The sequence below is a fragment of the Pongo pygmaeus genome, chromosome 10, assembly GCF_028885625.2.
Source record: "Pongo pygmaeus isolate AG05252 chromosome 10, NHGRI_mPonPyg2-v2.0_pri, whole genome shotgun sequence".
In the NCBI taxonomy this organism is placed as follows: domain Eukaryota; kingdom Metazoa; phylum Chordata; class Mammalia; order Primates; family Hominidae; genus Pongo; species Pongo pygmaeus.
Window position 1 is genome coordinate 129,656,284 of NC_072383.2, and position 72,089 is coordinate 129,728,372.

At 46.1% G+C, this 72,089-nt stretch overlaps 1 protein-coding gene and 1 pseudogene across 12 annotated transcripts; one reads left to right on the forward strand and one right to left on the reverse strand.

Annotated features, from left to right (window-relative positions):
• Window positions 1–3,134: 3,134 nt before the first annotated feature.
• Window positions 3,135–53,263, reverse strand: STX2 (syntaxin 2). Of its 12 annotated transcripts, none has more exons than XM_063646815.1 (11): window positions 53,062–53,242; window positions 41,346–41,420; window positions 35,477–35,576; window positions 26,806–26,880; window positions 22,477–22,550; window positions 20,769–20,877; window positions 15,140–15,213; window positions 14,878–15,015; window positions 12,241–12,351; window positions 9,556–9,680; window positions 3,135–5,468 (listed from the first exon to the last, which is right to left on the reverse strand). In XM_063646815.1, exons 1-10 carry the CDS (start codon window positions 53,089–53,091, stop codon window positions 9,600–9,602), a joined length of 867 nt encoding a protein of 288 aa, XP_063502885.1. In that variant the 5' UTR covers window positions 53,092–53,242; the 3' UTR covers window positions 3,135–5,468; window positions 9,556–9,599. The 12 variants fall into 12 exon arrangements, 11 of the variants coding, with proteins under 11 accessions (XP_063502885.1, XP_054300312.1, XP_063502888.1 ...); XM_054444337.2 differs by having other exon boundaries at window positions 3,135–3,850; window positions 53,062–53,225; XM_063646816.1 differs by having other exon boundaries at window positions 5,391–5,529; window positions 53,062–53,225.
• On the forward strand, window positions 29,182–29,279 carry LOC129011105 (small nucleolar RNA U13; annotated as a pseudogene).
• Window positions 53,264–72,089: the final 18,826 nt, after the last annotated feature.

Below are 72,089 nucleotides of genomic sequence, written 5' to 3' on the forward strand. Positions count from 1 at the left end.
CTGAGGTGGGCGTATCACGAGGTCAGGAGATCGAGACCATCCTGGCTAACATGGTGAAACCCCGTCTCTACCAAGAATACAAAAAATTAGCCTGGCGTGGTGGCGGGCGCCTGCAGTCCCAGCTACGCGGGAGGCTGAGGCAGGAGAAGGGTGTGAACCCGGGAGGCGGAGCTTGCAGTGAGCCGAGATCACGCTAGTGCACTCCAGCCTGGGCGACAGAGAGAGACTCCGTCTCAAAAAAAAAAAAAAAAAAAAAAGGCAACACTTCAATGTCCGTGAGGTGGCAAAGGGACAAAGTGTCCCCTTACAATAAAGGACGCTCAGCAGCAAAAGGGGACCGATTACCCATGCATGCTTCAAAGGGACAGCCTCGGTGATGCTGCGAGTGAAAGAAGCCAGATGCAGAAGACTCTCATACCTGACCCTACTTTCACGAAACGTCCCGAAAGACAAACCGATGGAGAGAAAGCATCGCCGGGGGGTGGCCTAGCGCCAGGATGGGAGCTGGGATTAACAGCAAATGGGCGTAACGGTAGTTTTGGGGTGATGGAAATGTTCCCAAAAAAGAGGGCTGTGATGGTTACACAACTCTATTAATTACTAAAATCATATAATTACACAGTTATGACGGATGAATGTATAGTAGATTATACCTCAGTAAAGCACTTTTTCAAACACGACGAAGGAATGGCAGACAATACTTCCCTCCAGGCCTGCTGCTGGCCTGCCAGAGAAAGAGGCCCTCCCTCCCCGCACTGGGCCCGCCCCCCACGCCCAGGGCAGTGCTCTACACTTGAGTGTTCCAGCGTCTGGGTCCTAATTCCTAGTGCGAGCACGGAAGGACACAGGGAATGTTGGGAGCTGCATGGACCATGTCTTGGTCCCATGGGACCTGGCCCTACTTGACCCAAGGCCACACCCGCTTGTAGACATTAACTTTTGGGGGGCGTTGAGTCCTAAGAGACCCAGCTGCCCACGCCACACAGGGGGAAAGGAAGCAGCTGGAGAGTCCGCTGCCCACACCACCCCGTGCTCCACGGCCTCACCCCCAGGCCGTCACAGAGCCCCAGTCTCCCGCCACTTCAGTGCAACCCTTGCTGTCTGCCCACTCCTCAGGACATGACGCTTAGGACCTTACCTTACTCTCCAGCTCAGAGCCTGGCTCCCATGGCCGGGCCAGATCTGCCCTGGCCGCTCCCCTCCGCCTGAGCCACGCCCCGGCTTCCTGCTCACCAGGCCTGCGTTAGTATCTGCAGCTGTGCTTCTCCGGGCCGCCGCAACACCAGCCTTCCCGCATTGCTCCAAGACAGTGGGCCTGGTGCATGCTCAGGAAATTCAACAATTCCAAAACATTGTCACTCTCCCTGCCTGACGACCAGCCTTGTACTCCACTCACAGGGCAACCTGCTTTAGCAAACTCAACGACACATTAAAAAGTACAATTTGCAAAGGAGAGCTATCACCTGGCTGGGTGTTCTGCGCCTAGAGACTGGGCCCCGGGAGAGCGCTCCACAGTGAACTTGCGAAGGATGGAATTTACATAAAGAAGGCACCGTCTTTAGTCCTGGAAAGGCACCCTGGGATTCTCCAACTCCGTCTGTCTTTTTCACAGGCAGAGAACAGAGGTCCCAGGAGGCAGGGCCTCCCCTGCACTCTCTGGAACCTCTCCCTGCCAAGAAGCCAGAGGCCGTGTTTTCTCAGGCTTAGGAATCTGCACTCTCTCGCTCAAAGGCTGCGAGTCAGAACAGGAGGGCCATGTGCTGCCTTGAATTTCTCTTACTGCTCAAATGGAAAACAATGAAACAGGGCTGTCCACATCACAGCCTGGCACCTGCCAGTCATTTAGAGCCTGGCACGCATTTCCATAGCTCCTCTGACGCCAGGAAAATCTCCGGAGGGCTCCTGCCTCTGGATGTCTAAATGTTCTTGCCTTAAACCCGGTGTTACCCTCCACCGCTCCCACACCGCACACATACGAATTTTAACAAAATCTTAAAACCAGAACTTAAAAGGTTACATGGTACCAGGTCCATTTGGTTCCATGTGAAACCAACTAGGAAAATCCGCATTAGGCTCTTCCTCAGCTGTGCCGAGGGCCTGGTTTCTATTCATTTGAAAAGCTGTGTGCGCCCCTGTATGGTCTGTTCTTTACTTTAGGGCTCGCTTTTCTTAATAGTGAGTGTTGTTATGGTAACTAAAATAAGGAGCCGGCCAGTGCTCCTAGGGAGGAAAACCTCGACGACTCCGCAGGTGCAGGCACTGGCCACAGACCCACGCCTGGGACACTCGCGTTTGTATTTAGCAGAGCACAGGAGTCAGGGATCGCGGGCAGGGGCGGGAGGAGGCGTCTGCGCACTGGCCACGGTGTGGGGGACCCAGCCCTACCCCTTCCCGGGGCTGAGTGGGACTCTCCACGAGGCCAGCAGTTTTTCCAGGTTTTTCTGCTCCTCTGGTGGATATGCAACCTTTCCAGTTTGAATTCCACCTTGGTTTAATCTACTTTTTAAACTCATGAAAGGATGTGAATGTAGATTTGCTGAAGACATTCATAAAAAGTCATTTAGGCAATAAATACTATAGGAGTACAGTGTCTTTAAAAAGTATAAATAAATTATTGAATGTACACGTCAAGACTGATTTGAAAGGAAATTCATTCTGGGAGAAATAGAGAAATAGATTAAAATTAACATCTAGGGCTCTGTCTCCATGAATTAGTTTTCTCCAGTTCTATCTTCTTTTTTTTTTCAATTGTGGTTTTCAAGTGTCATTTTCCAATATGATCAGAATTCAGTTGAGGAAGTAAAGAAATTCTACTTAATAAGAAAAACTCTGAATAAGGATTAAGTATAGAGGATAAATAACTCAGAACATAGTGGGGAGCGGGGAGATCCCCCCATTAACAAATGGAATGTGTCAAATTGACAAAAGAATTCAAACAGAGTGACTTTGAGATAGAGCCCAAATTCACTGAATTGATATCTGTTAGAAACAGCAGGAATTCCAGCAAGTCCCTTGCATGGTACTGACAACTGAGCCATGAACAACAGAAGCTTGTAATATAACACTAATAATCAAAAAATTACCAAATAGTTCAAAAATTACATCATTACACATAATAACAGCCACAAGAGCAATTTGCCTAGTAGAACAATTTATTAATGAATATGCAATAAAGTATCTCCTCAAAATCTTTCCAGAAATGACAAGGCAGGAAGTGAATACTTCTATGCTTCTCTGGAAATTTTTAATGTAAACATGAAATATTTGAAGAACCGATTAAAAAGTCACAAGTGAATCTGTAAATACATTTTTAGTCTGACTTCAAATCGGTACATGAGGCTTAGACACACACGTCATTGGACAAGTGACTTAAATATCTAAATACAAATCAAATAGTATTTTCATAACTTCAACTATAAAAACACAAATTTCAGTAGATACTGCAAATCTAAGAAGAATAACTTGAAAAATACCATAATAAGTGTTGTAAAAGGGGAGGACTCATATGACGGACCTTGAAGGAAAGGTGGGACATCACGGGAGGCAGGTCCCCCCCCCATGGACATGATTCCACAGAGGCGTGGAGTCCTGCTGCCACCAGCATGATCCTGAAATATTGAAAACCCTCAAGACAAGTGATACCTTCAACATAGCCACTAATCAGTGGGCACATCCCATGACAGGGTGTTTGACGACCAAAAGAAAAAAACAGTCAGAGGCAGAATTCGCCTAGTAACTGCCACACAGCGACCACCAGCGAGTGATTCAATGGACACGTCATGGATGAGGGAGATTCGGCATTGTGTTAAGTAAGGGACGCAGCTTCTGAGCCATTCAATATTCTCCACACCTGTTTGGAATCAGGCATCTCTACATTAGTTTCAAACCAAATGGTGTTAAAAGTCACATGCTTACACCACCACATACAGGAGTAACAAGAGTTAACGATATTTGAGGCATCCTTCATGCACTCTTTTAACATTCTGACTAGTGACTCTCTAAACAGATGTCTGCTCACCAGTTCATACATTTTACAAGTCTAAAAATAAGTCATATTCTTCTACTGAAAAAATGAGAAATAAAAAGGTTTAATTATCATGAATCCCTATACATTTTGGAAATTAACTTTTAAAGCTCAGCAAAACATTAGGTACTTAACAACATGTATGTGATCTGTACAATAGTTTAAATTTATAAGAATTACTCGATGTCTCAGGAATAATTTCCTCGAGTCCTGAGAGTACTGAACCTCAGTTTCATCACCGTCTTAAATTCAGACTTTATTCATGTGAACTGGGAAACTCGAATCTCCTATTTAGTGAAGAGACCACGGTCTTTACAGCGCAGTAACCATTCATTATCCCGGGGGAGGGAACAGGCGGAAATGGAGCTGAGGCCGAGGCTTTTCTGGAGGGCACCAGCACATTTCAACTCACAGAAGGCACTTGAGGGCTTTGAGGGGCTTTGCAACCAATGTTTTCTGTGACAATGGGAAACTTTGTAAACAACTGTACAAAGGTGGCTCCAACACCATGAAGCTTCCTATTTCACTCAAAAGGCCACATTCAGTATATAAAAATGGGGTAAATTAAGATGCTAATATATTAAACAATTTATAAACATTTAAAATTATAGATATCTTACAAAAACGTGATAAAAATTATTTCTTCAAACAGGCAATAAACACAACAGTATAAAAGGTCTCTTAATTAGCACATACTAGCTGGGAGAGGGAGGGAAAGGAAGCCTTAGACCTGAGATCTAAAAGCTTCAGAACGGCCTGCCCGGTGGCTCACGCCTGTAATCCCAGCACTTTGGGAGGCTGAGGTGGGTGGATCATGAGGTCAGGAGTTTGAGACCAGCCTGGTCAGCATGGTAAAACCCCGTCTCTACTAAAAAAAAAAAAACACAAAAAATTAGCTGGGTGTGTTAGCACATGCCTGTAATCCCAGCTACTCGGGAGGCTGAGGCAGGAGAATTGCTTGAACCTGGAGGCTGAGGTTGCAGTGAGCCGAGATCACATCACTGCACTCCAGCCTGGATGACAAAGTGAGACTCCCGTCTCAAATAAAAAAATAAAAAATAAAAAAAAAAAGCTTCATAACATAAAGCATTCCTTCCTAATTAAACTTCATGCACATTTGTAACACTGAAATATTTTTAATATTAAAATGTTCAATATTTTCTTATTTCAAGGCCAGTGAGAGAAGTCTCACACTGCTCACATTCTGTAGTGTGTCATTCAGGGTCACGCATCACACCCACTGTGCTTAAGGCGCTTTCACTGAACAAGACGTTCGGTTGTGCTTCTTCCATGAACTCATACATTAAAAGGTCAGCACTCGATGCCGGGTTACAGCGTCTGAGATTCATTCACGAAATGACAGGATGCTGATTTGGTTGCAGATGTGGTCTGAGTCTCAAGGATAAATGGCTCTTGGGATATGGTTGCTATGACAATGTTGTTGCTAGGATAATTCCAAGGATCACAAGCAAAACAATTACACAAATAATAATGAACATCATTTTCTGCAAGATAAAGAAAAATATTAATTTGCAATGTATCAAAGAAATCAACAATGTCATTTGCTAACTAAATCCTTCTGGGATTTGGGATAGTTTAAAAAATACATCCATTATCAAGAAAGGACTCCTCCATGTCATAGAAAAGAATGTGATCTCGGCTCACTGCAACCTCTGCCTCCCGGGTTCAAGTGATTCTCCTGCCTCAGCCTCCTGAGTAGCTGGGACTACAGGAACCCGCCACCACGCCCAGCTAATTTTTGTATTTTTAGTACAGACTGGGTTTCAGCATGTTGGCCAGGATAGTCTCAATCTCTTGACTTCGTGATCCACCCGCCTCAGCCTCCCAAAGTGCCGGGATTACAGGCGTGAGCCACCACGCCCGGCCGACACTTTATTTTAATCATAATAAAACTCCAGGATTGCTTTTAATTGGATGAATTACACATATTTTTAAAACTTTAAACGAATTTCTTGTTGGCTGAAAAATCCTATTTTTTCTTTCTTTTCTGAAAGGAGGTGTCACTCTGTCGCCCAGGCTGGAGAGCAGTGGTGCAGACATGGCTCACTGCAAACACATCCTCCTGGACTCAAGCAGTCCTCCCACCTCAGTGTCCCAAGGAGCTTGGATGACAGGCATGCACCACCCTGCCCGGCTAATTAAAAAATATGTTTTTAAGAGATGGGGTCTTGCTATGTTGCCCAGACTAGTCTCGAACTCTTGGGCTCAAGCGATCTTCCTGCCTTGGCCTCCTGAAATGCTGGGATTACAGGCACGAGCCACTGCACCTGGCCTTATCCATTTTTTACATTTAAATATGACAAACGTGTAAGAAATCAACAAGACATTCATTCATTCTTCCACCGCACTGATGGTCTGGAAGCCGGGCGCGACACAGCATTTCACTGTTTAAAAATTAACAAGAATCCTCACACAAGGAAAGCGAGGCCGTCTTTGGCTTAATAATGGCGTCTCCTCCAGGAAGCTTGTCTGAGGGAAGGGAAGGAAGACACGGCAGGAGGCACCGCGCTGTAGGGCTTTGAGTTCTCTTTCTCAACAGCAGAGATCCATCATTTTAATTACAGTTCCAAATGTACGAGTGCTTTTACCTAAGAAATCCTGTTTGCTGAGCCTGGACAGCTCCAAGACTGCCGGCTCAGTCAGTTACGCAAGGTTATCAAGAGGCACATGGCAGGCCCCGGTGAGCCTCCCAGTGACTCCTCAGGACCGGGGAGAGCTGCCTGCAGGAGGCCCCTCCCTCAAACTCTGGTTCCGTGTTAACATCACGCACATTTCCTGCAAAGCCCCAGCCACTCTCTCATCCTCTACATGCGCTCCTAAGCCCCTCTCTCAGCACCTTCCTAGAGAAACCTCTTCTTCCTTTTCTCTGTGATGCCTTCCTTCCCTCCAGAGGGAGGCGCGCGCCCTCCTGCTCAGCAAGTGAGTGTGCTGGCAGCTGGGCCACCTGTAGTCAGCTCCACGCATCGTGCTCTCATCTCCTGCTGCTCTTGCACTGCCTGCCACGTGTCTGGGTGCTCGACGTGTGTGCGCTTTCCTGCCACATCTGGCTTTCAGGATGACTGTCAACTACATGGAGTCTAGGGTTACAGGACTCAGGAGTCATCTAATCTGGTGACAGCGAGAGTGGAGAGGGCACACCCTGGGGAGTCCAGCTCCAGGTCTGGGCCAGGGCCCTCTCACCGAATACCTGTAAGACTCCACCTGTCTCCTTAAAGCAGCGCATCCCACCCATGCTCCGGGGTGACGGGCCTGTACCTGGCACACCCTGCAGGGAGGGGCAGCACCCAGCCCCAGGAAGGCCAATTGCTAAAGGATGAAAGCCTATGTTAATATTTTAAAGGTGAAATTAAGGACATTCATCACTGCCTTCCTATGCAAAGATAACTGCTGGTTTCACTTTGGTCTGCTTTTTATCAATGAGGATCCTTCTATGTTCATTCTTATTTACAGACACTAGGGTGAGATGGCCAGCCAGGCCCAGGGCCCAGGACTTCAAGCCCACTCCCCAGGGCTCACACTGAGAGGAGCCTTCTTTTAGTCAACCTTAATGCCAAGTAGTGCCCATGAAAAGTAGCGCATTTCACTGTGTCCACGCTACAAATTGTAATTTTATCTGTAGTGTAACCACATTAAACTAACCGTATTATAGCTACTAGGAAAAAACTCAGAAAGTACATGTTAGAATCATGAAAATATTGAAAAATACTACTATAACAATGAAGAAAAATCACGTACAATATTTTCAGCAAAGCTAAGAAAAAAATAGAACATCTTGCCTAATAAACATCCTACACAAACATCCTGCCTAATAAAAACAGACTGTAAGAGAGTTCTGACTGCCAAATAATGGAATGTTAACACATGCAGCATCCCAGAGCTCCTTATGGAGTAATTTCAGGTGTAATTGTGTGGCTTTTGCATAAATGTCAGAAGACTAACTTGAAAACTTGTCATCTGGTAACTGTGCATGGTGAGCGTAACAGATGCTCACATTAAGATATCAATCTCTTGTTTTGAGATGGTCTCGCTCTGTCACCCAGGCCGGAGTGCCGTGGTGCGATCTAGGCTCACTCTAGCCTCAACCTCCCCAGGCTGAGGTGATCCTCCTGCCTCGGCCTCCAGAGTAGCTGGGACTACAGGTGCGTGTGCCACCATGCCCAATTAGTTTTTGGATTTTTTTTTTTCTGTAGAGACAGGGTGTTGCCATGTTGAAGGAATAAATCTTAAAGATTACAAAGCAATAGTGAGACTTAACCATGCTCATGATTCCTTTCTGCTGTATGTTAACTTTTTAAAAAGCCTTGGGTGACTATCAAGTCTGCAGTCACTTCCATAACCCAAGAATAAATTCATCGGGGATGACTTGCCACACTCTAGACACCTGGGAACAGTTCACAACTGTCTAATACAAGAATTATGCCAAACAAACATTTACAGAGAAATCACTGCTGTGTCCACCTGTGACACACCGACAGCATTCCCACTTCAAGGCCAGTGCAAGGATGGCTCCCAATGCGTGAGAAAACCAGGGGACAAAGCCCGCTGAAGTTTAGGAAAGGTGACACTCACACCGTGAGCAAAAGCAATGATTCTTTAAATAAACTGATACCTTTTATATTCAGAATTCTTCAAGAATTAACAGGCATGCTAACTAAATATAATACGTAATTTTCCTTTTAATATTAAAGGAAATATTTTTAAATAAAATAGATGCTGCTTATATAAAGGTCGAAGGATTTTCCTTTCAGTCAATGTTTTTCTCAGTGTTAATCCATGCCCTCGATTCCATAGTAAAATGATGTGTTAGTGTATTTTATAAAGTACCTTTCAGTGTTGCAATTACTCTAAAAGCTAAAAAACTCAGGAGACAAAACATTACAACTGAGAATTAATCTTCACTGATATTTCTATGACATTTAATGAAGAATCCACTACATGTAAAGAGCTAATGGTCTCCTTAGATCAAAAACAAAAGATTCAGGCTGAGTACAGTGGCTCATGTCTATCTATAATCCCAGCACTTTGGGAGGCTGAGGGCCAGGAATTCGAGACCAGCCTGGGCAATACAGAGAGTTCTCATCTCTACTAAAAATAATTTTTTTTAAATTAGCCGAGTGTGGTGGTGCATGTCTGTAGTCCCAGCTACTCGGGAGGCTGAGGTAGGAGGATAGTTTGAGCCCAGGAGGTCAAGACTGCAGTGAGTCATGATCACGCCACTGCATTCCAGCCTGGGTGACACAGCAAGACCCTGTCTCAAAAAAACTTTTAAAAACAGGATAAGAAGGTAGCCTTGGTTTAAAAATGAGTTACCACCCAGCCTATGCTTGTTCTCAGTAAACATAGTGGCTGGGCACTAGAATCAGCACACAGGCAGATGTATCACTAGATGGCATTATCTGTACTGCGTGGCTGGCAAGCTTTTATTAGTTTTATGTCTATTACAATTAAGCAAACACTATTATTGGTTAATTGCAAAAGTTAATAAGTAAATTAGTTGATGAGTTACTTACTCCACCCTGGCAGAGAGGCATGCACACTGACGTTATCCACACCATCATTTGCCAACTGACAAGCCAATAATTAGAGCGATTACGGCAACCAGAACCACTGACACAGCGATAATTATCCACTTTTTCTGTCAAAGAAAAGCAAGCTGATTATATCATGCACGGTTAATTTCATATTGCCACATTAAAAGACATCCTTCATTTAAAATAAAACGACCTGGCTGGGTGTGGTGACTCATGCCTGTAATCCCAGCACTTTGGGAGTCCGAGGCGGATGGATCACCTGAGGTCAGGAGTTTGAGACCAGCCTGGCCAACATGGCGAAACCCTGTCTCTATTAAAAATACAAAAACCATCCGGGCGTGGGTCTGTAATCCCAGCTACTCAGGAGGCTGCGGCAGGAGAATCACTTGAACCCAGGAGGCGGAGGTTGCAGAGAGCCAGGATCGTGTCACTGCACTCCAGCCTGGGCAACAGAGCAAGACTCCATCTCAAAAAAATAAAATAAAATAAAATAAAGCAAAACAACCCATCAGAACTCACTTTAGAAGCTAAGTTACAGGACACTGCTTAATACTGTTGGGCGACTTCTTGAGAGAGTGACTTAATAAGGTCAGACTACTTGGCTTTAAGCTGCTATGTAACTGTTATTTCAGGTTTCATCCATGGGGACAGCACGACCATGTCATTTTGCCACATTTCTGATGACTGAGACATGCAGTTAGTTTTCCGCACGTACAGAGGTATGGGCCTGCTAGCTCAGTGACGGAGAGCCCCGCTGCCTTGTCACGAAGCCCCTACACGCTGAGTACTCGAGCCTTTCGCTCCTTCTTTTATGTTCTTGGCAGTTACTTCTTCACTGCTCCTGACATAGCACACAGAAAAAAAAACCCTTCTACAAACATTGCCTGGCCTCCCTCTGAGGGCCACATGGCTCCCCGAGAATAAATGCAGGACACTAGGAGTGGGGACGACCCACACCTGAGCCAGGGGCAGCAGCAAAGCATTTGAGCGGCAAGGAGACAGGGAGACAAGCCAGGAGGGTTCCATTAGTAGGCATCTAATCAAAAGGACAGTGTCATTTCTGAAACAGGCATCACGTCTCTGAAGAGTTTATATGCCAGGTACCGCATAGACCCCAATCACCTCACAGAGCCAGGCTTGCTCATCCACAGAGGAAAATGAAAACGTATCACACCCACCACCTTCCTCCTTTGTAAAACCAATGAACTTTCACTATCGTTTTCACCAGACTGACGTGTTCAGGTCATGGAGAAAAGGAACAGGACTGCCTGTTTTTAATGAAAGCTGACTTAGGCCTGGAACTAAGTTAAGCACTTTATACAGGTATCTCTTCACCTCAATTTACATTAGGGGCCAATTTTTTTAAAGCAATAAATGAAATAACGTGACAAACCATGTCTGGCATTTCAGAGATGACGAGCATACTTAGACATACCCAGGAAAAGCGGAGGGTGTGCCCTGGCGGCTGAGCCTGCAGCCCCGGGGTGTGAGTGAGGGTGTGCCCTGGCGGCTGAGCCTGCAGCCCGGGGGTGTGAGTGAGGGTGTGCCCTGGCGGCTGAGCCTGCAGCCCGGGGGTGTGAGTGAGGGTGTGCCCTGGCGGCTGAGCCTGCAGCCCGGGGGTGTGAGTGAGGGTGTGCCCTGGCGGCTGAGCCTGCAGCCTGGGGGTGCGTCTCAGGGCCATCACCTGGAGGTGCATCCACACACACCGTCTCACTCCATTTTTTCCTAACATGGTGAAAATCAGCATCTCTGTGTATTAGCACAAGGAGGTGACAATGTGGAAAACCCATAATCTCTCCAGTGTCAGAGGCACTATCATAAAATGCCTAAGTTAGGAGAGTAAGTTTTAAATTTTTGCCCCGTAACAAAAAAATCACACAGGGTTCCCTGAACCCTTTTTAATGCAAAGTCTGTGCATCTTGGGTGAAAGGGGCTCCCTTCTTTTGAGGATCCCTTTAAGTGGGTGCTACCTAAGACTGCAGGTCCACGGTCTCAAATAATTCTCCTCTTTCCTCCAAACCAAGAATTCACAAATAACCTAAATTAAAAATAAATGTTCATTGCATCAAATGTGTAGCCAACAATTTGGTGCCGGACACCGTGACTCACTCCCAAAGTATCTGTAATCCCAGCACTTTGGAAGGCCGAGATGGACAGATCACTTGAGGTCAGGAGTTCAAGACCAGCCTGGCCAACATGATGAAACCCTATCTCTACTGAAAATACAAAATTAGCCTGGCGTGGTGGCGGGTGCCTGTAATCCCTGCTACTCAGGAGGCTGAGGCAGGAGAATCACTTGAACCCAGGAGGCTGAGGTTGCAGTGAGCCGAGATCACTCCATTGCACTCTACTAGCCTGGGCAACAACAGCGAAACTCCAATTCAAAAAAAAAAAAAAAAAAAAAGTGCTGGGATTATAGGCGTGCCACCACACCCAGCCCTAGGGTTTCAATTACTTAGAACACAAAAGGGTTTATACTACAAATAATTCACCTAATAAACCTTTTAAACTTTTAGCAAAAAGAATTATTTCCATTTTAAAACAAAACATTTATTTAATTAATTATTTCTTGGAATACCTTTTAGGCAGGCTTACATCCATGTATTACAACTTGAAACCAAATGAAGAGAAAAATGCAGCTTAATTCTTCGAAGCCAAACTCACCCTTCTCGCCTTGCTCTGATATTTGATAGCTTTCTTTGTTTCTTCTTTAGCGTGTTCTACATAGTCTGTAGCATTCATAACGTTTCTTTCTATGTTGTTGATCATTTCACCCTTAAAACAAAAAGTTTCAAACTTAGAAGACATTTTCAAATTGCTTAATTATGTATCTTTAAGACAACCATAGAACAAAGTTTTTATATAAACACGATGTGCATGTAATGGATACTGAGGGTTTTTTTCACATTTACAGAAAGATAAAAGATGAGGCCATTATACATGTGCCAGTGCAAAGCAATCAAAACTCAATTGATATTTTAAAAAGAACAAAAAGGAATGGACCACCATGTTGATAATTCAAGGCATCTCAAGTCAATTCTGAGACACCTTTAACACGCAGACACTTTCGACAGATGGGCAGGGTGAAGGGAGGCAGCCAGCTTTTGGTTGAACTAGTATTTTACCATTATGCACAGACAGACAATGTACAAAGAATGACATCCTTTCCACAAAGTAGAAAATTGTAACTACTTCTTTAAATCAGTAAACTGAGCATAGCTCACATCTGACACTCAGTTGACTACATTAATGAGCAAAATGTAAATGGAGGTGAATTCAGCAAAGTGTGAGGGAGGAAACGTATTACCTGGTTTTCTGTCCACAGACACAACCTGCAGCAGTGAATCGTAAAGCATTGAAGAATGACGGAGAGTTAACTCACTCAGTCACAAACTTCAACTTACTAGTAATCTCTGACTATGCATACATTTGCATTAGATGAGTCAATATAATGCAATACCAACAGACTTCTAAAAGGAAACAGTGAAACAAAGCCAGGGATACAGCCATTTTTCTAACAGAGCTTAATGCAATGCATTTGGTATAGAGCAATTACAATTGAAGTCTAAGGTACTACAAAAGCTTTAGTAATTACAGAAATCATCTATCGTTCTTTCTGTCCAGCTGGTTTCCTTTGGAATGCTTCCTGGAAATAAGTAACCAATGGTAATCAGACTCCCCACACTCCACTTATCATATAATGAACGGTAACGGGGCCCCCAAAATAAAAAAGGAGTAAGATCGTCCCATCCCTGCCCTCTGTGTAAGCTGTTGGTTTCCTCTAGCAAATGCTTATAAATACAAACATTAGCCGGGCGTGGTGGTGCACACCTGTGGTCCCAGCTACTCGGGAGGCTGAGGTAGGAGAATTGCTTGAGCCCAGGAGGCAGAGGTCGCAGTGAGCCAAGATTGTACCACTGCACTCCAACCTGGGCAACAGAGCAAGACCCTGTCTCAAAAAAAAAAAAAAAAAAAAATAGGCGTGGTGCCTGAGTTTTTCACACACATTCTCATGATTAAGTTCCTCAAAATGAACAGTGTTTCTTAACAAGGTTGCTGAAGCAGGCGGAACAATCCTGTGTGTGGATGGATTCCTATCCTTACACAATCCAGGCAGTCTCAGAAAATAAGCCCATCAGATGTAAACCTCCTTACGGGATGACTTCAGCCAAAACAGATCCGAAACCAGGCTCAAGACGAGTGAGGAAACCCTTTACTTAGGATGGTTCGACATAAATGCTTCCGCTTCACCTGGTGGTCAGCTGAATCCTAACCAGCAACAGAGTCTTATTTCCATGGTGTTTGAAAAATAACGAGAGGACCTTATTCAAAGACAAAGAGCGAGTGTGAACATACCCATGCACATCACAGAGCATGTGATCTGTGATCCATCCCGTACTTTACATGGAGTTCAATATATACATACATACGTACATATATATATATATATTTATTTATCTTTTTTGGAGACAGGGTCTCACTCTGTCACCCAGGCTGGACTGTAGTGGCGTGACCATAGCTCACCACAGCCTTGAACTCATGGGCATAAACAATCCTCCTGCCTCAGCCTCCCAGAGGAGTTTTCTATTTTTTAAGAATTGCATTAACTCTTCAGTTCACTCAGAAGGGCCTTTCCACACCTGCTCTCACTCCCTGTCTGTGTTACTGGGCAGATGGGAAACCCCGTGTAAGTGACATAAGCTTGTATCTGTGTCATAGATTGTATCCCCACTTAGGGTTGATTCTTTCAGACATTTCTCCTAGTTATTAACTGTAATATATGCTCCTTATAGAAAATCTGAAAATAAATACTTTTAGAGAAGATTAAAATTCCCATAGTCTCACTGCCATTACACTGTTTGATATACGCCTTTCCTTCTGTGAATACTGTTTTATGGAGCCGAGCTCGTGCCACATGTTTGTGTTTATGTACTCATACATATGTACGGGCATACATAGAAGATCTTTCTATCTCCCTTTTCTCTTAATTCTAGCACAAACATCTGCATATTTCAGTAAGAATTCTCCATGAATAAAGTTTAGGTTGCCTATGGTTGCCTAAAAGGCTGACCTATGAACACTCCATAATTTAATCAACTGAGCCAGTCCCTTTCTGTTAACAGTTCACCTGTTAAAGCTGCTTCCAGCATTTCAGCATCACATATAACACTGCAATTAACTTGAATTTGGTGGATCCAAAATAACAGCTTTCATAGATACACCCACTAGATAGAGTAGGATGCAGTAAGATTTTACACATGACTGACATCTCTCTTGGAGAATGCAAGAGTCTGTAACTACCTGAGTCTCCACAAACATAGCCATGTCCATGAACATCTCATGCAACTCTCGGATGCTGGTCTCCAGCTTCATGATGTCCTTGTGACGTGACTCGATTTCATTGAGAGCTTGTCTAGTAATTTGTGAATCTGATATAATCTTGGAAAAATGAAAATAAAAGATAGTATTAATAAACTTATGATGGGTTTGGAAGTTAAAGGGTTTTTAAAAAGCTCTGTCTACAGAAGAGGACATGGAGCCACAGGGCTGCGCCCCTACTCACATCGGAAGTGAAGATGGATGGCTTCCCACTCTCCAGCATCTCTTCTAGCTCGTCGTCTGTGGTGGTTCTCCCAGCTGAAAGACCCGCAACCAGAGCCCCACTCAGAATGCGGCACAATTTAAAAACAAAGCCATTTGCAACCATAAGTTAGCAACTACAATCGTAGTTGTTAGCATTTTTCAGTAATTTTTTTAACCTTTTCTTAAGAAGATATTGACAATGAGAAGTGAACCTAAGATTGAGGAGCAGGAAGAACTGAAAATACTCCGAGAAACTTTATAACTGTTATAAACAATAAAATTTCATTTTAATACTAGTGAGAAACAACTGCAGAAAGGAGGTCGGTAAACAATGTCTCAGCACACTGGTTTCCCTAAGAGTTTAACTCCGCCTCATGTAAAAGGGGGTTGAGCTGAATGTAGCATGTATTAAATGGGGGTCAATAAAGTCCACGTAATGAGAGTCAGATGCCTGAACACTTTCCATGTTTCGGAAGTTAATGCTTTCCTTTTGAGTTAAATGCATAATGACTTCTAAGAAACACGTACACGGGTTTTTGGAAACCTAATTGTTAATTACTGTTTTTCATAGTTTGTGCCACAGAAGACAAAAGTAAATGAATAAATGTCATAATTCAAATGTCATCTAATAAGCAGCATTATTCATAATTGCCAAAAAGTGGAAACAACGCAAACGTCCATCCCCCAATGCCTGACGGAGCAAACTGCGGTCTAGCTGCACACTGACATACGACTCAGCCCCAACGCCTGACAGAGCGAACTGCGGTCTAGCTGCACACTCACGTACAATTCAGCCACAAAAAAAAAGGACACTTTTGGTTTTTGTTGTTTTGTTTTTTGAGACAGGGTCTCACTCTGTCGCCCAGGCTGGAGTGCAGGGGCAACATCGCAGCTCACTGCAACCTCTTCCTTCCAGGTTCAAGCAATTCTCATGCCTCAGAGCCCTGAGTGGCGGGGACTACACGTGTGCGCCACCACGCCCGGCTAATTTTTGTATTTTTTGGTACAGGCGGGGTTTCACCATTTTGGCCAGGCTGGTCTCGAACTCCTGACCTCAAGTGATCTGCCCGCCTCAGCCTCCCAAAGTGCTGGGATTGCAGGTGTGTACCACCGTACCCAGCCCTTTTTATTTTTTTAATAGAGATAGGGTCTCACTGTCACCCAGACTGGAGTGTAGTGGTGCAATCTCAGCTCACTGCCGCTTTGACCTCCTAGGCTCAAGCAATCCTCCTGCCCCAGCCTCCCAAGTGACTGAGATTATAGGCACACACCCATGCCTGGTTTATTTTTAAATTTTTTTTACAGAGACGGGGTCTTGCTATGTTGTCAAGCTGGTCTTGAACTCCTGGCCTCAAGCGATCCTCTCACCTTGGTTTCCCAACCAACATGCTGGGATGAGTACACATGTGAGCCACCACGCCCTGCCTACCCCACGGTGAGACCTTGGAAAAACTGTTACAGGAAAGAAGCCAGTCACACAACACACAGTGTCTAATTCCATTTATACGAAACATCCAACATGGGAAAATGTACAGGGCTAAAAAGTAGAATGCAGCTGCCTTGGGCTAGGAGAAGAGGAAATGGGGAATGACTGGTGGTGGGGCTGAAGTTTCTTTTTGGGTTGATAAAAGTGTTTTAAATTGATTGTGTGTGGAAATACACCAAAAACCACTGAATTAATTGTATGCTCCAAATATCATTCACATATTAAGAGATTTACTTCTCAATAAAGTTGTTGAGATGTCATTTAATGAAAAAGTTTTAAAGTTAGTAAATTGCAAAATTTGTTTACTTACACTGTTTTTTGGGAGGTAATTCTCAATCATTTAAAAATCTATTTAAGGGCACACATGGTGGTTTACGTGTATAATCCCAGTGCTTTGGGAAACCAAGGTGGAAGCATTGCTTGAGGCTAGGAGTTTGGGACTAGCCTGGGCAGCATAGCAAGACCCCATCTCTACAAAAAATAAAATAAAACTTAAAAATCGATTCAAAATAGCTCAATAAGGAGATTCTCTGAGTTTTGCTTTGCTTTTTTAAAAACATGAAAATTGTTTTAAATAATGTAAAATATAATCATCAAAACTAGAAATTTCAGCTTGGGCAACACAATGAAAACCTCATCTCTACAAAAAATAAAATTAGCCAGGTATGGTGACGTGCTTCTGTGGTCCCAGCTACTCGAGAGGCTGAGGTGGGAGGATCCCTTGGGTCCAGGAGTTCAAGGCCACAATAAGTGGTTATGACAACATTGCATTCCAGCCTGGGTGACAGCATGAGAACTCTCTCTCCAAAAAAAAAAAAAAAAAAAACTAAAAAAAACCTAAAACTTACAGTTCATGTCTCATGTTCACAAAGCTCAAAGCTCTTCCCACTGGCTAACTGCTAAGTCTGAGAAACAGCCTGGGGTTATGGCATGTGAAATGCAGTGTACATTCGTAATTCCTTATCCAGAATGCTGAAATCCAAAACATTATGAAAACTGGGTTTTCCTTAAGCTTGATGTCGAAATTCAATGAGTGGCAAAATCTGACCTAAACTGAGTCATGGCTATTTATAATCTTAACTCATCCCCCTTACTGTGAATATTCACACTTCTCTGGAGAGCTTATGTGAATGTGCCTGATTACAGGGTGCAGTCCTAGACCCCACCTGGGATTACATAATACACCTCTTATACATTGTACTATCTTCCTAAAATCTGAAAAATTCTGAACTCTGAAACACATACAGCCCCAACCATTCCAGAGAAAGCACTGTGGACCTACGTAACATGCCCTGGTCCAAGAAGAAACTCACTTGCCATTTGAAGAAATAAAGCATACAGCACAGGAAAAGATGTCCTGTGATACAAGGTAAGAAACCCGCCTGATGACAGGGCTGACGGAAGGAAGAAAGAAAGGGGACAAAATGGTTTTAGGTGCAAGGATTTGGAGAAGACCACCGCATGAAGACAGCCCGCTGTGTGGCCAGAGTGACGCCATCCTGAAGCAAAACCGCTGTGATGACCAATGTTTGACTGTGCACGCCAAGCTGTTCTGCAACAAGGTCTGAAGACGATGCCTCCGGCACAGGCAACTTCTCATCAAGATGCTCATCCAACCTGACCAGTGGTCGCAAGTCTTGTCAAGCAAGTCAGAAGACAGGGCCGGCTGCACACGTTCTACCCTGAAAGCCTGCCGTATAAAGAACGCTTTTTGAGGGCAGGCGGCTGTGGGCTCCACCGTCTCTGTCTCTCGGGGCTTCTGTTCGTACGTCCTTAACCAATGTTTCCTTCTGAGAAACTGGATTTGTTAGCCTCTTTCTTTGGCCTCTCAGCTCGCTCAGCCTTTGGGGGTGAGTTTGCATAGACCTGCTCACTTCGGAATAGCCACATGGGGGTTTAGAATTTAACAGACTTAAAGGAATTACTAAAAAAACTCCCAACATGTACATGACACTTCATTGCTTCTAAGACACTTTCACAAACAGTACTGCATTCGATAGAGTATGATTGCAAGAGAAGAAACTGGAAATGAATTCTGTGGGCTGAGATAGAATAATGTGGGAAAGAGAGAAGAGACTTAGGCGATCTGATCACGCCACCGGATTCACATGGGGAGTGAAGACAGGACAGACCTGCAGGAGAGATGGTGTGGGGCCTTCAACCCCAGGCTGGGGAACTCTGTGCTAGACTCACCACAGAGTCCCAGAGCATAAACCCTCACAGTGCAACCGGCTGCCTGTAATAATGACTTTCACTTTAAAAAGTACTAACAGATCCCTGAAGTCAAAGTGGTTTGTAAAAACTTTTTCATAGAAAAGCAGTCTAGTCGATATCATGATTGAGCATTTCTGCCAGGATGGAACAACAGGGACCGTATTTTCCCTGCCACTTGAAATAACAATAACAAACCCACCAAAATCTACAAAACAATGATTTCCAAGACACTGAGCATCAGGCCACACACTGATTCCCAACAGATGGAAACAAGCCAGGTGAGCCTGCTGCTGCCCTCAGACAGAACTCTCGTGTCAGCCACAGAGCAGACAGGGCCCAGGTGGAGCCCAGGGGAGGTCCTAAGGCAAAGGCACAGAGCTCAGGGGAGACCAAGGCAACTGGATTTGCAAGATGGAGTACGAGAGATGAGAGAAATGCAGAGAGCGAGCTGCACAGACCCCGCATGCTCACTGGAGTGCTGACCGGCGTGCCACAGGGAACACGCTGCCAGGCAGACCAGGGTGCCATGAGGTTCACGGCCATCAGAAGGGTCTTGCCTCAGGAGTGAGGAACAACAGGCCCTCAAATAAAGCTGCTCTGCTCCCTCTAAATGCAAGATCCCAAAGGTTAAACCATGCTCATGTGATTTAACTACATTCTAAAACAAAGCCCAAGGAGATTTACAAAAGTACTCAAAATACAGAAATACTCAGCACCCAACAAAGTAACATTCACAGTGTCTGGCACACACTCGAAACTTACCAGGCTCGCAAAGAAGCGGGAAAACACAAGCCACACAAAGGAAGGAAATCAACCAACCAGAGCAGACAGGACGCTGGAGTTGGCAGACAAAGACGTGACAAGTTACTACAAGTGCGTCCCAGGTGTACGGTGGGGAGCAACACAGGAGACATGTAAAACACCCAGCAGAACTAGCAACAGAAACCACAGCGGCTCAGATGAAACATACACCAGAGGAGGTTAAAGGCAGATCAGACCAGACAAGGAAGAGAAACTGACCAAAACCAAACACACTGGAAAAGAGTATCTAAAACATGAGGAACCTCGCTGAGCTGTGGGACAAGGTCAAGCGGCCTGGCGGGCGTATGACAACATTCTCTGAGGGGGATGTGCGGCGTCAGGAGCCGGGATGGGCCTGAGGCTTCATCTGACCTGTGAGCTGACACTCTGGCCTGCCAGGGCTCCGTGGAGGCCGGCAGAAGGTCCAAGGCCCCAGGTCAGGGACAAAGGGATTTCCTACTCACAGCACAGCAGGCAACCTGAGGCTCATAAGCAGCTGTCCACAGCCCCCAATCTCATGAGGAGAGGCAGAGTAGCTGCGGTGGGATGTCCTCGCAGTGGGTTTGTGTCACAGCTGAAGGACCCGAGCTTGGGAACCCCAATCTTTCACAATGGGGAGTCTGCAAACCTGACCAACCTTTATCCCTGAAACAGACCCATCTGTCCCCAAAGAAGGCGCCATCTCCACTGCCACAGCCGACTGTCCCCACAGACACCCCTGAAAAGAGTCTGGGGCAATAGGGCCACTGCCTCTGCTCACAGACAAGGAGAGATGTGAAGAGCCATGAAGATGCCCCCGAACCAGGGCAGGACGGGATTGAGAACACAGAAACACTCAAAGAGGAAATGACTGAGCACTCACCCAATCTCCCTGAAACTCTAAAAGCAACGGCAATAAGCAAGGTAAACCCCACCGCTTAGGACTTCCTGAAGACAGGAAGAACAGGTTTGCCTGACTCACGGCACAGGAAGCTACGAGTGGTCTTTGGGTTTTACAGTATTGGTGAAAATAGACATGGATTTCCTTTTCTGAAGTTAAAGTCATTTGAAGTGAGACCTTAAGGGAGAAAAACATGATTTTAACAAAGGCGGAGTCTCCATTACTCACTTATCTCCAGCTGGCGCTGGATGCGGCCCTTGCTCCGCTCCCGAAACAGAGTCTGTGCCTCGTTGTACTCCGCCATGGCTTCCACAAACTTCCGAGACAGCACCGAATGCTAACAACACAGGAAAACTACATTCGTATCTGAGGGCCATGCCTTCTACTGAAAGTGACATGCAAGACATGCATTATGGAAACTCAAACTACACGTTATTCTGCTCCTGCAAATGGAAAATGACAATGGCAAAGTCCCCATGGCAGCATCTGTGCTAAGAACTTTGCGTGCATGATCTTACCTAATTTTCACAAGAGCCCTACTATGCCAGTCACATCCCTACTTAAAGAAAACCATGACTTCAAGGTCATTAGCCCAAGGTCACAGGTTTTTCTGATAAACACGGATCAGCACTGGGACCCAGGCAGGTGGACCCCAGAGCCCGTGTGCTTCATCACCTTGTGCCCATGAGGGGACCCAGGCAGATGGACCCCAGAGCCCGCATGCTTCATCATCTTGTGCCCATGAGGAGATCCAGGCAGGTGGACCCCAGAGCCCATGTGCTTCATCACCTTGTGCCCATGAGGGGACCCAGGCAGATGGACCCCAGAGCCCGCGTGCTTCATCGCCTTGTGCCCATGAGGGGACCCAGGCAAGCGGACCCCAGAGCTCGTGTGCTTCATTGCCTCGTGCCCTCGAGGCCTCAGGGCTCTGTCTTCCTCTGGGCGGTACCACAAACCACTAAAACGTGGCGGCCTTACCACAAACACTAAAATCATTTGGATAACTCCATACCCTTCGGAATAGAACTCTGTTGATGGACTGAATAGATTTTTCTTCACAATAAAGGGATGTTCTATAAATACTGTGAAAGGAAAATAAAATCACAGGACCTCACATTTACTACCCCAAAGGGACAGTTAAGCTTGGGAACTGAGTCACGCAAAACACTGCCCTCCCTCCTCTTCCCAAACAGATGGCTGCAGTGACAGAAGGCCGCACATCTCCCCAGCAGCCTCCCGCACAAAGTGCTCACGAGGAAATTCCTCGTAGGTCCCAGAATCTTTCAGAATCCATATCCCCCCCACCAAAAACTAACTCTAAAACAGAGTTCTGCAGAATCTCACCCTGACAATGTACATTAGCCGCTTATCTTCACAGGTACAGGACAAAGACAAGACTAGAAGTCACCCTCAGCCCACCCTGAGAAATGCATGTATAGCTCCTCCCTCAACATAGGCTCACACTGGCCCAGGTAAGAGGCGAATCTGGGCATCGGAGGAGTGCAGAATCGACCCCACTCCTCTCTTCCCACATGTGAAATGTGAACGCAGTGAGCACTGAGCAAAGCCTCACAACAGCGTGGCCACCTCGCCGCCTACCCCCGCTTTTTCTCTTTTTTTCCCCTTTCCTCCTTCCTCTCCTGCCTGCTCTTTCCCCTTTAAATACTGAAGTCCTCAAAACCCTCTTCAGGAAAGGCACAAACCACAGATCCTACTCTAATTTGTAGTTCTTCTTTCCAAGTGTGTCCTCAACTTTGGCAAAATAAACCTGTCTCGGATACTTTTGTTTTACAATACTATATTATTTTTGTGCAGAAATACCATGAGGATAAGCATGACAGTAAAGATGAAATTATTCAGAGTCTACAAGAAGAAAGTAAAAACACTTATTCTGCGACATTACTTCAATCTAAACGAGGCTGATAGCAAACCAAACCTGGGTTCTTCGTATCCGAAGATCCACTGAAGTCCGGTTCCCACTCTCATCCTGATCAAAACTTTGTTCAATAGCTAGGAACAAATAGGAAATAATTACCTTCCAAATTTAAAAATGAAAATGTTCTAAGCCTGACTTCAAATTCCTTTTATTTCTTATCTTTGAAGTATCTTTATAAAACTAAAGCTAATGAACAAGTGATCTTTTAAAACAATCTACTAAAAAGACAATCTCTCAATAGGAAATTATTTTTTGAGACAAGGTCTGGCTCTATCACCCAGGCTGCAGTGCAGGGGCACAATCTCGGCTCACTACAACCTCCGCCTCCCGGGCTCAAGCAGTCCTCCCACCTCAGCCTCCCGAGTAGCTGGGATTACAGGCGTGTGCCACCACATCCAGCTAATTTTTGTATTTTTTGTACAGACGGGATTTTGCCATGTTGCCCAGGCTGGTCTCGAACTCATGAGCTCAAGTGATCTGCCTGCCTTGGCATCCCAAAGTGCTGGCATTACAGGTGTGAGCCACTGCACTCAACCCCATCAAGAGGAAACATGTATATGTAGATACACACAGATATATATATACACACATATATATGCACACATATATACACAGATACACACATATATACACACATATATACAAATATGTATTTACTCATACAAAAAAATGGAAACATAACCAACAAATTTTAAAACTGGGTACCACTAAAGGGAAAGGAGAAACAAGGGGACAACGAAGAAAGAAGCTAGACTCTGAATATGTTTTATATATTTGATTTCAGAATGACATAAATACTTCACAAAACTTAATGCAAAATTAAATTAAAAAAAAATTAATCCCTAAACTTCAAAGGAAAAATAAAACAAACCTAACAGTAAGTCAAGTTAATGATATAAACACATAGAGGAGCCGGGTGCAGTGGCTCACGCCTGTAATCCTAGCACTTTGGGAGGCTAAGGCAGGCGGATCACTTGAGGCCAGGGGTTCGACACCAGCGTGGCCAACATGGTGAAACCCTGTCTCTACTACAAATACAAAAATTAGCTGGGCGTGGTGGCGGGTGCCTGTAATCCCAGCTACTCGGGAGGCTGAGGCAGGAGAATTGCTTGAACTCAGGAGGCGGAGGTTGCAGTGAGCCGAGATAGCGCCATTGCACTCCAGCCTAGGGGATAAGAGCGAAACTCTGTCTCAAAAAAATAAATAAACACACAGAGGAAAAACTATTCAAAGTAACTTTAAATCCCAGTAATTTGTAGCTGGACACAGTGGCGTGTGCCTGTAGTCACAAGTGCTGGGGGGGATCACTTGAGCCTAGGAGTTCGAGGCTGTAGTGTGCTATGATCACACTGGTGAACAGTCACTGCACTCCAGCCTGGCCAGCACAGCAAGACCCCAGGTCAAACAACAACAACAACAACAAAAAGTAATTTGATTATATAGCCCAGTGGGATATACCTACAGACAAAAAGAATGACAAAAAAAATTAAAAATAAACCTTTAAGTAATCATACTCTTGACAGTAGATGCTGGCATAATTGAGTCTGTTGTGTGTGTACTATGAATAACAAGTGCATAATTATGTGTCAGTGAGAACCAGAATTTGGGGCATAGTTGAAAGGAGATAAAGACGTAATATTGCCCGTATTAAGTAAAAATCCTTTCAAAAAAATTTTTTTTAGTCCTTCCTTTATTCTTAATTTAATTTGGATTCTCAGTAACAAATCATGATTCATTTTATCTGTTAAAAAAAAAATCTTGGCCCGGTCCACTGAAAAAGCCTAGGAAAGAATGGTCAGGTCATCGTCCTGTATAGCAATACATTCCCCAGCATGCTGACCTTGGTGTCTAGATAACATTCTTTAGACACAGGAGCAGGGCTCCCTGGGGAAATGGCTGATGCCAGGCCCAGGGCAGGAAAGGGGTGAAATGAGCATGGGGACTTTTGTCACAGCAAAAAGTGGAAAGGCTGTCACAGACAATGAAGGGCCTACCAAAAGGACTCAAGAGTCTACCCTACTAGCCAAAGAGACCATCTGAGCATTAAGGATAATACAGCAATGAAAACATCAGATGTGTTTAAATCCACGTGTTCACGATGATGGACGAGAAGCAGCAACAGAGACTCTCCCTGGTCATCTCTGGAGGACTCCAGGGAACCAACCGACCTATGAAAATTATACCAGAGAGACAGAGAGTCCAACGCTGATCCTCTCTGTCCCCCATGATCTGTGACCCAGAATGTGCTTTGGCTCCCTTGGTTGGAGAAGCCAGGTCATTCGTCCTACAGAACCTGCCACACTGCACATTTTGCTGATTTCACCCTGCAACATGTTCAGTAGGCTCTGCTGTCCTCTGTATTTACTGTGGGCTCATAGTTAAATTCTCCAAACTACCCAATTCAAGAGTTGAAGGGGAAAGGTTTCTTTTTAAATAACTATTCCAGCAACTAAACAAAGAAGGAATAATAAAATCAGGATATTCATGCTTATAATCCCAGCACTTTGGGAGGCTTAGACGGGCAGATCATTTGAGGTCAGGAGTTCGAGACCAGCCTGGCCAACATGGCGAAACCCCATCTCTACTAAAAATACAAAAATTAGCCAGGCGTGGTGGCGGGCGCCTGTTATCCCAGCTACTCAGGAGGCTGAGGCAGGAGAGTCGCTTGAGTCCGGGAGGTGGAGGTTGCAGTGAGCCGTGATTGTGCCACTGCACTTCAACCTGGGTGACAGAGTGAGACTCTGTCTCAAAAAAAAAAAAAAAAAAAAAAATCAGGATATTACTGCTTGCAACTCCTAATGAATTATGGATCTTGGAAATAATCATCCATTTTTGACAATATCACAGAATAGAAAAGAATGTTATATCTTATTTAAAATTTTACTGAACTTACTTAGAGCCAAGAAAAAATGTTAATGTCACCATTAACATCTTTTTTTTTTTTTTTTTTGAGACGGAGTTTTGCTCTTTTGCCCAGGCTGGAGCGCAGTGGCATGATCTCGGCTCACTGCAAGCTCCGCCTCCCGGGTTTACGCCATTCTTCTGCCTCAGCCTCCCGAGTAGCTGGGACTACAGGCACCCGCCACTGCGCCCGGCTAATTTTTTGTATTTTTAGTAGAGACAGGGTTTCACCGTGTTAGCCAGGATGAGTGTCGATCTCCTGACCTCGTGATCCACCCGCCTTGGCCTCCCAAAGTGCTGGGATTACAGGCGTGAGCCACTGTGCCCGGCCACCATTAACATCTTAACGTAACCATGAGGACATAAAATCTGTAATCAGATGCTGCATCTTTACATTTTAAAAACCCACAAAAAATACCTGAATCAGATAAAGCTTGGAGAATTTAACTACCAACCTACAGCAAATTCAGAGGACAGCAGAGCCTATTAAATGTGCTGCAGAGGTAAAATCAGCAAAATCAGCAGCATGGCAGATTCTGTAGGACAAATGACCTGGTTTCACCAACCAAAGGAAAAAGTGCCAGAGAGAAAAATCATGAAGGGAGAATCTCATTTTTAAAAGCCAGGGTTTGGTCCTTATTTGGGACTCAATTCAAGCAAACTGTTTAAAAAAAAAAAAATCGTAAGACCACTGGGGAAATTCTGCCTGGATATTTTGTACTATTAAGTAATTATAATGAATTTGGGTCTAGATATAATTGTGGTTGTGCTTTTGGGGAAGCTTCTGTTTTTGAAATACACACTGATGAAATCTCAGATGCCTGGGATGGGCTTCAGAATAGTCTGGGAGCAGTTGGGGGTGAGAGCTCATGGAGAACTGTGGAGCTGGGGGGTCGGCTTGTGGTCGCCTCTCTCTGCTTCTGCACACATCTGAAACCTGCCGTAATAAAAGTATTTTATCATCTGCACAGAGATTGTTTTTTATCTTGATGCCGTTCTGCAAAAATCAAATACAATGTGTTTTCTACCAACTTGAGAAAAAGCAACCTCTGTTTAAGTGCCATGTAAAAGCTATAAGCCTCCCAAAAAACTACTGCTGCTAAAGCGGAATGCCAAACATCATCAAATAAATTCTACTGAAAGTTTGAAAGAAATGAGCAATTAAAGAGTCCATTCAAGAAGAGCTTGGCAATTCACCTTCCCAAACATCCTCAACTTAGCCTGAAATGTCATAAAAAATGTAACAGCATAACAGTTTATAAGCAAACACATAATCTTTTTGAATATGAATTAGTTACATACAAATTATTTTAAAGCAGTCACTATTTTAATTTTTAAAAATGTAAAAGAACAAAAACCAATAAAGAATAAAATGACAAATACCCATACTCCCAACATCAATAATTAAACATAAAACTTCAAACTTACCCTTTAACTTGGCTCGAATTTTATTCGCAGTTTTCTTGATTTCTTTGTTCAGATCTTCAAGCTCTTCTTTTATTTCTGTAAAAATTTAAAATAAAAAAATACAGCATCTGAGCTATAATATCCGACATAAATGATATCCAATAAATTTAAGTGAAACAGTATCCTTAGTAAATATTCACTTTTTTTCTGTAAGAAAAACTACCACTTATACCAGTGGTTCTCAAGGTGGGTCCCTAGAGAGCAGCTTTCATAAATATCAGGTGGCAGCTTAGTAGAAACACAAATCCCTGGGGCCCACCCTGGACCTACTCAGAAACTGAAGTGGGGGCAGTGGCCCAGCAATCTGAGTTAGCAAACCCTCCAGGTGACACAAGTTTGAGACTTGCTGGTCCATACCCATGAATGAAACTGCTGCCTAAATCCACTGCTAACACCTAGACCCGGGAAAGGAAAACGGAGACGTAACGATGATCTCAACAAAGTCTCCCGTGTGTATGCTTTTCTCTCGTGCTATCAGCTGTCTTCCCAAGACGCCCGAATAATCACAGCCACCACTTCAGCGCTGCTGGGCCGGTCCCCCTGGCCTGGCTTCTCAGACACTCAGGGCTGCAAGCAGGGGGTGATGGAGGCAGGGGCCGGCCTCCTAACACGGAGGGAGGCCAGCAGAGCAGGAGCCGACACTCCAGGGCGGTGCTGAGACCTAAGGCCACCCAGGGCATCACAGCAGCCTCTGCTTTCATGCCTAGCTGCCCCAGAGCCCAGGGAGGGTGGCAAGATGTCTGCTCCATGCCGCACACTCACATTTGCCAGTCCAGTGGCTGAAGTGACCTGAAGGGGGTTTCTCTCTCCTTTGGGCAGAAGTTGCTGAAATAGAAAGGCCCCCGCCCCGTCTCTGGAGCCCTGTTGTCGTTTTAGAGAGTCCTGCACTTGCCTCTCTCACTCAATTTCACACACATCAGCCGGGGAAAAGGCAAATGTTTCTGCCATAGACAACTTGGCCAAGAATGAAAGCTTTCAGAGATGCCCGTTCTCTTCCTGGCACCCCCTCAGCTGAGCACACGCAGGGTGCCCCGAGTACCCACTGCACACAAGCGTGGGCTAAGTCTTCTTTCCATGCTCAGCTACAGTCATCAGACGCAGCCTGGCCCCTCCAGGGTTTCAGAGCCAGATCAGAGACTGAGTGATCTCCAGAGGTGACAGGTCACACACCAGTAATACCTACTGAGTACTTTATGTGTGCGAAGGCTCGTGTCATCTAAGGAGGCTAAGAAGATCACCAGGGATCTAACAACTTGGTAAAAAAAAGATAAGACAAACCCAGGAAGTGCCAATGCCACGCAGAAACTAACAACGGACGAGACAGGTTTCACAAAATGCCATGGCAGCGAGGAGGAAAAGCGTCTACTGCAGCTGTCCCACAGGAGGGGACATCTGACCTGGGAGTGGAGAGACTGGTGGCTTTCATTCCAGGCAGAAGAAGGGTCTATGGCACAGAGCAGCGGGACGGTGGGCTGTAGTGACTGGCGTGAGAGGAGGCCAACTACAGGCTGTCTGGGCAGGAGTGTGCAGGCCCGCCTGAGTTTGGGGCTTTTACTGAGGGCACCAGTCAGCACTGACGGTTTCTGAGCAAAGAAAGACATCAGCAAAGATGCATTAGAAAGTTTTTTTTTTTTTTTTTGAGGCAGAGTCTTGCTCTTGTCACCCAGGCTGGAGTGCAGTGGCACAATCTCAGCTCATTGCAACTTCCACCTCCTGGGTTCAAGCGATTCTCCTGCCTCAGCCTCCCAAGTAGCTGGGATTACAGGCCTCCGCCACCACACCCAGCTAATTTTTGTATTTTTAGTAGAGATGGGGTTTCACCATATTGGCCAGGCTGATCTCGAGCTCCTGATCTCGTGATCCGCCCACCTCAGCCTCCCAAAGTGCTGGGATTACAGGCGTGAGCCACTGCGTCCAGCCTAAAAAGATTATTTTTAAGCAGGGCACAGTGGCGTGCACCTGTAGTCCCAGCTACTTCAGAGGCTAAGGCAGGAGGATCACTTAAGCCTAGGAGTTTAAGGCCAACCTGGGCAACTAGCAAGACGCCATCTCTATTTAAAAAAGGAAAGAAAAAGAAAAAACGAAGAAAAATTATTCTGATAATGGATGAAACTAGAAAAAAAGAGAAACTAGACCCAAAGGGGTCATTTCGTGGTTCTCCTTTGTGAACATGTTTCTAAAGGGAGATTCTCAGGGGATCTTTCTACCACCCTAAGGGGTGTTCTGAAATTTGTGGGGTATTCCCAGTCATCATAAAAAAGGGAGAGCCACTGGCATCCAGAAGACAAGAGCCAGGAATGGCACCAGCCAGCACCACACAACAAAGAACTGGCCTCCATCCTCCTGTAGTTCCTGAGCGTGACGACGGGGTGTTCATGCGCATGTGAGATGTGCCACCCTCAAACCTCATTACGTCAGCACATCACCCACTGACCTGCATAACTGCCAGATGCACACTGCTCACTCAGGCAGGAGAAAAGACCTGTTTTCCTGAGCCCAGAACCTGACTTCAGCTTACAAATAAGCCCTATTTTAATCTGCATCGTTTCAATATCCAGTGGATTTTCAGGAATGCAAGTGCCGCGTCACCGCTCTGCGTGGCAAGAAAGCTGTACTTCATTCGATTCCAGTGACACCAGCTGCCTTAGGAAAAGCACCGGGAAGCCTGCTAACGGCGGCTGAATCACAACGCCTCATCAGCCTGCAGCCTTGGCTGTCACAGTCACAGGACTTGTTTGTAGGGGGGCAAGCGCCTGAATTTTGTTTTCTGGTGTTGTGCCTGAGCCTGCACAATACAATTTGTACTTCGATATGTAAGTTACTTCCGTTTTATGTCTCCTTCACATTAGTTTGGATATTATATGTTTTTTAAAATTACGGAGGTAGGTAGGCTATATCATCTATGAACTTCATTTTAGAATAGTAAAGGGAACACAAAATGCCTTATAAAATGCGGCATTTAACAGGAATTAGAGTGACTCGCTACGAATAAAGAGGGTGGCAGGTCCATAGTTTGTGGCAGGGGTGCTGGCTCCTGTGGTGCGTGAGGCTGATGCAAACACCCCCAAGGCCTGGCCACTGTGCCTGAGGAATGAGGGCTGAGTGTAGGAGTCGAAGCTAAAACGTACACACGGCACAGGCATTTGTGCAGGGGTCAGGCCCAGCCGGCGCCTGAGCACACGGAGGACAACTAGACTCGGGAGACGGTTTTGAGCCACTGCGCAGCCACAGAAACCACAGATCTGAGAGCTGGGCCTGCCAGTGGATGAGAGTCTCCCTCTTGAGCTGGCGGGCCACAGCAGGACTCACTCCCCTGGGGGAAGAAAGCCCTTGGCCCTTACACAGCAGGGGTGGGGGGCACTCAAGAAGGAGTGAACTTGCCGCCACTACAGGCACACGGGGCTTGAGCAACTCATCAGCAAAACAAAAGAGGCACTGCCTGTCCGATCCTGCAAGCTGCAGACGCAGGCCATAAGGTCACATTTGATAAAGGTGGTATTTCAAATCACTGAGACCAGACAGGGATATCAGGAACCTCCTCTTCCAGCGGCCTAGGTGATTCAGCTCAATCCTGCTGCTGAGAACAATTAGAAAGGGTAGACACAATACTCTTTTTAAATCTGTGTAAAGCCATTAGAAACCTAACAAGGTGTGAAAATAAATAAATAAAATAATTTAAAAAAAGAAACAAAAACAAAAGAAACCTAACAAGGCAGGAAAGAAGACTCAGAAGAAGAAAACCCAAAGAGGTGGGTCCCACCTTTGCAGCCACTTTTACCTAGGGGCATGTGCCAACTCCATAAAAGGCAGCTGAGCTGCAGAGAAGCTGAGAAAACTGTGCTGACTTGGAGAGGCAATGCCCTAGGAGGAACAGTCAGGTGGGAAGCTGGCCCTCGCAGAGGCTGAAGCCTCAGTCTAAATCATCTCAATCCCTAAAATTAGATCCAGAATTGCTGGTGCTTCTAGCCATCTGCCAGAAATAAAAATAAATCATCTCTTTAAAAAGAAAATACCATTCAGGACTCAAATTATTACTACAAATAATTCCAATACAAAGCTCAAAACTCAATCAAAAATAACCAGGCAAACAAAGAAAAAAAAAACACATGAATGAAAACCCAACAAAAACAGACAACACTAACCCATCCACAGATGCACCAGCTAATGAAGTTACAAGACACAGATGTTAAAACAATTACATTCAAAGAGATAAAATGTAAGATCATAAATTTTGTCAGCGAATACGACAGTATTAAAAGGAACCAAATGGAATTCTAGGAGTTAAAACCAATCCCAAAATAATTCCATAGATGAACAAAGATTCCCTGACCTGAAAGAAAATCGCTGAAGAGAAATCAAAAGATAAGTCAGGAAAACATTTTCAAAATAAAATATATAGAGAAAAAAATGATGAAAAATGGAGAACAACAGAGGAGACAGAAAGGATACACTGAAAAGCTCTAGAAGACACACAATTCCAGTGGCAAAGAGAGATGACAGAAAATGGAGCAAGGATGCTATTTGAAGAAGTAATGGCCAAAGTTTTTCAAAACACAGCCAGAAAACATCAGTCCAAAGATTCAAGAAGCCTTATAAGAGGGAAAAAGAAAACGAAAATCACATCTCAAAACACCAAAGCAAAATTGCTAAAACCAAAGACCAAAAACCAAATATCTTAAAAGCTCTAATTAGCTGACAAAAAAAAAAAAGCCAAAAGACGCTGGAAAAATATGTTTTAAATCTTCAGAGTGGTTAAAGAAAATAACTTCTAAACTAGAATCTTCTACTCAGTGAAAATATCCTTCGAGAATAATACTAAACTGAGGATAATTTCAGATAATAGCGAATCTTCACTGAAGGAGGTAAGAAGGAAGGGGAGAGGAACGGCAAGGGCAGGAAGGCCTCGGGGGGGTGGTCCCAGCCTGTGGTGGCAGCAGCTGGGCTGAAGCAGGGCAGGGGTCCTGGAGCCGAGACTCCCAAGGAAGGCCCTGTAGTGGGAGGGGATACCGCAGCCTGGCCATGCAGCTCCTTACGGGGAGTACGCGCGGCTTCATTTCTGTAGGGAGAAGGCCCCATGAGCTGCCCCCATGCCCTGCAGTAGAGGTGACAGGAGAGGGGTAACATAATGAGAAACGCTGTTTCTACAAAAAAAAAAAAAATATATATATATATATATATATATATGAATTATCTGGGTGTGGTGGCATAAACCTGTAATCCCTGCCACTCGGGAGGCTGCAGTGGGAGGACTGTCTGAGCCCACGAGGCTGAGGCTGCAGCGACAGTGGACTGAGATCACACAGCTGCACTCTCGCCTGGTCGACACAGGGAGACTTCTCTTGTTGGGGCGGAGGGCGGGGGGAGGAAGAATCACAACACCAGTGGAAGGCAGATGCCACCACTAGCTCATTTCACACGTGTGGGAACTGCCCCGGGAGAGGTTAACTGATGCGTCCAAGGCCACACAGGGATAACCGGTGGAACAGGATCTGAATCCAGAGCCACAGAGGCGCGGCTTCCTTCCAGGCCCTCAGGGGCCTCCGCACAAGGAGCCGGGTCTCCATGAGTCTGATTTCCCGCAGAAAAGCATAGAATGCACGGGAGCAGGCGGCGCTGGAGATGGAGACGGTGCAGACGCGGTCCCAGCGCATTCGGAGCAGAGCCCCAGGGAACGGCTTGGGGGAACAGGAAGCAGAGAAAACGGGAGCGCGCGCAGCCACAGGACTACCGCACCCGAACACAGGGTGCAAGCCAGGCTGACGGCTGACTGCAGAAGCGAATCAAATCCCCGCTGTTCTGCAGGGGGAATCCCAGCCTCGTCGTCACTAAAACCCAAACCAGAATCACACACACTTCATGCTCCCGCAGGGCTAGATCCGTGTCTTGGGGGGCCTGAAATTTCTGCGTTTTGCAAAGACGCTCTTTTAATACAAAAGAAAAAAGAAATAATACAAAAGTAGAAAGTGAAAAAAGAAAAATGCAGGTAATAGGTCCTTCGTCCACCCCTCTGCCCTGGGATCCGCGGCTGCAGGTGGCGCGGCGCGGACGGTGCTAGGACCGGGGACCCGCCCAGGACCGGCTGCCTCTGGCGCCACCTGGCGGCCGCCGTGCCCAGCCCTGCCCCGGGTCCTGAGGTTGACGGGGGAACTCAGGGAGGGCAGCAGCCCGGGGATCGCCCTGCTCACCGGGACCTAAGCAGAGCGCCTGCCCGAGGATGGGGAGACACGGGGGAGGCGGAGCACAGTAGTCCCCCTTCCTCCCTCTCACCCTCCCCTCTTTCTTTAGGAACAAGGCGGGAAGGCCAAGAGCCTGTCCCTCTGTGCATTATCCCGGGCGCATCATTGGGAGAGAGGAATCACTGCATTTTGCTTTTTAAAGACTGACCAAGGAAGCGGCTGAAGGCTGCTGCCTACATTTTGGTTCACACTCTGTCACAAAACAAAAGACAAAAAAGCAATGGTTTTCTTTAGAGCCCAAAAGGGACTATCAAAACAGTAACAGTTCTAAACTTACTCAAAAAACAGTTCTCTCTGCTATGACTTGGCAGCAAAAATGTTTTGGAGGTAAATTATTCAAAAAAAATGCTGATACTTATTCAAATATAATTTCCCTAAGCATTAAGCATGATGTTAACAGATGTTACATAAAAGGTCCTACGGGCAAATAAATGTGTGAAACACTAAACAAAGCTAAACAGGCTTCCTTCTAGGAAGCCTTCTCAGAGCCTTGATTATTCTACGGGTACTGCAACTTCCCAAGAGGGGCTGGGCGACGGCACGAAGAGGTCCCCGAAAGGATCTGGCCGCAGCACCCTGGCTGCACGGACTAGCTCATGAGACAGCGGCTCCAGAAACATTTTGGGAAACACACTTCTGAGTCACCGAGAGCATAAACAGAGGCTCAGAACATTATTTTACAAGACACACAAAATTTTACAATGTGTTCTTTTTCAATTTAACACTACTTTCTTATTTTTTCAATGTACGGCTACACTAAGTAATATTCCAACAAAAAATGTATTTGCTGGCAACTTTCCTCCAAGACCAAGAATACATGTGCCCCCATCACCACTTCTATTCAATACTGTACTGGAGGTCAGCTAAATAAGTCAGTTAAAACTAACAAGCATAAGAGCTGCAAGGAAAAAATGGTCACTATTTATTCACAATGACATGACTGGGTACAGAGACAATCCAACATAAGCTACAGAGAATATTAGAATTAATAACTGATTAGGCAAGGGGTACAAGGCCAATATGCAAAAATCATTGTATTTCTATATACCAACAACAAACAGAGAAAATGACATTTAAAGTAGATACAGCTGGGCACAGTGGCTCATGCCTGTAATCCCAGCACTTTAGGAGGCCGAGGCGGGTGGATCACAAAATCAAGAGTTCGAGACCAGCCTGGCCAATATGGTGAAATCGCATCTCTACTAAAAATACAAAAATTAGCCGGGCGTGATGGTAGGCACCTGTAGTCTCAGCTACTCAGGAGGCCAAGGCAGGAGAATCGCTTGAACCCGGGAGGCGGAGGTTGCAGTGAGCCGAGACTGTGCCACTGCATTCCAGCCTGTGTGACAGAGTGAGACTCCCTCTCAAAAAAAAAAAAAAAAAAAAAATTAGATAAAAAATAAAGTACATACGACTTGCATTAACATCAAAACATTGACTACCTAGGAATAAATACAACAAAAGATGTGCGAGACCCCTCCTCGGAACCCACAGCACAGCACAGACAGGCATTAAAGGTGGCCTGTATCGTGGAGGTAGGGGCCATTTTCATGGATTCAAAGACTCAACGTTGTTAACATAGTAACTCCCCCCACCATGATGTGTGGACTCCAATTTGTAATCTCTGGCTTGCTCAGATCCATGTCCCCTGTAAAGCTTTCAATATTTATCATTCCAGAGCAATGAAACACTTCTCTATAGCTCCCATGCCCCTAATGCTGAGTTAATTTAAAATCATGTCTTTTCTCCCGATGAGGAGATGCAAATACCGTGGGGAAGCAAATTGGGACAAAAATCCAGGTTCTCCAGCTGCTTCCACTGAGCTCCTTTCACTCTCCTGTGTGCCTCAGATTCAAAAGGAGGTAAATGCGAGGCAGGGAGAACTTGGATAAATAGGTAAAGAAAGAAAACCATTTCTTCCATGCCATCCTCCACAGGCACTGAGAGCAGCAAAGTCCATACAAAAGCTCCTCCTAAATAAACACTTTCAGAGTCACCTCAGTGTGTCTTCCTATTTCACTCTGCTCTTACAAGTACTGTTTTCCAAATCCATCCCTGATTCACTGCCCTCTGAACAGAAAATGCTGTCTTGCTGAACTGTGGTCTAATCTTGGCCCCTAAGTTCTGCAAAGCCACTTTCGTGTATTCTTTAGGATACGATCCATCAGTGGTCCTCACCCTGGCTGACCACTAGAATCATACGGGCAGCTTTAAAAAAACAACCATACAGATGCCCTGGCTCGCCCCAGGCCAAACGCCTCAGACTCTCTAGGGTATCATCATTTCGTACAAACTCCCCTGAATCTAACGTGAAGCCAGAGTTGAGGCCTGTGCTGTAGACAGCAAGAGAGACACACAAACAGACAAACTTTTTGTTGTGAAAACCAACAACTTACTTCCTTCCGGGTTTGGTGCAGAAAGAATGATGCTGTGGTTTTTCTTTAGTTCTTCAACATATTGAGTTATTTTATCAATATTGTTTCTAATCTCCTCAACCTAGGAGAGAGAGAGTCATTACAGCATGGCAAACTCAAATCTGTGACCACTTTTCATCCCCGAAAAGGGGAAGAATAAAGGAGGGAAATAAATAATTACCACACAAGAAATTTAAGCCTCTCCCATTCTCACACTGGTATCATTAAATTTAAAAAATAAAGATATATCCTATGAATATTTCTACCTTCATACCTAAAGCAGTACCAATCAACATTCACCAGGAAAACCTATCAGGTTGTAAAAATTTCTAGTCAAGTCCCAAGCATGACACAGATGGGGCCAATTAGAAGCATACTACTATTAATACCCATTCTCAGTATAACCAGGAAGTAAGCCCATAAAACATGCAGGCACAGTGGCTCACACCTGTAATACCAGCACTGTGGGAGGCCAAGGCAGGCAGATCACTTGAGGCCAGGAGTTCAGGACCAGCCTGGCCAACACAGAGAAACCTTTCTCTACTAAAAATACAAAAATTAGCTGAGTGAGGTGGCACACACCTGTGATCCCAGCTACTCAGGAAGCTGAGGCTCAAGAATCGCTTGAATCAGGAGGCGGAGGTTGCAGTGAACCGAGATCGCACCACTGCACTCCAGCCTGGGCAACAGAGCAAGACTCTGTCTCAAAAAAAAAAAGAAGAAAATAATAATAATGATACTCTTATGGGAGGAGGTATCTATAGCTCATACAGCCAAGCCTTCATAATTGTTATCTTTGACCTCTGAATGTTTAAATTCAATATTTGTTTCAAAATGTAATGTATCATTAGCAAGATTTATCTAGATGGAGTCACAACATTATCTTCAAAAACCTCTATGGTAGGCTGAAAATTGACCCCAAAGATGTTCACGTCCTAATCCCTGGGCCTGTGAGTTACCTTACAGGGCAAAAGATATTTTGCAGATGTGACTAAACTAAGGATCTTGAGATGGGAAATTATCCTGAATTCTCCAGTTCGGTCCTCATTAACCCATTTATGCCAGAGGCTGCAATGTGTGTGTGTGAAAAATCAGACCTTGGCGATGACCCTGAGCAGTAGGATATAAATAACTCGCAAAAGCTTAGCGTTCCAATAATGGAACACTAGGCATAAATGGGTTAAAGTCGCAAGTGTTCTTAGAAGACAGCAGTAGAGGGAGATCCAGCTACAGAAGTAGCAAGGTGAACGCTGGAGCAAGATCCTCTGCTGCCAGCTCCTACCTCCTTCCTCATTTTAAAATAGTAATTATAGGCCAGGCACAGTGGCTCACGCCTGTAATCCCAGCACTTTGGGAGCCAAGGCAGAAGGATCACTTGTGGCCAAGCGTTCAAGACCAGCCTGGGCATAGAGAGACCCCATCTCTACAAAAACTTAAAAAAAAAAAAAAAAAAAAAGAAAGTTAACCGGGCACAATGGTGCATGCCTGCAGTCCCAGCCACTCAGGAGGCTGAGGCAGGAAGATCACTTGGGCCCAGGAAGTTGAGGCTGTAGTGAGCTGTGACTGCACCACTACACTCCCACCTGGGCAATAGAGCAAGACCCTGCTCTTAAAAACAAAAAAAGGAAGAAGTAATTATTAACTATTACATGTTGTGGCACAATCCACATACTAATCCCGGAGCCTGTGAATATGTCACCTTGCATGGCAAAGGGAACTTTGCAGATGTGATCAAATTGAGTCTTGAGATGGGAGACTACCCTGGATTATCTGGGTGGGCCCAACGTAACCACAGGAGTCCTTATAAGATGAGACAAGGGGACCAGCGTTGGAAAAAGGACACTTGATCATGAAAACAGTGGCTGGAGTGATGGCTTTGAAGAGGGAGGAAAACCAAGAACACAGGCCGCCTGCAGAAGCTGGAGAGGAAGGCAGCTCCAGGAGGCTCACAGCTCTGCCCTGCCAGCACCTGAGCTTCTCCAGGCCCTGGAACTACAAGGAGGTGATAAACGTGTTGTTGAAGGGAACTAGGAGGAGGTGATAAACGTGTTGTTGAAGCAGTGATTGCGGTGATTTGTTACAGCAGCAGCAGGAAACTGACACACGTATCAACATAAATAACACACTTCTGTGAAAAACAAGTCTCCAAAAAATCGGTGGAAACGGGCAGTGATTTGTACTTTTTGTAAATCTAATGTCTAGCTTAACAGAAAGCACCCTGATCATCACAGGTATTTCTGGGTCTGCTGTGCTGGCTCTGGGAAACGCCATCATTGCGTATCATGAGAGAATGAAAATGGCAATGACCATCTTAGTTAATTACTTTGAAAAGAGCTTTGACCACAGAATCCTCTCAAAAGGGTCTTAGGGACCCCAGGGACTCCTAAGCCAAGCCCCAGACCAGATTTGAAAAGTCTAAGTATTAAAGATTCATGCAGGCCAGGAGCAGTGGCTCACACCTGTAATCCCAGCATTTTGGGAGGCCGAGGCGGGAGGATCACTCGAGGTCAAAAGTTCAAGACCAGCCTGGCCAGCATGGCAAAATGCCGTCTCTACTAAAAATACAAAATTAGCCAGGCGTGGTGACATGCCTGTAGCACCAGCTACTCAGGAGGCTGAGACAAGAGAATTGCTTGAACCAAGAAGGAGGAGGCTGTAGTAAGCCGAGATCACACCACTGCACTCTACCCTGGGTGACAGAGCGAGGCTCCGTCTCAAAAAAAGAAAGAAAAATTACCATTTCTAAAGTAATACACATATGTTAGAAAGTAAAAGAAAAAAAAACATTATTTTAACTCTTAGAGAGTTCTGCAATATATACCACTGCTAACTCCAAGCCCCCGCATGGCTCCAGAGGAACAGGAAACTGCAGGGCTATACACCCTGTACCCAGACAGGCACTGAGAGAGAATGGTGCCAGCTACCATTTTATGTCCGGGAATAACATAGCACAGGGGTCCTTTGGCTCCATTATAAATCATCTTCACAGAAACCAGACTCCCTGGCCACCCTTCAGAGCACTGTTTTAGTGTTAACCAAACACTCACCATGTGAAATTCATTTCTCTTGCAAACTTCTATGTGATGTTGAAGATCAGAATGAGTTTACATTAACAAACATTATTTGCCTCTGTATTTGTCTAGAAAGTCATTTCACAGAAATTAAGTGCAAAATAAATTGACTACTTAACAAATGAAAGCTTGAGCTTAAGTTAGAACCGAATGAGGACAAGCACTGGGCAAGCCTTCCTAAAGCACGAGTAACCTGTTTCCCACATGCCCCTGAGACACCAGCACCAAAGACAGATTGGCACCAGACAGACAAAGACCACAGCTTAATGGCACTCAGTGAATTGCACAACGTAACTTTTCTGTTCTTCTTTTTTTTTTTTTTTGTCACCCAAGCTGTCACCCCACGCTGGAGTACAGTGGCACGATCTCAGCTCACTGCAACCTCCGCCTCCCAGGTTCCAGTGATTCTCCCACCACAGCCTCCCAAGCAGCTGGGATTACATGCACCCGCCATCATGCCTGGCTAATTTTTGTATTTTTAGTAGAGACAGGGTTTTGCCATGTTGGCCTGGCTGGTCTGGAACTCCTGACCTCAGGTGATCCACCCACCTCGGACTCCCAAAGTGCTGGGATTACAGGCATGAGCCACTGCGCCTGGCCTGCACTATGTAACTTCTCTATTAAATGCAACACTTAATGGCAGGAGATTCTTTAAAATAAATACATTTTTACAAAGAACTTACATGGAAGAGTTAAGCAACCAAGTAAAAGGAATTAAAACAGAAAAATAATAATTTGACAAAGGGGGCAGGAAGGCTAAAGACAATTTAAAAAGTCTCATTTCCAAGAAGTGAAATCAGGAAATCCCAGCATCTTAACTCCTTTATACCTTAAAGGAACTTCCTTGTAGCTAACAATTTAATCTCATGGTTTTTTCCTTTAAATAACAGTAGTAACTAACAAATACTAGAAAACCAGTGACCAGGTTTATGTGAGATATTCAAGAAATTCTGGTTGAATATGAAAAACTAGTAACTTTCCCTATGCTTTTATTTTATTTTATTTATTTATTTATTTATTTTTTGAGATGGGAGTCTCGCTCTGTCGCCCAGGCTGGAGTGCAGTGGCGCGGTCTCGGCTCACTGCAAGCTCCACCTCCCGGGTTCACGCCATTCTCCTGCCTCAGCCTCCTGAGTAGCTGGGACTACAGGCGCCCACCACCACGCCCAGCTAATTTTTTTTGTATTTTTAGTAGAGACGGGGTTTCACTGTGTTAGCCAGGATGGTCTCGATCTCCTGACCTTGTGATCCGCCTGCCTCGGCCTCCCAAAGTGATGGGATTACAGGCTTGAGCCACCGCGCCCAGCTGCATATGCTTTTATAAACCTATTAAAATGTTCAAATCCAGGCACTGCTAGGCCAGATGAGGCTGCTGAGTGAAACTATCCCATGAGACTCAGCATAATCAAGGCGAGTCCTGCAATGAAGGTTCTGTCATTAAAAAACCCACTGGACGTGTGTTTTCGTTTCTTCATGTTTTATGAGGTCAATGTATTTGTTCTGTGACTCAATTTCAAAAATTTGAAATTATGCAACATTAGATCAGATAATTCTTAGGTTTGAGAATTTCAGCAGGGCCTAAGCCCAAGAGCTGTGCTGAGGAGATAAGCAGGAGGGGGAGGCCTCACACCTCAGACAGGATCCCAGCACTGGCAGGCCGCCACGTCTTAAAATATCAACTACTGGGTCACCTGTGACTTTCCTCTGAGTCTTCTACCTGAGCTCATATACAGCTGATCAGTCACCGATTTCAGACCCTGAGCTCTCTGCTCTAGGCACTTGCCTCAGGACTCACACCCACCGGTGGAGGGGTAAGCAGTGCTGGTGGGAGCCACACCCACCTGACCCCTGCGCCCGCAGCCAGGCGCCACCTCTGCTGCCGGAACCACCACTTCCTGAAGAACCAGGGAGGCCTCGTTCTGAGACACTGCCCGTCCTGCAGGGAGGCCTTTGTAAAACTCTCTTAAGGGGCACCGCAGGACCTCCAAAAGGCAGCCTGCAAGGAGGAGGCGCTCCTGCAGCAGCCAGCACAGGGTGGGAGAAGTGGCCGCCCACCAGCAGAGGGCGCTGCAGGGCCCGGCCCCAGCCCACGCGGAGGCCACGTGCACAGCTCCACCATCCGCACCCAATTCCCTCCCGGACTGCATCAGAACGATGATTTGCATTTTTCTCATTATTAACATTGTGATCATACTAAAAATTCCAGAGAACTTACGTAATTCAAACAACTTTTAAAAATAATAGATTAAATATTATTTCAAATATGATAAATGCACAATCATATTGATATAAATCTTTAAAGAAGAAAGCCACCGGGCACGGAGGCTCACACCTGTAATCCTAGCACTTTGGGAAGCCGAGGCGGGCGGACTGCCTAAGCTCAGGAGTTTGGAACCAGCCTAGGCAACGTGGTGAAACCCCATCTCTACTAAAAATGCAAAAAAAAAGAATTAGCTGGGCGTGGTGGCACGCACCTGTGGTCCCAGCTACTTGGGAGGCTGAGGCAAGAGAATCACTTGAACCTGGGAGGCAGAGGTTGCACTGAGCCAAGATTGTGCCACTGCACTCCAGCCTGGGCAACAGAGCGAGACTCTGTCTCCAAAAACAAGAAAAAGAAAAGGAAAAAGAAAAAGAAAGAAGGGAGGAAAAAAGGAAGTGGGGGATGGGGAAGGGAGGGGAGGAAAGGGAGAGGGAGGGAGAAAGGGGGAGGGGGAGGGGAGGGGGAAAGGGAGGGAGGACAGGTAGGCAGGCTATGATTGGGTTTCATTAAATGCTCTTACCTGATGGAAGAAATCATCCATGAAATGATCTTTCTCAACCACAACAACTGTGTCTACATCATCATTCTTCCTACACTACAATGAAAAACGGAAAATTCAGTTTTTTAAAATTTTTATGTAGGCACAAATAGCCAACTGAAATACAAAAACAGTTCAATACCCACAAGATCTGAACTCACTAGAGCACCAAATCGTAACAAACTAGCAGCCACCACTATCTACCCCAATTGAACTCCGCAACATTTTCAACACAACAGATCCTGGCTGAAGCAGCCGGAAAGTGGAAGACCTGGAGAGAAACAAGGGTGGCTTTCTCAGAACTAAGCTGCTTAGAATCATTTAGTTCTCACTATGTAAGTCAATATAACACAGGCCAGTTTTACCCTCAAGAAGCAAAACTGCTTGTGCTGCATATTTTCCATAAACAGTAAAAACACTGGCCAGCCGCAGTGGCTCACGCCTGTAATCCCAGCACTTTAGGAGGCTGAAGGGGGCAGAATGCTTAAGTCCAGGAATTCAAGACCGGCCTGGGCAACATGGTGAAACCCTGTCTCTATAAAAAATTAGCCGGGCATAGTGGCACATGCCTGTGGTCCCAGCTACTTAGGAGGCTGAGGTGGGAAGACTACCTGAACCTGGAAGGTTGAGGCTGCAGTGACCCTGTCTCTAAAAACAAAACAAAACAAACAAACAAAAAAAAACCCCAGCATCACCCAGAAGAATGACCATTGATCAGGAGCTGAAGACCTCCTCCCCAGCAGCCCATTAGCTTGTCTCAGTCTCTGCCTCTTGTCCATGAAACAGAGATAGTATCGTCCCATCTCCATCAGAAGACCCTAAGGATAAGATATTTATCAGTGTTTTATAAGGTAACACTACTTTCATGGGTAATATTAATATATAAACCAATAAAGGCTTTTATTAATAAAATTATTTCTAGTCCCTACTCTTTTTTTTGGAAACAAAGTCTCACTCTGTCGCCCAGGCTGAAGTGTGGAGTGTGGGTAGTGGCAGGATCTCGGCTCACTGCAACCTCTGCCTTCCAGGTTCAAGTAATGCTTGTGCCCCAACCTCCTGAATAGCTAGGATTACATGCACCTGCCACCACACCCAGCTTTTCTTTTTTTGTATTTTTAGTAGAGACAGGATTTCACCACATTGGCCAGGCTGGTTTCGAACTCCCGAGCTCATTCAATCCGCCCGCCTCACCCTCCCAAATTGCTGGGATTACAGGCATGAGCCACTGCGCCCAGCCTGTACACTCATAATTCTAAGCAAAGCAGCACTTCAAAACAAAATGGGCCAGGCGCGGTGGCTCACGCCTGTAATCCCAGCACTCTGGGAGGCCGAGGCGGGGGGATCACAAGGTCAGGAGATTGAGACAATCCTGGCTAACACGGTGAAACCCTGTCTCTACTAAAAATACAAAAAAAATTAGCCGGGTGTGGTAGCGGGCGCCTGTAGTCCCAGCTACTCGGGAGGCTGAGGCAGGAGAATGGCAAGAACCCGGGAGGCGGGGCTTGCAGTGAGCCGAGATCGCGCCACTGCACTCCAGCCTGGGCGACAGAGCGAGACTCTGTCTCAAAAAAAAAAAAGAAAAAAGAAAAGACAAAATGGCAATCAACTGACAACCAGCAGAAACTAACATTAAGACAGACCCACATAGTTTAACACTCTTCTCCAGGATCCCACACCACTCTAAAAACCAAAGCAGAACGGCTGAAGGATACTGAGTGCCGGTGCCCATGGCCTGCAGGAGGCAGACCAGGTGCGTTATCTGTCAATCCTCCTGGTACCACACCCCCTAGTCCCTACCATGAGGCAGGTACTGGCATCGCTATTTCAGAGTAGAACACATGCTCAATGGTTATGGTCTCAGAGCTAAGTGGTGCCGAACCAGTAGCTGAAGCCAGGTCTGACTTTATAAAACTTCCCACATTAACAACTGTACTATTACTATGTTGACCCTGTTAAAAAGAGTAAGAGCCGTTCTTTACTTCCAGCTCACAAGAGTTGGCAATTTGAAATACTCTACACACATGTTCTCATTAATTTTATGGTCCCCCATGTTGCCAGTGAGGAGGCTGAAACACAGTGCAGGGATCACTCAGCAGGGACGGCAGAGCAGAAACGGCCTGTGACTGTGATTCCACACACCCTGCTCTAACAAGCACACTCTATCCTGGGGGAAGGTGGGATGAGGGGAGGAGCTGTGCTGCGGAGCTCCACCAGCCATGCAGGCCAGGCCTGGTGGCCAGGTCCCACAGACTCCCCTTGCGGGGGACCCCCTCTCTTAGAAACAGGATCTACTCCCCTGCGTGCCAGCCCCGCCTCTCGGGCCCACAGCCTGCTCCCTCCCTGTCTCCAAGTGCTCACTTGGGCATTAAATTCCACTAGCTGGGCACGAGGTCTCACTGCTTCCCTATGGCTATCTGCCTTGTCTTCTCAGCTGTGCGGTCTCAGAGGTGCAGGGCCAGGAATGATGGAGTGAAGCATCACCGCGTTAAGTCATTGACTGACTGTGCATTCACCCAATACCCATGGAGGGGGTGGGGAGGAGGGGTGGAGAGCTGAAAGTGAGCTACAGACGGCCCTTGTGGCCCTGAGCCCCGGGCCATAAAAGTGCTTCACCCCACCCTGGAGGTGCCACATGGCTCTCAGGGCATCTCACACCTCCCTGCTCTGCCAGGAACTTTAGGTTCTAGATTCAAAGTCACCTCATTTTTGTTTGTTTGGGAAACTGTAAACATATACAAAAGTAGAAGGAATACTATGGTGAGCCCTCAGTGTCACCATCACCCAGGCTCAACAATGGTCAAGCCACAGCCTGTCTTGTTTCAGGTGGACACCCACCGCCTCCCACTACCTCCTACCCCCCCACCACAAGACCATCTTGAGGCAAATCCCATGAGGCAGATGCTACTGTGGAGACTGCACCTGCAGCTCCAGGAAAGAGGCTGCACCCATCTCCATGCTCCCCAGCACCACGCTTCCCTGTGAAAGCAAGCCGCTCTCCCATGGTGACCGTCCCATGTGTGCGATGCACCCCCACAGTGGCGTGGCGTCAATCCTCCTCCACTCTGAACCCACAGCACGGGCAGAGTTTTGTTCCGAGTCATTCGCTTGCTGGTAAACAATTTGTTTCTCTACCTGTAGACCACATGACTGGAATATGTTTCCTCTATTGTCTTATTTCTTATTCTTAAGCCTTGACTTATATGTCTTATTTCTACCTGGAGGTCTCAAAACTGATTAGATAACAGGAAACAGACCCAATAATACTGTCTCTGCTTTTCCATTCAAAAAAACAAAACAAAACAAAATGACCAAAGCAGTCTTTTTGGCTTTATCCCTAAGCTACATTATTCTTGTCTTAATGGATGTGCATGTTCAGTCTTTCAAGCTGAGATAGCGCAATAGCTGCACAACAGCCATGATTATGAGAGGGTATTGATTGTAAATAACCAAACTGCTTATGGCAAACGTTTACTAAAAGCCAGGGAATGCTCTCCTATATGACATACTTGATTTCCCAAGTGTCGAAGTATAGGATAAACATTTAAATATCAACATTCCATTTCTGTTAAATGTTAACAGAAGTCTCCTTAAAAGCAGCATTATAGTAAAATCACAACTCTCCCTGTGTGAATACCATTGTCAGGAACAGGTAGCAGGTAGCTTCCTGGTTTAGAGACTATTTAACAGAAAAGAGTAATTTGCCATTGGAACGATCATCATTTATAATTCAACAGAAGCTGAACTACCACAAATGGCAGAATCCAAAGCTGGACAGAATCCTGGCTTTCTTCTGCCTGTTGTTCACACACACATGCTAAGGACCTTCCATATAAATAATAATTGTGGGCAAATAAATTATAAACCTTGACATATACACAGTGGTTTTACTGCTTTGTTGCTAGAATACTTTGACTTACTTTTCACAATTAAATCACTTGGGTAAAAAAAGAAAAGAATACTTGTAATTAAACATAGGTAAAAGCTGGCCAGGTGCAGCAGCTCATGCCTGTAATCCCAGCACTTTGGGAGGCTTAACTGGGAGGATCACTTAAGCTCCAGAGTTTGAGACCAGCCTGGGCAACATGGTGATACCCCATTTTTGGTACAAAAAATACAAAAATTAGCCAGGCGTGGTGGCTCACACTTATGAGGATACCTTGAGCCCAGGAGATTGAGGCTGTAGTGAGCAGTGATGGTGCCACTCCAGCCTGGTGATAAGAGAGACTTTGTCTCAAAAACAAATAAATAAATAAATATGTAAATGCTGACTCTGGGCCAGTTTGTAAATATGGTGCTAAACGTAACCTACTTTCTCATATTTTTGTATGGTTAATTACACTTTTATACCTATGATAAAATGTTATACTTTTTTTTTTGTATTTTTACTAACACTTGTTTCCATTATTATTATATAAATACTTTTAAACAGGCACTTAGACTTTATGTAAATAGTATTATACTTCTCTGTCACCCAGGCTGGAGTGCAGTAGCGTGATCATAGCTCACAACAGCTTCGACCTCCTGGGCTCAGGTGATCCCTTCGCCTCAGCCTCCTGAGTAGCTGGGACTACAGGCACACATATTTTTTTAGAGATGAGGTGTGGCCATGTGGCCCAGGCTGGCCTTGAACTTCTGGGCCCAACCAATCCTCCCCCCTTGGTCTCCCCAAGTGCTGGTATTACAGGCGTGAGCAACTACACCCAGCCTGCCTCTGCAATTTAATCGTTTGTTTTTTCCTCTCAGCTACACATTCAGATTTCCCCACTCAGCATATATCGCTCTAGTGTTAGGTGAAACCACACCATATGGTTCAACCTCATACATTCATCTTACTGCTGCATACACTCCATTATATAAAAAGCCATGATGTACCCATCCAGGCTCCTATTGTGCCTAATATTTTTCCATTACCAACAACATAACAAACCACAGTTACATGGCTGCACATGCATGTCAGGATGGTTTTCTGGAACATACACACACATGCAGAGAGAGGACCACCGAGCCATGGGGTTTAAGTGTCTTCAGCTTCACTAAACAATGCCAAATTGCTCTCCAAAGCAGTTGTAATAAATTGGATGCCCCCAGCATGGCACATGGACATGAGACACTGCCAGGCTAATCTTGAGCTACCAAGGGCCCATCACATGATCTCGCGCCAGGAATGAGGATCAGAACTGACATGATGAAGCCCAGAGAGCCTGAACTGGAGAGCATTTAAACTTGGGGGCTGGGGGCAGCCCACTTACACCAGGCGCGGAGACGAAGAGAAACCCACATGATCTGGCTCCAGCCAACCTCTCCAGCTCACTCATGCCTCACCTCTGCCCACTACTGACCATCCACTCACTACCGACAGCATCTTTCTGTCCCTTGCATGGCCTCGTTCCCAACTCTGGGCCTCTGGACTTGCTGTGCCTTCTGCCCAGGGCACCCTCCCCCAACCCTGTCCACAGCCACTTTCTTATCCACAGCTCAGCTCACGGGGTGGCCCCCTGACCCGCCCGGCCAAGGCAGCCAAACCCACACCCTCACCCTGCTTATTCCTTCACAGCAAGGACTGCCAAAGACACTTGATTCATCTGCTCAGCTGCTGTCTATCTCCCAGCTGCAGATTCCACAAGAGCAAGGACTTCTGTCTTTTCACAACCCAGGCATCCTGCCCACAGCAGTGCCTGGCACACAGCCGCCAGTCAGTGATGACCAGGTCAACAAACGAGTGATCAATGAATGAATGAAGAGCAAGAGAAGGGCAGACACAGACGAGGGGGAGGAGAGTGGGAAAGTACACACAAATGACAGAAGCCAAGAAACAGAAACAGAGACACACACACAGACTGAGACCCGGCAAGCGCAAAATGGCCACGACACAAGGACAGGAAGGACCTCAGTGGCTCGCTCCGTCCTAACTCCATCCCTCATGAGGGCTGATGGTACTACGTGCCCTCAAAGCCTGGGAGAAATCACTCTACCTTTTTTTTTTTTTTTTTTTTTTGAGATGGATTCTCACTCTTGTTACCCAGGCTAGAGTGCAGTGGCAGGATCTTGGCTTACTGCAACCTCCACTTCCTAGGTTCTAGCTATTCTCTCACCTCAGCTTCCCAAATAGCTGAGATTACAGGCACCTACCACCACCCCCAGTTAATTTTTGCATCTTTAGTAGAGACGGGGTTTCGCCATGTTGGCCAGGCTGATCTAGAACTCCTGACCTCAAGTGATCCTTCCACCTCGGACTCCCAAAGTACTGGGATTACAGGCATGAGCCACCCCACCCGGCCCACTCTGCCTTTTAATAAATCTCCCTTTTCTGCTTTAGCTGATGGGTTTCTGTCCCTTTTAACCAAAAGGCCTTGAAGACAACAGATTCCAGTGGCATCTACATTTTTCTTACCATGGGCATTTTCAAATGGAAACACACTGATTCAATAAATACCTGGCAGATGCTCTGGATCAAGCACCATGCAGAATACTGAGGCTTCAGAGCACAAATGACAGCATGCATCTGCCCTGAAAAAGTTGAAGCGCCGGGGAAAGGGTGCAGGAAAAAACCGGACTGCATCTGTGTCCAGAATGCCCCAAGACAAGATGGGCCATCTCTGGGAACATGCGAGGAAAGGGAGGCAGGAAGGCTTCCCCGTGATGCCTAACCTGAGACTTAAAAAGGTGCGAGGCTGCGTGTGGTGGCTCACACCTGTAATCCCAGCACTTTGGGAGGCCGAGGCAGGTGGATCACCTGAGGTCGGGAGTTCGAGACCAGCCTGGCCAATGTGGTGAAACTCCATCTCTACTAAAAATACAAAAATCAGCAGGATATCATGGGAGGCTGAGGCAGGAGAATTGCTTGAACCTAGAGGCAGAGGATGCAGTGAACTGAGATCGCACCATTGCACTCCACCCTGGGCAAGAAAGTAAGACTGTCTCAAAAAAAAAAAAAAAAAAAAGGTACAAGGCAAGAGAGAAGGCGCAGAGGGAGAAGTCCAGTGGTTCAGACAAAGGGAGCAGCACCTGCAAGGGCAGGGAGGAGGGGGCATATCAGTCCGGAGGCAGAAGCGAATCCTGCCACCACAAGGCGATAGATCTGGGCTCCTGGGGAGCTCTTCTATGGATCAGTTATTTCTTAGAGTTGCTACTCCTTAAATTCACAATAAACCTCAAGTTAAAAACAAGAAGTGATTAATCTGTGAAAATGTATAGATTTTGCTCTTCAAACCAAAGGACATGTTTAGATATACAAATGAGTAAACCTATTATAGTTAAGAATAGAGAAACTATAGACTCCAACTGTAGGAACTGTTTATATGAGAATACACAAAATATAAAAATGTGGCAGGATTGCATAAATTATGAAATTCTAAAGTATAAATATATGCATATATAAAATTATGTTCATATATGAAATTCTTAGTATTTTAAGTTCCAATGAAGTTTTTTAATCTTCTTATTTTATGAATTGGAACCTGAATCTTCACTATACAACATTCTGCACTACATGGGCAAACACGAGCTGTCAAAAAATAACTTTTAAAAATATCTGAGCAGTGTTTTCCGCCTTTTAAGAAATTATATTTGCAGGCCGGGCATGGTGGCTCACGCCTGAAATCCCAGCACTTTGGGAGCCTAAGGTGGGCAGATTGCTTGAGCTCAAGAGTTGAAGACCAGCCTGGGCAACACAGCGAAACCCCATCTCTACAAAAAATACAAAAGTTTGCTGGGTGCAGTGGCACGCGCCTGTGGTCCTAGCTACCCAGGAAGCTGAGGTGGGAAGATGGCTTGAGCCTGGGAGATCAAGGGTGCAATGAGTAGTGATTGTGCCACTGCACTCCAGCCTGGGCGACACAGTAAGATCCTGTCTCAAAGAAAAAAAAAAAGAGATATTTGTAATTCATTACCTTGAAACCAGGATGAAAAATAACATTCTCATTTCTTTTAGGTCTACTAAGAACACCACATAGCTACTGTGTATTTATTGTTTATTATCATGTAAACAATTCCCACAGATGAAATATGTGGTTTATCTATTCTTCACTATAATAAATATATATATTATAGATATCAAATATAATAAATATCTCAATGTTCATAAACTTTTTTTAAAAAGTAATCAAAATACGTTTGGGGTGGTTATCTTATAAGAATAGCTATTCCGTTTTGCTTACGTCCTACAGTGAATTTCATTACACCTCGGTCACTCTTCCTTCCCAGGCTGTATGCATCCGCACCCACGCTCAGTTCACTGCTGTGTCTCTCTGCACCCAGCACATGATCTGCTAGAGGCTTGACATTCAAGTACCTGTTGGATGGGCGAGTCTTTTACTTTCTGTAAATCAGAAATATCTTTCTGGATTTAGAGTGCCGGAGATCGGGACCAAGTCACGCAAACTTTCTATGCCCAAATGACTGGTTGCTCAAAAACAGAATCACTGGTTAGAAACTAAATCTGTCAATACAAATTGTATTGAGCAAATTAATTTTTAAGCCCTTTCCACGTAATTATCAGAGGTACATTTTTCACAGGAACAAGCATCAACAGCTAATAAAATAAACTTTTTGGAAGCATCACAAATATTTTGTTAATCGGACATTGCAGATGAGGCATTTTAACCAACAAAATATTAAACTTTACCTAGAAACAGCAGCCATCTAGAAGCATGGCTCTGAGTGCGCACTCACATTCAACCGCTCCAAGAACTACTTGGAAGGACACATTTCCTGGGGCGGGGGGGCGGGGAATTAAACTCGTATCTGGTAACTTTAAGATGGGTTTTTAAATATTAAAAATTATTAAACTTCAAATTCAGTTTTAACTTACTATTTTATACTAGGGAGAAGGTTGTTCTTTTTTCTCTTTTTGAGACAGGGTCTCAATCTGTCTGTCGCCCAGGCTGGAGGGCAGTGGCAAAATCTTGGCTCACTGCAACCTCCGCCTCCTGGGCTCAAGCAATCTTCCCACCTCAGCTTCCTGAGTAGCTGGAACCACAGGCATGCGCCACTACACCTGGCTAATTTTTTGTGTTTTTTGTAAAGACAGGGTTTTGCCATGTTGCCCAGGCTGGTCTTGAACTCCTGAGCTCAAATGATCCGCCCACCTCAGCCTCCCAAAGTGCTGGGACTACAGGTGAAAGCCACTGTGCCCAGCCAGAAGGCTGCTTTTTATAACTCCCTAAAAACAAAAAATCTGGTAAACATTAATCACACTTACAATTACATAGCACTTGCTCCCTCCCACCTTCTCCCAGAGCTTCACACATTAGATAATTTTATGCTTCATAACTCCCTCTATGAGGGGGACAAGAGAGATACCACTGTCCCCATTTCACGTACAAGAAAAAGTGTTGAGAGATTTAAAAATTATTTGCCCAAGATGAGAAACTCCAGAAGTGGAAACTTCCACGGATATACTCTCTGACTGCTCAGTGGCTGTATCTAAAGCAGGATGGTATTGAAGTAGATGAGCTGACTTCTAGCTCTGCCATTCTAGAACAAAACTGATTGACATGTTCTACTGTTTCAGGAAGGGTTGGGATATATAGAAACTGAGTGACAAATAATTGCCTTATTTGCTTTTTGCTATTCAAGCCAAGAAAAGGTACTTTCTCACGATTCCCCAACATATAAATTTGGCTATATTTTGCCAAAATAGTCACAGCTCTCACGTTCAATGACATTAAGCTTTTTTTTTTTTTTTTTTTTTGAGACAGTGTCTCACTCTGTCACCCAGGCTGGAGTGCAGTGGCATGGCACAATCATGACTCACTGCAGCCTCTATCTCCTGGGCTCAAGGAATCCTCCTAGCTTCGCCTCCTGAGTACCAGGTACTACAGGTGCGAGTCACCACACCTGGATAGTTTCTTTGTGCGTGTTTTGTTTTGTTGGTTTTTTTGAAACAGAGTCTCTTTCTGTTGCCCAGACTGGAGTACAGTGGCACAATCTCGGCTTTCTGCAACCTCCGCCTCCTGGGTTCAAGCGATGCTCCTGCCACAGCCTCCAGAGTAGCTGGGACTACAGCTGTGCGCCATGACATCCGGCTAATTTTTGTATTTTTAGTAGAAACGGGGTTTTGCCACGTTGGCCAGGCTAGTCTCCAACTCCTGACCTCAAGTGGTCCACCCAACTCGGCCTCCCAAAGTGCTGGGATTACAGGCATGAGCCACTGCGACTGGCCTCCTGCTAATTTTTTAATTTTTTTTGAGAAACAGAGTCTCCCTGTGTTGCCCAAGCTGGTCTCCAATACCTGGGCTCAAGTGATCCCCCCACCCTGATCTCCCAGACTGCCGGGATTACAGGCGTGAGCCACGGCTTTTCTTCATTAAATAAATATCTGAGCTGCTACTACACGACACTGAAAGATAATCTATCGGGCAAGACAACACAACTATAATTTGCTGTGTTTAAGATGATATTGATCTGCGGACCACAGGGAATATTTGTCCATTAATAAAAAAGGAAAAATCACTGTGAAGAAACTTCCTTGGAGTTAATATAAAGCATAATTTCCATGATCCTAAGGATGAAATCATTGCCTTTCTTAACCAGAGCTCCGCATCTGAACCACAGAACACAGATAATGATTTAAGTGGCTCTTTTCTCTATTCTCCCACTCGGGGGTACATAACAGCTCCATTCTAGCAGCAGAGAAGAGAGAATAATTCATTACATGCAGTGGGTGCCGTAGGGCTGTGGGCCTCAGCACCCCTGTTCTGAGGCTGCCAACAATTTAGAGACCAGAAGCTCTATCTATGCACACACGCAGCATGAATTAGTACCTGTATTGTAAAGGGAAAAAGTCATAACTACTTCTGTTGGCCTAAGCCGTCCTGGGTTAGACAAGCTTGGAAAGTGCACGACCATCACTATCATTTCACTGTCACTGCACCATGCACAGTCCTGTCACCTTTACACGTGTAGAATGCATCAAAATCCTTCCAAAATTTTTAGTGACCTGCTTTTCCCTTGCTAAAGTAAACAGTAATTTGCTGTGTGCCCGGCTGCTGGGCGCGTTAGGTGCGTTCAGAGTCAACACACGGACCCAGTTTCCAAAGCAAACTACTGGGAGATCAGGCCACCCCAAGCACCCAGCACTCTAAGGCGCCCACATTTCACACCCATCTGTTGCCTCCCGCTTGGTGCAGAGTCCTGTGTGAAGCCCCAGGGATAAAGCAGCGACCAAGAGGACCCGGCCTGCTCCCCGGGGATGACGCCCGCTGCGGGGACCCCGTGGGGCGGACCACAGTTAGGCCGGTGGGCTCTGGCTGGGTAAGCGCCAGATAGAGTCCGCCAAGCGGAGTTACGGACAGGGAGCCACGCTCGAAGAGAGGGTCGAGGCCGGGACCTTCCCCGCTCCCTCCTCCTGCCCCAACCCGCCCTGAGGACTCCGTTCAGGAAGCCCTGGGGACACCGCCCGGAGCCCCCACCCTAGGACTTCCAGAGACCCCCGCCCGGAGCCCCCACCCTAGGACTTCCAGAGACCCCCGCCCGGAGCCCCCACCCTAGGACTCCCGGGACCCCCGCCCTGGGACCCCACCAGGAGTCCCCGCTCAGGACTCCCTGAGACCCTGCCCCGCAGCCCCCGCCCCAGAACACCGGAGATCCCCGCCCCGGGGACCCACCCGGAGCCCCGCCCAAGACGCCCCGAGCCCCCGCCCGCCCTCCAAACCCCGCCCCAGCCGGGCCTGAACCGCTACCCGCGGCTGCCGCTCACCGCCGTCAGGTCTGGCAGCCGGTCCCGCATCCCCGCCGGCCGGGCAGCGCGCCCCGCCGCTCAAGCCTGTCCCGAGCTGCCTCTGGCCGGGCCGCGGGCTCTCCGGTCGCCACCTCAGGTCCCGCGGTCCCGGCCCGGCGCCAGCAGCCCTCCCTGGAGCCGGCGCTGCCACGGCAACCGCGCCCCGCGCGCTCTGCGCATGCCCGGCCCGCGCCGCGCCCCGCACCCACCCACACGGCGGCGGCGCTTTCCTGCGGGAGCCCGGAGGGGCGGGTCCTGGAGGGCGGGACATGGGCGGGGCCTAGGCGGGGAGGGGCGGGGTCCGGCCGAGCCCCAGGCTGGCAGTTCCGCTACAGGTGCTGTTTGTCCCTTGATCTGCTTTTATGCTTTCACACTCATTGTTTTATTTATCAAAATATAGAGCATTCAACGAATAGTGACAGAGCAAAGCTCCCGGAATGTGCTGGGTGCAGCTTTGGGTAATAACGTATGCCGAACCTTCTCTTTAAGGGTCCACGCCCAGCCTCGGGTGTGAATGAAGGAGAAGAGATCGTGTACCACACGTGATGCTTAAGGAGCATAACATGGCAGGGGGCGGTAACGGGAAGAGCGCCCGCAGGCCCAGCCCTGGGATGCCATTCTGGCAGGAGAAACAGGCAATACAGACACAGACAAATAAATGATAGATGAGAAAAGAAAATAAGAGCATGGACACAGAACTGGCAGAGAGGTCGTCATGAAGGTGCAGGAGCTTAGGTGAACTACACAGGTTGGGGGAACAGTCCCCAAGACCATTATCACCTCTGACACCAACGGCAAATTCTGGCTGTTTCCAAAACCACCTTCAAGTTCCATAATTTGCTAGAAGGAATCACATAATTCACTAAAAACTACTGTACTCACAACTATGGTTTCTTAGCAGGGAAATGATACAGATTAACATCAGCCAAGGAAGAAGGGCAGAGGGGGAGTCTGGGGATTACAGCGTGGAGCTTCGAGGTCCTCCCGTGGTCCTCTCCCTGTGTAGTCAGGCCTCATTACTTGCCCTGCACTGATGTGTGGCCGTACACACAAAGCACTGCCAGCCAGGGAAGCTCACTTAAGCCACAGTGTGCAGGACTTTTACTGGGCTCCATTGCATGTGCGTGATTGATTGATTGATTGGTTGCTTTCATGGTTGATCTCAGCCTCTTGGTTAAGTGATATCCATGTAACCCTAAGCCCCCACCATAAATCACACTGTTACTCTCTGGCTAGCCGAAGACTCCCAGGCAAACAAAGATTACCTTCCAGGAGGAGAAGGCAAGGCCAGACTTGTTTTTAAACAAGGTTAAAGTCTTTACTGCCTCCTGGAGGAGGTGGCTTTGGTCTGACCAGAAGGCAGCGCTAAGAAATCTGCTTGAGAGCAACAGGCTACACAGAAAAAAAAAGGACGTTTTGGACTTGGTTCTAGGTGTGATGTGGTTCTGTTAACCGATGGAAGGTCTTGATGGCCAGTTGTCCAGGTGAGTGTGGTGGCGGGCACCTGTTATCCCAGCTGCTCAGGAGGCTGGTGCATGAGAATTGCTTGAACATGGGAGGTGGAGCTTGCAGTGAGCCAAGATCGCACCACTGCACGCCAGCCTGGGCAGTAAAGCGAGACTCCGTCTCCAAAAAAAAACGTCCCCACCAGAATGCCTCCTGGACCCTGCAACAGGCAAGCACTTTTCTTTCGGCCTTCTTGCCTCTGCCACCACCATTTGAATTCTCCCTCTCTGGTCAATTCTGGCCCCTCCCTCGTTTCTCCCTCTCCCCCAACGGATTTTTCTAAAACGTATGATAATATTGGCAGCAGCTGGATGGTGTTGAATTGGCAACCAAAACTTTTTGTTTGTTTGTTTGAGACAGGGTCTTATTCTGTCTCCCAGACTGGAGTGCAGTGGCACAGTCATAGTTCACTGCTGCCTTGAACTCCTGGGCTCAAGCAATCCTCCCACCTCAGCCTCCAAAAGCGCAGGGACCACAGGCATGAGCGCACCATGCCCAACCTCAAAACTTTCCTTATCCTGCCAGAGAAAAAAAATGAAGTTGTGAATAATCGTTGTGGGAAGTCAGGAACCCCGAATGGAGGGACTGGCTGAAGCCATGGCAAAAGAACATAAATTCTGAAGATTTCATGGACATTTATTAGTTCCCCAAATTAATACTTTTATAATTTCTTACACCTGTCTTTAGTGTAATCTCTGAACATAAATTGTGAAGATTTCATGGACACTTATCACTTCCCCAGTCAATACCCTTGTGATTTCCTATGCCTGTCTTTACTTTAATCTCTTAATCCCATCATCCTTGTAAACTGAGGAGGATGTATGTTGCCTCAGGACCCTGTGATGATTTCGTTAACTGCACAAATTGTTTGTAGAGCATGTATGTTTGAACAATATGAAATCTGGGCACCTTGAAAAAAGAACAGGATAACAGCAATGTTCAGGGAACAAGAGAGATAACCTTAAACTCTGACCGCCAGTGAGCTGGGTGGAACAGAGCCATATTTCTCTTCTTTCAAAAGCAAATGGGAGAAATATCGCTGAATTCTTTGTTTCAACAAGGAACATCCCTGAGAAAGAGAATGCGTCCCTGAGGGTAGGCCTCTAAAATGGCCGCTTTGGGGGTGGCTGGGCATGGTGGCTCGTGCCTATAGGCTACTCAGGAGGCTGAGGCAGGAGGATTGCTTGAGCCCAGGAGGTTAAGGCTGAAGTGAGCTGTGATTGTGCCACTGCATTCCAGCCTGGGCAACAGAGTGAGACCCTGTCTAAAAATATATATATATACACATACACACATGCACTATAAATATATAGTATATAAATACTATATACACACATATAATATATACATGCTATATACACACATATAGTACATACAAGCTATATGTATATACATGTCGCAGCTGTAGGGATGAAATAAGCCCCAGTCTCCTGTAGCACTCCCAGGGTTGTTAGGACAAGGAAATTCCCACCTAATAAATTTTGGTCAGACCGGTTGTCTGCTCTCAAACCCTGTTTCCTGATAAGATGTTATCAATGACAATGCCTGCCTGAAACTTCATTAACAATTCTAATTTCGCCCGGTCCTGTAGTCCTGTGATCTCACCCTGCCTCCATTTACCTTGTGATGTTCTATTACCTTGTGAAGCATGTGCTCTCTGTGACCCACACCCTAGTCACACACTCCCTCCCCTTTTGAAATCACTCATAAAAACTTGCTGGTTTTACTGCTCAGGGGGCATCACGGAACCTGCTGACATGTGATGTCTCCCCCAGACACCCAGCTTTAAAATTTCTCTCTTTTGTACTCTGTCCCTTTATTTCTCAGACCAGCCAACACTTAGGGAAAATAGAAAAGAACTTACGTGAAATATTGGGGGTGAATTTCGCCCAATATCTGGCTGAATTTCCCCCGATAAATAATAATGTGTAATTTATCATTTTTATTCATATTACATACATACATATGCAGTCAAGGTGTCTTTGGGGTCAAAACATCAACCAGATCACAACAGCAGGTTCAAAACACCATCATAACAGCCAAACACTAAAATTGAATGAAATCTACATGGAGGCTGAGGTGGGAGGATTGCTTGAGCCCAGGAGTTGGAGGCTGCAGTAAGCTGTGATCATGCCACTGTTCTCCAGCCAGGTCCAAAGAGCAAGACCCTGTTTCTAAAAAATAAATAAATAAATAAATGTTTAAAAAACTTAAAGAAGAAAATGTGAAAGCGGCAGAGGAAGAGGAAGAAGGAAAAAAGAAAAAAGAAGGAAGGAAGGAGAAAAAAGGAAAAAGAAAGGAAGGAAGGAGAAAGGAAATATGGAAGAAAGAAAGAAGAAGGAAGGAAGAAAGAAAGGAAGAAAGAAAGAAAGCAAGCAAGCAAGCAAGCAGAAACAAAGGGCTAAATTCCTTTCCTGAGAAAATCTGACTGGAGCCTGGGCAACATAGCAAAACCCTGTCTCTGCAAAAAGTTTTTAAAAATTAGCTGGGCATGGTGGCATGTGCCTGTAGGTTACTCAGGAGGCTGAGGCAGGAGGATTGCTTGAGCCCAGGAGGTTAAGGCTGAAGTGAGCTGTGATTGTGCCACTGCACTCCAGCCTGGGCAACAGAGTGAGACCCTGTCTAAAAAAATATATATATACACACACACGTGCACTATAAATATATAGTGTATACATGGTATATGCGCACATGTAGTGTATACATGGTATATGCGCACATGTAGTGTATACATGGTATATGCGCACATGTAGTGTATACATGGTATATGCGCACATGTAGTGTATACATGGTATATGCGCACATGTAGTGTATACATGGTATATGCGCACATGTAGTGTGTACATGGTATATGCGCACATGTAGTGTATACATGGTATATGTGCACATGTAGTACATATAAGCTATATACACACATGTAGTACATACAAGCAATATACACACATATATAGTATATACTATATAGTTTGTATATGCTACATAGTATATAGTATGTATATGCTACATAGTATATGTATATGCTGCATAGTATATAGTATATATACACATATGTATATAGTATATACATGTAGTATATATACACATGTATGTATATATATAGTATGTATATATACTATATATGTATATACTGTACTACAGTATATACGTACCATTTATAGTGGGTATATACTGTGCTACAGTATATACGTACCATTTATAGTACGTATATACTGTAGCACAGTATATACGTACCATTTATAGTATGTATATACTGTAGCACAGTATATACGTACCATTTAGAGTATGTATATACTGTAGTACAGTATATACGTACCATTTATAGTGTGTATATACTATACATGTGTGTATAGTATGTATATACTATATGTGTGTATAGTATGTATATACTATATGTGTGTATAGTATGTATATAACATATATGTATAGTGCACATGTGTGTGTGCATGTGTGTGTGTACATATGTATTTTTTTTTAGACAGGGTCTCTGTTGCCTAGGCTGGAGTGCAGTGGCACAATCTCAGCTCACTTCAGCCTTGACCTCCTGGGATCAAGCAATCCTCCTGCCTCAACCTCCTGAGTAGCCTACAGGCACATGCCACCATGCCCAGCATATATATATAGCATGTATATTCTGTATGTACAATATGTATATACTATATATGTATGTATAATGGGTCAAGTGCCCCATTTAACTGTGATTCTAGGACTTTCTATGCTGGCCCACCTCTGGCATCTTGCGCCCCTTTCCCATGATTCTTCCCTTAGGGTGGGCTGCCCGCATGTGTAGTGCTTTCTTCACGCTGGGGAAATGAGCATGCACAGTATGTTTAGCAAGCTGTACACATGCCCATCTGAGGCTTTCTTCCCTTTCCTAGCGGAGAGCCCCACAGGAGGTCATACTCTGCCATTTTGTCTCTTAATGCAAATACCCAGGCTCCCTTGCCCAATACCTGAGATTTTATTGGAAGCCCTTTCTGCTTCTCCCTGGCACCTGCCTTCAATTAACACTCTAATATAACAGCTGCGGACCATCAGGAGATTGTTTCTCCCTGGCGCCAGCTGCTGAATTATCATTTTGAGAGAGGCAGTGTGATCATTGTTGAACCAGCACCTGATCATCTCCTGACATTCCTGGTGGGTCAGGGGAGAGCCCTCTCCTGCCCCACTCATGCCTGTCTACCTGTAACAGGCTGAATAATGGACCCCAACAGAAGTACACCCTAATCCCCAGAATTTGTACTATGTTACCTTAGATGGCAAAGTCTTTAATCACAGGTCATAGACTTTCCTGGAGTATTGGGAGTTAGCTCAATCTAATCACACAAGCCCTGAAAAGCAGAGCACTTTCCCTAGCTGGAATAAAAGATGTGGCAGAGGGGGAAGTCAGACCCCAAGTGTAAGGATTTGATGCACTGTTGCTAGCTCTGAAATGTGGGGGTCCCATGCAAGGGCCCAAGAGAGACCTCTAGGAGCTATGGGTGGACCTCAGTACACAGCCAGCAAAGAAATGGGAACCTCAGTTCTTGAGCTGCGAAGAACTGCATTCTGCCAGCAATAGGAGTGGGCTTGGAAGTGAATTCTCCCTTGTGCCTCCCAACAAGAGCCCAGGGGCTGCACCTTGATTTCAGCCTTGTGAAACCCAGAGTAGAGAGCCAGTGGAGCCCACTCAGGCTTCTGACCTACTGAATTGGGAGCTAACAAGTGTGCCTTATTTAACGTTGCTACATCTTTTTTTGTTTTGTTTCATTTTGTTTCAGACAGAGTCTGGCTTTCTTGCCCAGGCTGGAGTGCAGTGGCATGATCTCTGCTCACTGCAACTTCTGCCTCCCAGGTTCAAGCGATTCTCTGATTCTCCTGCCTCAGCCTCCTGAGTAGCTGGGATTACAGGCGCCCACCACCATGCCCCGCTAATTTTTGTATTTTAAGTAAAGATGGGGTTTCACCATGTTGGCCACGCTGACCTCGAGCTCCTGACCTCAAGTGATCCGCCTGCCTGGCCTCCCAAAGTGCTGAGATTACAGACATGAGCCATTGTGCCTGGCCCTAGAGTTGCTGCATCTTTATCATTGTTACAGCAGCAACAGAAAACTAACAGTCATTTAGTAAAATTAGGTATTTAGCTCCTGAAGAATAGGGAATATAGCCTGGAGGATAAATAATATATTATGTACCGCTTGTCAAGAAATGTTACAAGTGAATGAATGAACAGGGCAAGGAAGGTGATTTATTGATCTTGGTAGCCTTCCCTACCCCACACAGCTATGTTTCTGGTGGACATGAACTGAATAAATCAAATATTCAGTTAGTCCCCAGGGAATGGGAAGGGCGAGTTAGGACAGAGCTGAATGCATTCTGAAATCACAATAGGAAACAGATGTGAGAGTTCACAGGCTGCAGACTCATGGGCAATATACACATCTTCTATTCAGTCTAACATACCCCAGCTTTTCTCTGTACAGTCTAGGACTTTCCTCTGCACCGTTGGTTTTATTTCTCCTACTTGATTCACCCATCAGAAATGGTTGTTGGCCAGTGGTTCGTGCCTGTAATGCCCGTACTTTGGGAGGCCAGCTGATCAGTTGAGGTCAGGAGTTCGAGACCAGCCTGGGCAACATGGTGAAACCCCGTCTCTACTAAAAATACAAAAATTAGCCGGGCATGGTGGCGGGTGCCTGTAATCCCAGCTACTTGGGAGGCTGAGGCAGAAGAATAGCTTGAAACCAGGACTTGGAGGTTGCGGTGAGCCGGGATCACACAACTGCACTCCAACCTGGACAGAGCAAGACTCTGTCTCAAAGAAAAAAGGAAAAGAAAAGAAATGAAATGATTTTTTTTTTTTTTACTTTTAAGTTCAGGGGTGCACGTGCCAGTTTGTTATATACGTAAACTTGTGTCATGGGGGTTTGTTGTACAGATTAGTTCATTACCAAGGTACTAAGCGTAGTAGCCATTGGTTATTTCTCATGATCCCCTCCCTCCTCCCATCCTCTACCCTCCAAAAGGCCCCAGTGTGTGTTGTTTCCCTCTATGTGTCCATGTGTTCTCACCGTTTAGCTCCCACTTCTAAGAGAGAACACATGGTTATTTGGTGTCTGTTCCTGCGTTCCTTTGCTAAGGACGTGGCCTCCAGTTCCATCCACATTGCTGCAAAGGACATGATCTCGTTCTTTTTTTTTATAGCCTTGATTCGTAAGCACACTGAAGTTTGATTCCACACTCTAAAGATTAGAGCACATTGGTAACATGGCAAGCAGATTTATGGGATTCTTAGATTCATATCTGTAGTTGTTGTGTTCCTTGGTGTACAAGCCTGGCTGAACACCCTGACTACACAGAATAAGATTTCCAGCAAGTAGGCAGAGAAGCCGGCAGAAAGGGAGATGGGGGACCAGGGGCGTGGTGGCTCACGCCTGTAATCTCAGCACTTTGGGAGGCCGAGGCCAGGGGATCACGAGGTCAGGAGATCGAGACCATCCTGGCTAACACGGTGAAACCCTGTCACTAAAAATACAAAAAAATTAGCCGGGCGTGGTGGTGGGCGCCTGTAGTCCCAGCTACTCAGGAGGCTGAGGCAGGAGAATGGCGTGAACCCGGGAGGCAAAGGTTTCAGTGAGCCGAGATTGCGCCACTGCACTCCAGCCTGGGCAACAGAGCAAGACTCTGTCTCAAAAAAAAACAAAAAAATCTTTTTAAATTAGCCAGGTGCGGTGGCATGTGCATGTAGTCCCAGCTACTCAGGAGGCTGAGGCAGGAGAATTGCTTGAGCCCAGGAGTCCAGGTGGCTGTACTGAGATCTGATCCCACCACTGCACTCCAGCCTGGACAACAGAGCAAAGACCCATCTCCCAAAAAAAAAAAAAAAAAAGCAAAACATATAATAAGTTCTGGGTGTAAAGTGCTCCAGAGAAAAATGATGCAGGAAAAGGGGACAGAGGGTGTCGGGGCAGGTGCAGTTTCAGGCAGGTCGACTGGGAAAAGCATCACTGAGATGATGCCCTGGAGATGCCACTGTGGGACTCCCAGATCCTTCTGGGGCCTCAAGGACTTCCTGCTCACTGCTCCGCGTGTTGCGGGAGCCGCGGCGTTCACCTGAGGCCCTCGCTAAGCACTGCTTCCTGGGGGTGGCTGCATGCCACGATGCCCACTGCTGTGAAGTGGGAGAACTCCAGCGGCCGCGCGGATGTCAGAGCTCAGGGCAGGAGCATCTCAGTGAGGCCTTGGTGGTCAAACCCACTTCCCAATCCCACTTTCTTCTCTCCTCCCCGAGTGTCAACCCTCCCAATAACTTCCTGTTTCCCAGGAACTGGACCCAAGACAGATGGGAATGGGGGAAGGAGACTAGCCATGCTTTCCACGCAGGGAGAAGGGAGAAGGGCAAGCGCGGAGCAGAGGGCTCGGGGAGCCCGCACAGGGTCAGGTGGCTCCTCCGCGCCAACCTCCAAGCAAAACCCTGACAGCGGCCGGGAGCGGTGACTCACGCCTGTAATCCCAGCACTTTGGGAGGCCGAGGCGGGCGGATCATGAGGTCAGGAGATCGAGATCATCCTGGCTAACACGGTGAAACCCCATCTCTATTAAAAAAAAAATACAAAAAAATTAGCCGGGTGCGGTGGCGGGAGCCTGTAGTCCCAGCTACTCGGGAGGCTGAGGCAGGAGAATGGCGTGAACCCGGGAGGCGGAGCTTGCAGTGAGCCGAGATCGTGCCACTGCACTCCAGCCTGGGCAACAGAGCGAGACTCCGTCTCAAAAACAAAACAAAAACAAACACAAACAAAAAAAACCCTGACAGCAGCAGCGGGGCCTGCGCACTCCAAGCTCAGCCGGCGCCTCTCAGGCCTCATCCCTGCTACCCTGGCATCCTCTGCAGGAACTGCTCTGTCCCCACAGGGACCAGCTCTGTCCCGCGCCTTCTTCGGGGTTTTGGTTCCATGACCTTTCTGTGAGGCTTGTTCAGACCCATCCGGTTAAAAATTGCCACCCCCTTTGAACTGTTCTATGCACAGCACTTCGGACAAGAGACTCGCAGGCTTTTCCACCCCAGCAACCCAGTCTCCAGCTCTCCAGACCCCAACAGAGTGTCCAACGGTTCCATTCCATTCTGCCCCAAATGGAATTGGTCCAGACCCCACAGGTCAGGGACTCAGCCCACAAGACGGCCCCGCACTTCAGATGCCAATCACAGGTCGGGGCCTCCAGTGCCTCTGACTGACTGGCCATTAATAGAAGGCTCCTGCAGCCCCTCCCTCCTCAAGTTTCATAATTTGCTAGAATGGATCACAGAACACAGGGAAGTGCTTTACTTACTATTACCAGTTTATGATAAAGGCTTCAACTCAGGAACAGCCACAAGGAAGAGGTGCACCAGGCCAGGTAAGGATGCGAGGGGCGTGCAGGGGGTCTCAGGACCGGACTAGGCAGCACTTCTTGGCCTACTGAAATGCTAAATCTGAAAATGATCTTGAAGATGAATCCTTTTTGTGTGTGTGTCTGTGACAAGGTCTCATTCTGTCACCCAGGCTGGAGTACACTGGTGCAATCGTGGTTCACTGCAGCCTCAACTTCCTGGGCTCAAGCCATCCTCCCACCTCAGCCTCCCAGGTAGCTGGGACTACAGGCTCATGCCACCACCCCTAGCTAATTTTGTTTTTCTGTAGAGATGGGGTCTCACTGTATTGCCCAGGCAACAATGCATTGCCCAGGCCTTCTCCCTACCAGCTGCTCCTCTCAGCGCCTCCTGGCGTTCACCAACCCAGAAGCTCGCAGAGCCCCATAGTTTAGGGTTTTATGAAGAGCCCATTCGGTAGACATGATTGCTGTCATTGGCCACTGCTGATTAATGCAATCTGCAACCACCAGAGATCGAGGGTGGAGCTGAAAGTCCCAACCCTCTAATCCCAAGGTTGGTTCCCCTGGCAACCAGACCCCATCTAGGGGCAACCTAGGACCCTCCAGGAGTCACCTCATTAGCATAAACACTAGAACGGGTGAAAGGGCCTGTTATGAATAACAAAAACCGCTATTGCCCCATCACTTGGAAATTCCAAGGATTTCAGAAGCCCTGTTTTGGGAACCCAGAGGAAGACCAAATGCACGGTATTGCCCACCTGGGACACCGTCACCATCCCCTCCCCTGTGCACTTTTCCCGCTGCACCTGCAACCTCCTCAGGCTCTGCTCAACACATGGACATCTGCTGTTTCTTACCTGCCTTCCCCCTCAAAAACCTACAGGCAGGGATTTTTGTCTGCTTTGTTCACACATTATCTTCCATACCTAGAATGGTGCCCGACACACTTAAGGTTTTTTGTTTGTTTGTTTTTTGTTTTCTGGGTTTTGTTTTGTTTTGTTTTGTTTTTTGACAAAGTATCGCTCTGTCACCCAGACTGGAGTGCAGTGGTGTGCGATCTTGGCTCACTGCAACCTCCGCCTCCCAAGTTCAAGTGTTTCTCCTGCTTCAGCCTCCTGAGTAGCTGGGATTACAGGCGCCCGCCACCACACAGGCTGATTTTTGTATTTTTAGTAGAGACACGGTTTCGCCATGTTGCCCAGGCTGGTCTTGAACTCCTGACTTCAGGTGAGCCACACACCTCAGCCTCCCAAAGTGCTGGGATTACAGGTGTGAGCCACCACACCTGACACATGTGAGGTTTTCAATATTTGTTGAGTGAATGAATAAAGAAAAAGGTTACACGGCAAAATTTGCTTAGTACATTTATCCATTCAAAAGTAAATGGGTGAGTAAATGTGGTGGGTGAGTTACGGCAAATTACAAGTTTGTGAACTTCACAGCCTTCATTTGCAGAGTGAATACTTTGGTTCCGATCGCATTCGTGGCTTAATTTAATGAGCGCTCACCCCGTGTGGGTATCACAGGCTCACGGGTTCTTCTTGCCTGCTGTCCTGGAGGAGCCAATGAGAACAGCAGATGCCACAGCAAAGAACGAGTTAATCACCAGAGGGCCAGCCACACGAAGGGAACTGGAAGAAACTTCTCAAGCTCCTCTCCCTGCGACTTGGAGGCTCAGGTTTTTAAAAGATACTTTAACAGGCAGGGGTCTGGGGAACTGGAACAACTGACTGGCTGGGTATGAAATCCCAGGGGTGTGTTTGCATAGGTGAGTCCGTTCCCAGGAGGGGAAGGAGATTCTCAGGACTAGGTGGCATCTCTTGGTCTACCAAAATGCAAAATCTGAAAATGATCTCGAAGACCAATTCTTTTGTTTTGTTTTGTTTTGTTTTGTTTTTTGAGACAGGGTCTTGCCCTGTGGCCCAGGCTGGAGTGCAGTGGCGTGATCTCGGCTCACTGCAACCTCCGCCTCCTGGGTTCAAGCAATTCTCCTGCCTCAGCCTCCCAAGTAGCTGGGATTATAGGCACCCACCAGCATGCCCAGCTAATTTTTTGTATTTTTAGTAGAGACAGGGTTTCACCATGTTGCCCAGGCTAGTCTCAAACTCCTGACCTCAGGTGATCCACCCACCTCAGCCTCCCAAAGTGCTGGGATTACAGGTGTGAGCCACTGTGCCTGGCTGTCTTTTTTCTTTTTCTTTTCTTTTTTTTTTTTGAGACATGGTCTCACTGTGTTACCCAGGCTGGAGTGCAGTGGTGCAATCATGGCTCACTGCAGTCTCAACCTCCTGGGCTCAGGTGATCCTCCCACTTCAGCCTCCCAAGTAGCTGGGACTACAGGTATATACCACTATGCCTGGCTAATTTTGTTGTTTGTAGAGATGGGGGTCTCACTCTGTTGCCCAGGCTGGTCTCAAACTCCTGAACTCAAGAGATCCTCCTGCCTCAGCCTCCCAAAGTGCTGGAATTACAGCCATGAGCCACTGCATCTGGCCTCAAAGACCAGTTCTTTAGGATTCACAATAGTGCTGTTATCTGTAGGAGTAGTTGGGGAAGTTACAAATTTTGTGACACCCCCCCCTCCACATACACACACAGTTATGTGACTCTGGGGCAATCAGCAACTTCTAGGAAAAGATGCCAAGCAGTTGGAGGTCATCCTTTAACTGTGCCTATTCTTTAGCAAAGTCCAAGCCACTACTATAATTTTTAACTTTGCCTCATGAATGAGGCTTCAATCTCCAGACAAGGGGGGCGTCAGTTTCCCTTGCCTCCAAGTTTCATAAACTTAATCCCTTTCATAGTTATCATGACCTCTGTGCTAGAATAAGAAAAAAAATATTTAGCCTGTGAGGTTAGAAACAAGATGGAGTCTGTCATGTTAGGCTTCTCTCGTTGTTTATAATTCTGCAAAGGCAGTTTCTCTATACAGCGTTCTAACCCATTCAATCTCCCATCACCCCTAGGAGGAGGCTTATGTTTGGCAGCAATTTGGATACAAATCCAGCAAGGTTCATATTTTAAAATCCTGGCTGAGAGCAGTGGCTCATGCCTGCAATCCCAGCACTTTGGAGTCTGAGGTGGAAGGATCTCTTGAGGACAAGAGATCAAGACCAGCCTGGGTAACATGGACAAACCCCTGTGTCTACAAAAATGTTTTTAGTTGAAAATAAATAAATAAAATTCTGTGATTTCAAAGTCTTATATTTTTCTGGACTTATGAAATAATAGGGAAAATTTAAAATTCATCCCCATTCCCCCATTCACGGTCCTAAAGAATTGAGAATATTAGTCAACCACAGCAGTGTTTCTTCTGCTTGTAAGTTCAAGGCTGGCTTAGAATTCATTGTGTCTTCTCCTCATCCTGGATACAGAATGTAAATTTAAGTGGGTATGAAGCTTTAATGATATCTGAAAATCCAGTCGCCTTGTTTATGATTATTATAGAATATAATAAATTCCTCTTCAAAGGTTTTAGCCTGTACATTGTTTAGTACAATGAGTTCTGAGATCCTCTCCAAAGAACCAATGTATCCGTATATTCAGCTCCCCTGTTCTTTGTTCTTCATTTTAAAGTTTAACTTCCTCATTCTCTTCGTCTGCTTGCCCCTAGTTTCAATAAACAACCCCCTCCTAGCCTCTATCACCTGCTCTGACCTTAGTCACCCTTGTCCCCTGCTCTGACCTTAGTCATCCTTGGTGACCTGCTCCGTTCTTAGTCATCCTGAGTCACCTGTTCTGTAATCATCCTTCTCGCCAAACTACTCCCCTGCCACTCTGACTTGTACCCCTGCTCTCTTTAAAATAGGCAATCAGAATTAGCTTAGACTGTGCAGTCCAACCCTAGCCAATAGGAAAACCACTCAGCAGTAGGGGCTACCTGTGTCAGGGATAAGAACCCCTTCCCCTCCCTTGTCCAGGTGTACTCTCACCATTGCTCCATCTATGAGACGCACCCCTCTATAGTAGTAAATTGCCTTGCTGAGAAAATTTATGCTTGAGTGCTATTTCTTTTGCAGCACCAAAAATTTATTTCTAACAATTATTCAAAGTTGAAGTTTAGAAATAAGCTATCCTAGGCTGGGTGCAGTGGCTCACGCCCGTAATCCCAGCACTTTGGGAGGCCGAGGCGGGTGGATCACGAGGTCAGAAGTTTAAGACCAGCCTGGCCAAGATGGTGAAACCCCGTCTGTACTAAAAATACAAAAATTAGCCAGGCACGGTGGCAGGCACCTGTAATCCCAGCTACTGGGGAGGCTGAGGCAGGAGAATTGCTTGAACCCGGGAGGCAGAGGTTGCAGTGAGCTGAGATCACGCCATTGCACTCCAGCCTGGGCAACAGAGTGAGACTCCATCTCAAAAAAAAAAAAAAGAAATAAGCTATCCTTTTTAAAGATGAGGCTGAATACATTATCTGGAAATAGCTTTCAAAATACGATGTCACTTGCTGCATCAGGTTTGTATGCCTGCTATCAGAAATTGCTGCAAAGTTAGTGGCCTAAAGCAACACAGATTTGCCATCTTGCAGTTGTGGGGTCAGATGTCAGGTGCAGGCATCCGTGGAGTGACGGGGGCTGCTTTCTGCCAGCTCCCAAGAAGAATCCATTTCCTCGCCTTTCCTGGCCTCCGGAGGTGCCTGCATGTCCTAGCTCCTGACCCATCCTCTGTCTTCAGTGCCAGCAACGCAGCACCACTCTGACCCTTCTCCATGGATCTTTTTCTCTGACCACAGTCAGAAACAGGCTCCACTTTTGAGGAGTCAACCGATTAGACAGAGTAGAGTTGCACAATCCAGGATCATCTCCCCATCTGAAAATCTGTACCTTTCATGCAAATACAAATTCTTTCTCTCCATGGAAGGGGACATTGACACTTTCCAGTGACCAGGGCAGGGACCTCCTTGTGGCCATTATTCTCCAACCACAGTTTTCAGAGAATTCGTTCATGTATCAGTTTATGTGAATGAGAAGGAAACAGCATGAAATTCTTCACACATCTTGACTTTCGTTTAACTTGTTTATTTATTTGCTTACTTATTTATAGAGGCTGGTCTCGAACTCCTGGGCTCAAGTGATCCTCCCACCTTGGCCTCCCAAAGTACTGGGATTACACGTGTGAGCCACCACACCCAGGGACTTTCCATGTTAACCAATCAAATATTTTCTATTTATTTAAAATAGAATTTAAAAATTGAAACCACAGTGTGACACCATTTTCCCAACTTCTAGTGAAAGCAGAAATAGAAAACACACACTTTCAGTTGGGCATGGTGACTCATGCCTGTAATTCCAGCTACTCAGGAGTCTGAGGTGGGAGGATCCCCTGAGCCCAGGAGTTTCAGGGACACCTGGGCAACATACTGAGACCCCATCTCTATTAAAAAAAAAAAAAAAAAAAAGGCCAGGCACTGTGGCTCACACCTGTAATCCCAGCACTTGGGGAGACCAAGGCAAGAGGATCACTTGAGGTCAGGTGTTCAAGACCAGCCTGGCCAACATGGCGAAACCCCATCTCTACTAAAAATACAAAAAGATTAGCCAGGCATGGTGGTGGGCGCCTGTAATCCCAGCTACTTGGGAGGCTGAGGCAGGAGAATTGCTTGAACCCAGGAGGCGGAGGTTGCAGTGAGCCAAGATCGCACCACTACACTCTAGCCTGGGCGACAGAGCAAGACTACGTCTCAAAAAAAAAAAAAAAAAAATACACACCTCTTTGACCTAGCAATTCCCCTTTAGGAATCTAAAGATCCATAAAATAAAAGCCCCAGTGTGCAAATATATATGTTTAAGGATATTAACTGCTGCATTGTGTTCGTGGGAAAGCAAGCTAGAAAAGCCTGAAGGTCTGTTGGTAGTGGAAGGTCTGAATAACTTGGGCTTCAGCAATGCAGTGACTCTTGTGTATGGCAGAGAGTCATATCAGATGAGCCAGCACTGCTGCGGCTTCCCCACCTCCATCCAGGTGAGGTCATGTACCAGGCTCTTGAAACACACTGTGGGGACCCACAGGGGAAAGAGGCCATCCAGCTAGCCTTCAACTCGTGCCCTGGTTCTGAACTATTCTACCAAAGTATATTCTGAATTTATATATAAGCAAATATAATATATTTACATGTGTATGTAATACACATATATTTATTTCATTTTGTTTTGTTTTTTGAGGTGGAGTCTCCCTCTGTCACCCAGGCTGGAGTACAGTGGCACGATCTCGGCTCACTGCAAGCTCTGCCTCCTGGGTTCAAACGATTCTCATGCCTCAGCCTCTCGAGTAGCTGGGACTACAGGAACATGCCAAAACACCTGGCTAATTTTTGTATTTTTAGTAGAGACGGAGTTTCACCGTGTTGGCCAGGCTGGTCTCAAACTCGTGACCTCAGGTGATCTGCCCACCTAGGCCTCCCAAAGTGCTGTGATTACAAGTGTGATCCACCATGCCCAGCCAATACACATGTGTTTATTTATTTATTTTTATTTGTTTGAGGTGGAGTCTCACTCTGTTGCCCAGGCTGGAGTGCAGTGGTGCAACCTTGGCTCACTGCAACCTCTGCCTCCTGTGTTCAAGCGATTCTCCTGCCTCAGCCTCGCAAGTAGCTGGGATTACAGGCACGCACCACCACACCCGGCTAATTTTTGTATTTTAGTACAGACGGGGTTTCACAATGTTGGCCAGGATGGTCTCGAACTCCTGAGCTCAAGTGATTCACCCGCCTCGGCCTCCCAAAGTGCTGGGATTACAGGCGTGAGCCACCCTGTGTCTGGCCAGTATACACATATTTTTAAAACCTGTGCTGTGGGTTGAATTGTGTCCTCTCAAAGATGTGTTGGAGTTCTTCTCCCCTGTACCCGTGAATGTGGCCTGTTTTGGAAATAGGGTCTTTACAGAGGTAATAGAATTAAGATGAGGTCATCAGGGTGGGCCCTAATCTAGTGACTGGAGTCCTTCTGAGGAAAGACAGAGACAGAGATACACAGAGACAGAGACGCATCACATTCACAGGTGACAGGGAGACACTCAGGGAAAAGACTGCCATGTGACTGCAGTGATGTGTCTACAAGCCAAGGAGAACCAAGGGTTGCACGCAACGCCAGAGGCTAAGAGAAAGGCATGGGACGGAGTCTCCTCTCGAGGCGCCAGAGGGCCACGGCCCTGCCCACACCTCAATTTCAGGCTTCTACCCTCCTGAACTGTGAAAGAATAAATTTCTGTTATGGTAAGGTACCGGTGTGTGGTGTTTTGCTATGGCAGCCCTGGGAAGCTGATGGTACCCTATAATTATCTTATGAATAGCACAGTTATGTTGCACTGGGTGTTGGTATGTCTTAGAAGAGTCAATTTATTAAAAGCAAGCATTCAAAATGGTCCACAATTTTTGAAACCCTAAAAATAATACTGAAAATTTAACTATATAGTGGAAAATGTAATAGGTATATTTTGAAACTCTATGTCTGGGAAGTGTCCCAGGCATCTCTCAACCTTTGAGAAGTTCTGTTATATTCTTACGTTTTCCTACCTTTTTTTCTGTCCTCCTTAATTAGACTAGATTCTCCTAAAGTGACAGGTAACACCGAATGAAAGACGCTACTGGCTGGGTGCCATGGCTCATGCCTGTAATCCCAGCACTTTGGGAGGCCGAGGAGGTCAAATTACTTGAGGTCAGGAGTTCGAGATCAGCCTGGCCAACATGGTGAAACCCCATCTCTACTAAAAATACAAAAATTAGCCAAGCATGGTGGGATATCTGTAATCCCAGCTACTCAGGAGGCTGAGGCAAGAAAATCGCTTGAACCCAGGATGGGGAGGTTGCTGTGAACTGAGATTGTGCCACCGCACTCCAGCCTGGGTGACAAAGCAAGATTCCATCTCAAAATAAAAAATAAAAAAGACATTACTGTTGGCCCTAACAGGGGCAGTTGTCTTATTCCGTTTAGGCTGTTATAACAGAATACCATACACTGAGTGGCTTATAAACAATAGAAACTCCTTTCTCATAGTTCTGGAGGCTGGGAAGTCCAAGATCAAGGCACCAGCACATAGGGTGTCTGCTGAGGAACCGCTGTCTCATTCAAAGATGGTGCCTTCTGGTTCATAGACTTTCCACTGCTATAGTCTCCACTGGATTTGATAAATTGAAAAAAAGTGAATTATAGATTATATAATTCATATATGTATTGTTAAATATACTTTAAAAGATTACCAAAAACAGCAATATGTGGAAATAGTCAAAGAACCCAGAAAAATACACCCAATAAGTGAATTAATAATAGAGTACATTTAACAACAACATATACAGAAATAAAAGTACTAGCAATGAAAACACACAAAGTTGTAAATTATATTGTGCCATGCACAAAATTAAGAATTTTTTTTTTTGAGACAGAGTCTTGCTCTGTCACCCAGGCTGGAGTGCAGTGGTGTAATCTTGGCTAACTACAACCTCCACCTCCCGGGTTCAAGTGATTCCCCTGCCTCAGCCTCCCAAGTAGCTAGGACTACAGCTATGGGCCACCTCACCCAGCTAATTTTTGTATTTTTAGTAGAGACGGGTTTTTACCATGTTGGCCAAGATGGTCTCAATCTCTTGACTTTGTGATCTGCCCACCACAGCCTCCCAAAGTGCTGGGATTACAGGCGTGAGCCACTGCGCCCAGCCAAAATTAAGAATTTTTAACATTCATTCATTGACAGGGTTTTGCCATGTTGCCCAGGCTGGTCTCTAACTCAGGTGGTGGAATGGGTGAGGGAGCTCCCTGGGGTCCCTTTGTTAAAGGCTCTAATCCTATTCATGAGGGCCCCACCCTCTTGACCTAATCACCTTTCAAAGGCCCCACCTCCTAGTACCATCACCTTCAGGGTTAGGATCAGAACAGATGAGTTTTGGGGGAGGAAACATTCAGAGCACAGCAGAGGCTCCTTGCCCTCACCCTAATCCCAAGCTTCCACAACAACAAAGCCAGCATGTTCACCTCTCTGCACCTGGCTGAGCCCTCCTCCATCTCTCGTGTGCTCACCTGCCTCAGCCAGCTGGGTTCCTTGCTGTCCTAGGACAGCTCCAGGCAGTCTCCCGCCTTGGGGCCTTTGCACTTGCCCCTCCCTTTTGCTGGAATTCTCTTCCTCCAAATATCTGCATGGCTCCTTCCTTCGCCTTCTGTGGGTCT

Coding starts and splice junctions, on each gene's coding strand:
- STX2 (XM_063646815.1), bottom strand. CDS start 53,091: ATGCGGGACCGGCTGCCAGACCTGACGGCG. Junction 35,577..41,345: donor TGGATGATTTCTTCCATCAG/GTAAGAGCATTT, acceptor TCTCTCTCCTAG/GTTGAGGAGATTAGAAACAA. Junction 15,016..15,139: donor CATCCATCTTCACTTCCGAT/GTGAGTAGGGGC, acceptor CATTTTTCCAAG/ATTATATCAGATTCACAAAT.